Here is a 72,089-nt window from a genome sequence, read left to right as displayed (position 1 = left end):
CCTACTAGTTTATGCATGTAAGGAATTAGGCGGATGTTTATGCATCTACTGATAATCTTGATACCGCTACTTAGAATTGTAATCGGGCGGTAGTCAGTAACCACTTTAGGTTTCGGTTTTTTTGGAACGAAAACTACAATTCCTGTTCTACTTGAGGACCCTAATTTCCCACTCTGTAATACATCATTGACCCATTGCGTAAAAACATCCCCAATTAGATTCCAAAAGGTTTGGTAAAAGTCTGAGGGCAGGCCATCTTCCGCCGTTGATTTGTTTCTGGCCGCTTTGAAAACTGCATTTCTTACTTCAGTGTTCGTAAAGGGTTTACTAATTTCCGTTCGCTCTTCTTCAGTTAATCTTTCTGTTACTTATTTCGTAAAGTCCCAATTGGAGTCTTCGGGATTATGATCTTGGCCAATTAAATTTAAATAATATTGTAAGAATGTATTCTGAATTACTCTGGGATTAGTTGTAATCTCTCCTGTGTCGTCTGTTATCTCTGTTATTAGGTGACTTTTAACTTGTCTATGCTCTTGTAAAATATGATATAAATTTGCCTCTTCATAATTATCCAAGGGTAGCTTTTTGCTTTTAATTTTTACAATGTTTCTCTTTTTTCGGTGTAGAGAGTAATTTTGATTTCATCTCGTTAATGTAAGGCTTACTTACATTACCTTGTAATGCTTGACTTTGTAAATCATGTAACACGGCATAATAGAAATTATACATGTTGTTAAAATCTGTACTTTTTTCTATACTATACATTTTACTAATATACCGAAATTTTGGTTTTACAATGAATTCCCACCAGTCTGTTAGGGTCTTACAGGGTGAACTACGCTTAACTAGCTCTAGCCAAGTGTCTTTTATTAGCAGTTCATAATTTTTATCCGTCAATACTGAACAATTTAGCATCCAGTATCTTTTTCCCATACATGATTTGTTTTGTTCCAATTTTATTTTTAATATTAAGGCACTATGATCACTGAAACAAACAGGGAAAACACTTACACTTTGTACATTTTCTTTATAACCCTTCGCTATATAAAATCGGTCGATGCGTGAAGAACTTTGAGTTGTAAAATGTGTAAATCCTGGTTGGTCTCTATGTTTACAACTCCATGCATCTTGTAACTTTAAGCCCTTTGTTAATTCATATAGTGCCCGGGAGAAATTATAGCCTGGTTGTTGATCTTGCCTGTCTAGGACGGAATTGAAATCGCCAGCCACTAACGCATTTAATGTATGCGATGTTAATTCTGGACTTAAGATTGTTGAAAAGAAATGTTCTCGTTCATGCTTATTATGACTTCCTGAAGGCGCGTATACATTACATAAAAACAAAGGGCCTAATTCCGCACTTATTAATCTTCCTGATGGGTGAAAGGTGACATTATGTAAATCAATTCTTTGATGCACCGCTATTGCTGTGCCTTGATATGTGGCAGTAAAATTATTATGAACGTTGTACCTTGCCAAGGATGAAAAATTGTCAATGCCTACTTCTTGTAGGAAGGCTATATCAATATCCGACTGTGACAGAAAATCATTTAACGCCATTAGTTTATTCTGACTTTGTAATTTGTTATGGTTAATCGTTGTTAATGTAAATATGTACATTAGGGATGTCAGGATCTTATTTGAGCAATGCATTAATAATTTTTAGTACTTTATGCTTTGCAATTGTTCCACTTTTGACGCTGGGCAGACTCACTCATATCTCTTCGACACTACCTGAGACAAGAACTGTAGGCATTTCTGTATCACTTGGTTTGTGTCCCTGCCCATATTAGTTCTAAACTTTTTTCCTCTTTTCCTAAAAAAGGGTTCGGTTGAATAGGGTTTTCTCTCTTGGGCTTAAGCTTTACTTCTACTGCTGTACTTACCACGTCATCCTTTTTTTGTTTCTTCGGACGTAAGGTCATATGGTCTGTAGCATTTTTCCTCGCATCCCTGGCGGATCGTGAGCGGGGTTTTTTGGGGGTTGGTTCTGGAAATTCTGCTTCTGCGAACATCGAACTTGTTGGGATTTGGGGGTCTTGATTCGGGAATTCGAATAGGGTAATTGGAACTGTAGATTCGTTCCCACTTTCACTTGCACTTTCGTGCTCACTTTCCTTGTTCCCATCACTTGCATTATCATCTTGCGGATTTAACTGTGGGGGGTTGGGGGTCTTAGTACTGCCTTGGTCTCGTTGTCTTCAGTGATTACCATCTGCTCGTGTTGTTCCTTGTGGTCCTCTGGTGTAGCCTGTCGGTATGCCGGTACTGGTAAAATGGTTCGGGTATTCTGGCCTTGAGCGGTTGATTCCCTAGGAGGGTGTGAAGAACTGGGGAGTGTATTAACCACCGCTGCAGCGTATCCAGCAGTGCGTGTCGACCTTGCCACCCTATGTTGGCACTCATGACGTAAGTGGTCCTGTGCATTACATCTAAAACAGAGTTTGGGTTGCTCTTCATACGTGGTCCAATAACGCTCTTCATTTAACATAATGTAAGATGGCACCGGCTTTTGTAAGATGATGCGTACTATCTTCTTGCCCGTTATGACTGGGTAGGGGAGAGAGGTGGAATAAACTTCATCTCGAACTGTTTGTACTATTCAGTGTTTGGACATTTCAGTTGTTATGGCACTGTCTGGTAATTCCATGGGCACTAGATGAATACGAACGATTGTGACAGGTTTGTCTGCTCTATGTACTGGTATATCATATTCTCCCGTGTCGTCTGTGCATACGAAAGTTCCTTTACTACGTGCTATTATTTCCGTGCAAAATTGTTCGGTGCTTACTTTAACAAACACTTGCTGTTTTACGAAGTCTACTTCGATACTCAAAACGTCCGCTACGCGCAATTTCACTACATCTCTCATCCATTCATGAATGGCGAGCGTGGTCGGTCTTTGCTGCACACGGGCGAAGGAAAATTGCAAAGTGTTTAACCTTTTGACTGGCATGTCTGAGAAATTACATACGTTCACTTAACGTCATTGATACTGAGCTGCTCGCTCTGCTGTTAATATAATATTCACCTGTCTATAGAAACTAATTCCGCGTGTTGATTCTACTCTACTTGACGAATCTTCGGGAGCGCTCGCTAGACACGTCTGCTCTCTAACTCGCCTCGTCGCGGAGTGACCACTAGGCCATCGGGGAAGCCATATTTGTGTTGCTTCACAAGACTTATTTTTAAATTGCGCACTGTATTATTAGTAAAACACATTTTATTTGTGTGTTGGATATGGTATGAGATTTAATTAGGAAAAGCGATGGATAATGTAATATTTATACAAAGTAAATTAATGTATTATGTTCTTACAACAAATGTAACTATTACAGAATAGGAAGCCAGTGCCGAAATTAGCCGTAATTCCTCGCAGTAGTAAATATTGTTACAAATAAAATCTAAAAATTTAGATCCTCAACTCAGGTGGATAAGAGACCAAATTATAATTCTCAGCTTGCATTTACCTCCGATTATTAGAAGTATCATTCGACCGAAAAGCAATTTCTGACTGTTGACTGATAAATGCGACGTGTCTAAAATACAAGAAAACGTAACAGCATAATCGTTCCATTATTTTTTTTTTTTTTGTATTTGTATTCCTTTTGTTTTACTTCAAGTATAATTTACCCCTAGGCTAATCGCAAAGAATGAATGGTGAGTAGATGAAATGGATGAAGGGATGATCACAAATCCATGTGGAACACAAACAGTACAGAGTAATACACAGATTGTTGGTTGTTGATTGTTGGATTGTTGTTGATCCCTTCAGCCCTGGACCCGAACTAGCACTACACTGAGGCTCCGGAAATTCCGCGGTCGTTAATGTCTTCAGCTTTGGACCCCAACTGGAACTAGTAGTAGACTTCGTTACTTTACGGTATTTAATCCTTTTCATCTTCGAATCACTAGATCTTATAAAGCCACCAATGGACACTGACTGATCACTAATCGACATATGAACTGTCACACTTACCTTTGAATTTTTATTAACCGATTCTGTTGTACAGATCAACCTGGAAATTGAAGCCGCGTATTTTAACCTCATTATATTCTAGAACGTTCCGCAGATAAAACGATTCGTTAATGTTCCCAGTAGTTCGACTTCTTCTCCTATTCAAGAACGTTCCCTATCGCGCTTTCCAGAGATTAAAAAAAATACAATGAATCGCCCTATGTGTGGCGCTACGTTTGCAGCTTCCAAATGCTGACAAGTCTTTACATAGCGCTGCGACAACACCGAAAGCTCAAAAAAAGTTTCAATGCAATATTATCAACAACATAATTATAGAACATTCTCCGTGTTGCCTTGGTAAGTATTTCTCTCCTTATATTATCGGCAAACTATTCAAGAAAACAAAAATCTAATTTTATGTAGTGTAAACTGAGAAAAATTAAGGGGGGACTCCAGCCCCTGATCCCACCTTGGATACCCGCTATTAACAATAACAGGGTTATAAAACATTCTGTGTCTTAACTCGATAATTATTTCTCTCAAATTATCATCACATTATTCAAGCGTAATTATGTAGCGTAATTTCCTGAAGGGGGTGCTGGAGCCCCCTGATTCCCACCTTGGATACGTGATTGACTCGATAATTATTTATCTCCTTAAATTATCGTCACATTATTTTATTTCCCACCACAAGAAACAAAAAATCTCATTTTATCTATTGTAAACCGAAAACTTTTTGGGGAGTCTGGAGCCCCCTAAGCTCCCCCTTGGATACGTGCCTGTTGCGAGTGTCCCTTCATCAATTTAAACTAAACATCACTCATCCTGTTCGTCGCGATTAGCCGAAAGACGCTAAATAACAAAAACAAATTTATCCTCATCGTGGCGATCAACTGGAGAATCTTAAAAGTAGTGTAAAATTATTAAAGGAAAATTCCAGGAAATTCAGTAAAAGTTCATATCAGAATATGCCCGGACAAGAACTTTCCCTAGAATTATACATTTAAAATAAATGCAATGAAAGAGAAGCCGGCAGTGGATTACAGCCTACAGGGACAAGATATCACCAATAATAATGTCTGGAAAATTGTTTCGGAATAAGTGTATTCTTCTATCGCGTATTTGATCTCTTGTTGTCAAATTAAATTAACAACTTTGGTGTATAATATCAAAAGATGCATGAAAACACAGCGTTTCATGTGCCATGTGCTACATTCTACGCATACTTTCTTCCGTTGGTGTCCTCTTGGTGACGTCACAAGCTCTAGCCAATAACATGCAAGTCGCGGAGTGGCTCCCTCTGGGTTTGGCCAATTTTTCAATGTAAACAAGTGGATACAGAGCGTTACAGAGCTTATTTTGTTACAAAAGATCAGATACAAACTGGATCACTTGAAATTTTTAAGAAATACGGTGAAACAAAGGTACCTCGAAGAAATTGACAAGTTCCCGGAGCTTTTGGATGAACAATTATGAATCAATAGTAATGTTTTCCGAGACAATGTTGATCTTCTACCAGCGGTTTCGTCAGGAACTTTACTTTTCGTCAATTGGATCTATAATTCTTTTGTTATTCAATAAATATTAAATTCTTTATTAATTTTCTTAATTTTGGCGATCTACACTACATGTTTTGTAAGCTATAATGAATATCTGGAGTTATATCTATATTATTGTACCGTCTTTTTAACTATAAATGTAAATAATTCTTATAAATAAAACGTATAATAATGTAATAAACGATACCCGGTGGAAGCTCATAGTAGTTCGGATCCCACTTTAAACTGTAGGTCCAGTCCCGATTAGCCTTACTGTGCATAAAGTGGACTTTACACAGACTTTAAACACAAATTCAATCAATCAATCAGTGTAATAATAAAGAAAAGTATTATCAGACACTTGGTTTGGACCCCCCGAAATATATTTCTAGGTACGTGCCATATACATATATCTGTGTATGCACAGATGAATGTGTGTGTTTGTATATATACATTATATGTGTGTGTGTGAGGGCTCGCGTATTTAACTAATAGCATTGAAATACCTCGATTGTAAGTTGGCCGCGGTGGCTCAGTCCAGTCCGTGCTTGGCCACGGAAAAGGCAGGTCGAAGCTAAGCAGTCGTGCGGGCTTAGATAACGCGTGACGCGTAAAACCGCGTGCGAGTGTTGGGCCAAGTGGAAAATAGGACTCTGATACGTAGGTAATAGTATTTGACAATAGTTAATAAGAACAAGAAGGATAGCAATGGAACGTGAAAATACCATTTTGATAAATTTCGCATATGGAGCAGCAAAACCTAGTGCAATGGATGTGCATGAGTTCATTTACAGTAAGTTTAAACTTAGTATTGATGAAATTTTAGCAATACAAATACCGACAACTGCGCGAGGTGTTTATTTGAAATTAGTGCGACAACGTACTATGTTAAAATTGCTAGAACAGTACCCAGGTGAATTAGACTTTAAGTATGATAATGGGAACGTAGTGAAAGTAAAAATTAGCGACGCAAGTCGAACAGTGAAATACGTACGTGTATTTAATTTACCTATGGAAGTTGAATTAAGACAAGTGCACGGGAAATTCAGTGAATATGGAACAGTGGATGACGTGACAGAAGAAATGTGGAGTGAAAAGTTTCGTTACTCTGTGCCTAGTGGCATACATATGGTAAAAATGTCATTAAAGAAGCCAATACCATCATTCGTAACTATTGGCAAATGTAAGGCCCATGTGATATATACGGGACAAACTCCAACGTGTAAGTTTTGTGGTTCGGATGAACATTTAAGATACAGTTGTAACCAGCAGCAAATGACTACCCTACGGGTCCCACCGAAAGTAAAGGTAACCTATAGTAAGGCAGTATTGCCCAATGAGACCGACATAGTAAGCTCAGAGGGATCAGCAAGTGCATCACATAACCAGAAAAATGAGGTTACCTCACAAATGAAGCCAACCTGTAATAATGAGATTGAAAAAGAATCAAGCAAATTATTGAAGAGTGAGGAAAAAAGGAAGAATTCATGGACACATCCCTCCCCCACTACCTTATCACCAGAGGAAACTGCATCCGCCACTAAATCACTGAGTGACAAACAAGAATCAGAAGAAGATAGTGATCTCATTTCCACTTGTGGGAGTGAGAATAGTAATCAAATGAAAGTAAGTGAAACTAAGCTTAAACGAAAAACAAAAACAAAAAAACTCTATAGCAAAACGGCGTTCTACCAGACGATTAGGAAATAACTTTTCAAATAGTGCTCCAATTGTTGGATTAAATTCTCCAGTAGTGAAGATGGGGAATGGTAATAGAAGTAAAGAAACCGAAAAGGCAGTTCAACAAAATAATATTTAGAGTAATTTATTTATATGGGAAATATGTATTATACAAAAGTGTGGATTATTTTAATACTATTAATAGTATTATGTAGAAATATGGAAACATTAGTAATACGAGTTGCAAATATAAATATAAATAATATACAAAATGAAACAAAGTTAAAATCACTACGTAGTTTCTTGCATCAAAAAAGTATAGATGTTGCGATGTTGCAAGAAGTAGGCCGAAATTCTCTAGAATGTAATCAAAATTACATAGAATATAATAATTATAATTCAAGTAGCACAGGAACTGCAATTTTAGTTCGTAAAGGACTATCATTTATTCAAGTACAAAAAGAATCCAGTGGAAGATTAATCATGGGGAAATTGGGAACCTTGACATTAATTAACGTTTATGCCCCGTCGGGATCAAGATACCGGAACGAAAGAAGTAATTTTTATACATATACAGTACCACAATACATTGCAGGTAGTGCAGGTTCAATGTATTTAGCAGGAGATTTTAATTGCGTATTATGTAATGTAGATCAAACACAGGGTTACAATTTTTCAAATGCTTTGCAAAAATTGGTGCACAATTTGCAGTTAAAGGATGTGTGGCAAGAAAAAAGAGGCAATGAACTCTGATACACATACGTTACTGCAACTAGTGCCTCGAGAATAGATAGGGGATATGTTTCAAGTGAACTAAAATCAAATATTACCTCTGTTCATATGGAACTGGTGGTTTTTAGTGATCACCATGCTGTAATTACAACAATGAAATCACCGGTAAGGTTAACTAGAATAGGGAGGGGAACTTGGAAAATGAATACATCACATTTAATTGAAGAAAATTTTAGATTTGGCTTTGAAAAACAGTGGGAAAAATGGACTAAGAGATGATTATACGAACAAAATATTAATAGATGGTGGACAGAAATTTTTAAACCAAATTTTCAAAGATATTGTAAACAATACTCCTGGGATAAACAACACGAATGGTATAATAAATTTAGTTTCCATTATGCAGTATTACATGACCTATGTAAGAAAAAGAAAAACGACAGTGACACGCAAACGAAAATTAAAAAAGTAAAAGCACAACTACTGCGCCTACAGGCAACAAAAGTAGAAGGAATACGTATACACAGTGCGCTCCCCAATATAGATATTGAGGAAGAAATAAATTTAGTTCACGTAACAAATATATATCAGCGACAGAAACAGAGTCTGATAACAGAACTGCAGGATAATCATGGAGTAGGCCATAATGAGGGGAACAAAATACAACAAATAGTGTATAAATACTTGGAAAATAAATATTTAAACACATATCAAAATAATAAGAAGGCTAGTCAATATTTTGACAAATACATACCAATCCTCCAATCAGAAGAAATAGTTGGATTAAACCAACCATACACAAATGTATAAAGCAATAGTACAGGGAGTGCGGGGAACAGCACCTGGGGAAGATGGAATAGCGACTAATGCATATAAAGTTTTATCGCCAACAATGGGTAATACTTTAACAAAATGGGTTAATACAGTATTAAACAAAAATAATTTAATAAATTATGAGACAACAGGAATAATAATTTTAATACCAAAAATTAGTCAACCCAAGGAGATGAAAGATTACAGACCAATAACATTATTTAACACAGACTATAAAATATTGACTAGATGTGTAGCAAATCGATTAAAGTTGATTTTGACAAAACTGGCTACACCATATCAATATGGAGTAGTTGGAGAAAAAAAATATATACCATTTATTGACACTATTACGAGATGAAATAATAAAATCTCAAGACTCCCAACCAAATAAATACCTCGTAGCGATTGATTATTCACAGGCATTTGATAGAGTGGGACATAGTTTTTTGTTAAAAACAATACAAAAGATGGGTATTCATGGACAAATGTATGAAAATATTAAAACATTAGTGACAAATATAGGCTTAAAGGCAAAAATCAATGGGTTTTTAACTAATAAATGCATAGTTAACAGAGGACTTCCGCAAGGAAGCCCATTAAGCTTACCCCTTTTTGTAATGGCCTTGGCACCTTTCCTTCAACACTGTCGCACTACAGTAAATGCAGTGGTCAGAAGTAGCGAGCTACTTGTAGCGTCGCTACTGTAGCTAGCTACAAGATTTGTAGCTGTAGCGACGCTACATTTTGAAAATTGTAGTTGTAGCGGTAGCGAAGCTACAAAATTCCTGTAGTTGTAGCGAAAATTCCGCTACAGCTACATTTTTTCTCAGCATTTTGAGGTGAATTTTGAATGTGGCAACAGCGTCAGAAAAAATCGACAATAACCCTTAATTTTGCAGGAGGTTCATAAAGACAGTTTATTACATGGAGGTACAGATTATCTAGATTGTAGATTATAGATATCTGTGTAATTTAATTAATTAGTAGCTGAATAATTCAGATATCCAGATAACTAACTGACATATATGAATATATTCCTGCTAACAGCTACGTCTTTTTAGCTGCATCGCTATTTTGGGGAGAAACATGCCTTGTTTGCTGCACCACTGGAAAAAAGTGCCTCGTTTGTGTCACCCCCGGAACAAATCCTGTCGATATCCATGGTGTAAGAGACACCAAAATGTCATTAATTGCTGTGTAAGACACAACTTGCAGTGCAAAAATGAGTGATGGATTTTCCACTGCACTGACAAGGAAATAGTGCTAGCAATAAATGGCTCAGTACGGTAACAGCATTGATCATCGTCAGTATATAGGATCTCACCAGCAGGAAATTATTGTTACAAGAATCATAGAATTTCTGGAATTACAATTATTTTCGCGATAGTATTTGTTCTCAAATTTTAAAATTACAATACGTTTAGAACAGTCAGGTTTACACGACAGTTTCCTCAATAATTTTATCATATTGCAAAAAGTATGTACGAGTTATTGACTTTCCTACAGAAACGACAATTTTCTTTAGTTAGTATGTATACATAGTTTTCAAATTTATGTATTTCTCCTACTTTTGCGTCACTTTTCTGTAACTTTTGCTAATCATGACATCATCATTATCCCTTGCCATTTCCTGCCTCTGGCTGGGTCAACATATATGTCAAGCCTCTCCATTTTTTCAGGTCTTCCACCTTCAGGTCTTCCACAATGTCGAGGACATTCCAGGGTATACATATATGAGATATTCCATTAGAAGCACCAGTGAATGAGATCAAAATTCCCACTTCCCACAAAGTATATCAAGAAGCTATAATGGCATATTTATATGGACTTATAAAGAAACTAGACTATAATCAGCTAACAGTGAAAGATTTATATAATCAATACCTTACTCAAAATAAAGATACGCCGCACATAGTGAAGAAACACCCTCAATATAATTGGAAAAGAATTTTTACCAATATTTCGGCAAAACATTTATCCAATAGACAATGCAGTAAATGGTACCAAGTTGTTCACGAACTAATTGATAATAAAGCAAAACGACATCGGTTGGGGTTTAGTTCAGACCCTAATTGTGAGCAGTGTTTATTAGAAGATACAATAGCACACAGGATGACGCACTGTGGAAAGGCAAAACAAGACTGGCCGGTATTCCAAAAAATGATAGCACATATAAGTCGATCATCAGTTCAGTGTATTACTCCGAAATTAATAATTTTTCCTGAATTTTAATTTTTTCCCTGCTACAAAGCATCGAGCGATACAGTGGATTATAGGTACGTACATGATATATATTTTTTTCAATGGACAAACAGGAAACAATATGAGGGACTATTACCGAAGTGAATATGGAAAAATTTTACCTAGTAAAAAAAAAAGGTTATATGCAAACTATATTCAACACACACTGTATGACTCAACAATAATGTAACATTTGTGAATGTAACCACAAATGAAGTATGGTTAAACCTTGTTAAAAAGTAGTAGGATGTAATAGTTATATGTAAATAAAAAAAATAAAAAAAGTCGGTAACGCGTCTGACTACCATGCTAAAGGTCCCGGGTTCGATCCCCGGCCGGTTCAAATCCGGGAACTTTTCTAACGATGGAAGCGGCCCTGGCGCCCACCCAGCGTCGAAAAACGTGGGTACCTGGGGCGGGGGGTAAAGGCGGTCAGGGGCGTGATGCTGATCACATCACCCCCACTCACGACCGGATCAAGAAAGTGTGGGGCGTTACCCCCACACCCCCTATACGCCTTCATGGCGTGGTGCTATGCACAGGGGAGCACTTTACCTTTTTTACCTGTAAGTAAATGTTTAACTTTCGAAATTGTATATTCAAACATAGCCACCATACTTTTAATGTCTTGGAGAGGGCTTCTCCACCACCACGGTTCTACCAGGTAGAGTTCTACCATGGCTAATATCTTGTCTGACATAATAACAGTAGTACCTTTTAAATTTGTTACATCAACATATTCGCGTTAATTTTAAAACACACAAAATATTTAATTGGGTTTATTTACCGGGGTTGCAGTGCCGACTTCCTTGTGTTGGTTACTTCTTTTTTTTTTATTTACTGCCTGAATCCACTGATTTTTCCGTATTGGGTCTGTCGGAAAACTATGTATAGATAGATACTGGAGAAGAAATATTCGTCCCCGACCTCATGCTGCAACCATCAGCCATGCAATTATTGTCGCCTTTTCTGTAATACCTTACCCTTACACCTCTGAAATCCATGTTATTTTTTCAAAACCGGAAGTGAAGTTCCCGCCCGCGCCAAGGAAGCCAGGAATGTAAACATCCGGTGAATAGCCTCCATAACACATTAACGAACGAAATATTTCCCCCCCTTTTTTTCATTCTTTTATTGTTATGCCATCTATTGTTGTAGTTAACGCCAAAAATTACACATCCGCTACAATTCTTTGAGCTGTTCTTTCGAATGGTATCTGTATAAATTTCGAAATATATATAATGAAAATTTTGTGGTCGTTTATAATCACGCAATGTTTTTGTGGACACGCTGTATAGTTTTGCCCGACAGTGTGATATAAAATTTTAATATTTCTACAAAGTTACCAGTGTGATATATATGTAGTGAAGTGCAATGTTGTCATATTTCTACAATTACAATAGTAACTCCGATATTATTGCACGTGTATGCTTGTGTCATCAATACCTTTAGACCTTTGACCAAAACTGACACATTCCCGTTGGTGAGGGTCAAGAAGGAGAAGAAGAAAAATTTGGCAGTGACTACTCAAATTAGAACTCGATTAGTCAAATGAGAATTGATTTTGATGCTTTCAGTATATCGGACGAATTTTTAATCGCTTTGAACATGTTTTCAAACACTTTAAAATAAATAAAAATATTTTATGGACATAAATGTTTGGGAGGGATTAACTTAAATGTTCTGTTGGAGAGATTAGCATAAATGTTGGTAAGTAATTTGAATAAAGATTACAGAACAAAGAACGGGATCTGGCTTCTCGATCTTTCTATGTCGAGTTTTCAAAATGGAATTGGAAGACCCACATCGGCGAAAAAGCTGCGACCAAGTATGTCTATCGCACGTCGTTTTGTGTGATTTGAAGGATCGTTATCCAACTCACCCTGAAGCCATCATAGAAGACAAGTTGGTTAATCCAGCGACTGTTGCTGAGGAATTGATTGAACGGCTACATTTGGGTATGCCCAATCTAGTTGCAGTAGACAAACTACAAACTGCAGTTGGTGCTGTATTTGTAGCAGCGGTTGCTTTTGGCACCATGGCAGAATTTGGAGAATCCATCGGCTGGTGGTACTTGAAGGACCCCAGTTGCAATATGTTGCTACCTGTTCGAAATAATACGGTGGAAGATGAATCTTGCATTTTGGAGGAGATCCTTTTTTGGCTAGAGGAAGAAGCTGCTGCAGATGGAATGTATGAGTATGAGCTTGTAGATGAAATTCAGACTGAGTGTACCTTCCCTGCCTCCATTAGGAATCCAAGAGCAGATTTACAATACCCGCTTCGGAATCTACTACTCAGTTGTGATTCTTTCAGAACTCTTCAGACCACTGGAATGCAAACTTCAGTGAAGCCAAATTCTTTCAGACTTTTGAAAAATGCCAAGCCTATACGGCTCTTGTATTTGTTAAATCAAGATGAGGAAAACAATGGAGGTAAGTTTAATTATAAAGGTAGGCGTTTGAGCAGCTGGAACGTTTACGAATTATATAATCGGTAGTATCATTGTAGTATTGTTTCTCCAAGGTACCATGCTACTACTATGGGTCATGACACTTATGTCAAAGATTTGAACACTGATTTTCATAAAATTAATTTCACATCATATAGGAAAAACCATATGTTGGTGATATATATTGCTTATTTTCCTTTTGGCCCAAGTTCCAAATGTTTGTGTACAAAAATGTGATATAGGCAATCAATGCCACCACAGAGTTGGAAATAGCATTACTGTGCATTTTTAAGTCATATTTATTGCTGTTTTAAAGTAACTGCAAAAATAATTACAATACAAAAAAATGGGTAAACATGCGATATCGCCCGAACAGATTTCTTCAAATTTACAAGAGAAACTACTTACTGAAATCAGTTTCTGTAGCATTGTCGGAGTTCTTCGAGGTATTTTCTTTCGCGGAAACTGAAAACTTCACCATACAATGCTGCAGAACGAAAAATAATCACTTTTTATGTACCGAACTTGCATTTTGTGTAAAGCGAGAATATTATGCCGTTGTTTCCATTATGTACCTGCAGATGGTCCGAGTGTCGAAAGTCACGCAGTCTCGCCAGTGTTTCCAAGCATGCCTTTTTTTATGAGAATTTTTTTTAACTATGCTTACCCAACCTAACCTAACCTAACCTTGCTGGAAATGGTTCGTGGGGCTATCGTGAATAATTTTTGGGGCTATCCGTCAATGGTTTGTGATGACATAATGAACACGAAAGTAGGTATTTTTCGGTGAAGAATGTTAAAACACTGCATACCCACTCTAAATCAACAAAACACAAGCATGGCGCACGATGATCCATGACGAGTGCACGCCATATTGTCTGTTACCCAAGCGGAACAAGGAAGACAAATAATGACTTGTAATATGAAAAGTTGAGACTATTTTATGGAAAAAGGCATAACTTCACCTTAAAGAATCTTCCGCAATGCAGAATAGGTAAGTATCAATGCTAAAATTAACTAAATAAACGAGTGAGAGGTGTTTGGGCGATATCGCATAATTACCAAAAAATGTAGTTAGCAAATGGCGTAAAGAGTATTATGGTAACAGTTTCGGAACGAGTTTACAATACCGGACCACTCTCAAATTTCTATGAAATTTCGCCTACTCACTAATTGTGAACTCCTAATCACGAATCTGCATGTAATAATTGGCGGTCAAGTATGGAAATCGAGAAAAAAACTAAATAAACTATGTTTTCTTAATGTAACGTAACCCTACCATAAGAACAATAACTCCACGGAAGATGCAATTTTCCCAACATGAAGAAATCAACAGGCAAGACAAGGTATAGTTCTCTTAGCAAAAATATTAATTTTTCTTTGAATTTACGCTAATGGAACCTAACCTAACAGTATTTTTTTCAAAATTTCATTTTACAATTTTCAAAACTTTTACTCATATTGGTACACATCTGCTGAAGGTTGTCAAAATTTCAAGGTAGTATCTTTTAGGTTTTAACTGTATCTCAATCATGATACCAAAGTGAGAGCCATCCCTTTCCTGCAGTGACTTGTTTATTCCTGCTCTCCTATGCTGCTTTGTCCAACTGATCAGTCATGGTGTAGCTGTCAGTGTGTATATCTCAGTTAACTTCTGTGCTGTGAATTGTTTGAAACTTGCTTTACTAAAGTTAAAGCCATGAAAACTGTCCTGTCAAGGTCGAAGCTTTCCCTTGCCTCCTCCACACCCCTGGCCCTCCAGGGTTGCCATACTTCTAAGCTGCTCAGTTTTATTTGTATGCGGTTGATTGTGTCTTCGCTGGTGTATTGTGTATGGATTATGTGGTTGTGCATTCATTATGAATGGCATTGAGGAGCATCATCCTACGTGTGGAACAATAGCACGTGGAAGTGATGGTGGTGTACGTGCCTGGCGAACAGACTTTAAAAACAAAGTAAGGTAACCATTGGAAATGTTTACAAATTTTCAGAAATCTTGCATATAACGAAGAAGCAAGGAAGATCATCATCATCTTCGCACAAGTACAAAAACTGATGGCAGAAACTTGTGGGATTTCTGAAAAGTCTTTACAACGTATCAGCAGTACTTTAACTTCGGCAGAAGCTCGAAGGAGTCTGCTGGTGGTCTGGGTCTTTGGGTGTGCACCTTGGCCTTGCATCCAGAAGAAGTGTTATTCCTGCCCATTTCTGCTAATTGCATTTGATGTTTTGAAGAAATGGCTTTCAATAAATAAATATAATAAAAATCAATTACATTGCACATTTATTTGGGTGTGCACGGATAGGCAGTAGCTGCTACTGGCTCAAGGTGTGAATGTGGTTTTCAAGTCACCAAGAAAGAGTTATAAACGGGAACACAAAAACACTAAACTGGACGATTTTAACATTTGTATTGATGTAGTAGTGGCGGTCTCTACATGATCAGGGGCTGCTCTCTCATCTTTCACCACCATTGTTGTTAAGAATTTTCTCCTGTTTATTCAGAAATATGTTTCGCTGTTTTTTCCAACCCTCTTGTGTCACTGCTTCCATAATTTTTTACAGTTTGAAGTTAAAGAAATAATTTCCTCGTGAATTTCATGGAAACTTGTTTGTCGTTTTTGGTTAACATTTTATAACCACTTTCTTGAAGGATATGGCATTGTGGCTTTCCTTGAACAAGCCTTGTTTGTTTCAAATTACAAAACATGTGTATGTTGTCTATTTTAAAATCTTGCCTCGGTGGCACAGTTCAATAAGCGGCCCAATTTTGCTCTTGCCACTGAAGTTCACTGGTTAGAGTTCCAGCCTTGTGTTCTTTGTTGAGTGTCCAATCATCAGTGTTATTCAATCATTCATCCTTATCCGCGCGATCAAAGATAACTGAAAATTGGTGCTAAGAAACAGATACACAAAAATTAAACCAATTGTTATGATAGAATTCACTTTCAATGGCATATGTTTATGGAAACTTATTAGAAGTTGATTGGTATGAACACCCGTACATGTTTGTTTCATGTTGTCTTTATTTTGAACATCGCACCCCCTTAATTTGATTCCGCATTCCCCCCAGCACCCCTAGATAATTAATCCTGGTACTGCAAGTATCTGTTGATTTATTTTACCGATACCATCAGATACCAAAGATTTTCAGTGGCTAAACTCGTTTTCAAGTTCAGAAGACACAACGGCGCTTATGGAGAAACCGCACAGTGTTGCCAATACAGCGCTAGCTCATGTCGCCAGAAAATGATGAGCTTTCTTCACAATGAAGGTGTTACATATTTTGTATATATAATGATAATTATATGTAATTATTAATATTATACTGTGAACATTACAGTTCATTAGCATGTCATTTTCCCATTAGATTTAATTTAATACACAGGCACATTTAATATTCATTCGCCTTTCTCTGTAATTATTTCATAGAATAACATTGAGATATGGTAATGTGTTACATATATATATATATATATATATATATATATATATATATATAAATAAATTCATAATTGTCTATGAATTTTGTGTACGTTGGAAACTGAAAGGCGATCTTCATTTCTGTATTAATGTCGACAGTAATGTAAACAAAAACAATGTGTATTTGCGACAGCACTGATGTTGCTCACAACAGCAGCATTGGAAATAATTGTCAATTATTAAATTAAAGTAATTGCAATTCTATTATAACAAACTGCATGAAGTTAATATTTTTACTGAATGGAAATAAAATAACTCGAAAACTGGGTGGTGATTAGCTGGAATGCTGCGGTGAGTCTGCTCAAGATGGCCAGACGACGTCTCCTTACTTCGCGCGCGGTTCGGTTTAAAAAGAAACTCCAAATGCATGGAAGTAATATTTCTGGGAACCTTTGTGTGGTTATAAAAAATAATTTCAATTTTCTTCACAACTTTGTTGCTGGAAGTTTATACTTGGAATTACAGAACAAAGAATGGCCAGCGACGACATTTTCTACTGCACGAATATAACAAATCTCCACATACTTTATTTGAATATTTTATAATGCGAATATGCTTTAAAGTATTGATAAATTCTGAGCACCACCATCACCTATGACAATTAGAAAACAGTGTCAATTTTTTTCATAATGAATGCTTCAATTTTACGGCATGTTTCAATGTTAGGAATGAAAATAATGTAAAAATTTTGTTTTCACAGAAAATTTGCGTTTTTAATTTATCTAAAAATATGTAAGCAAGTTACCAGTTTTTTGTGCTCACCATCGTATTCTCTACAAAATTTCCTGCAAAACTGCAGGTGCCAATTTTACGTAAGCTAAATTTGTAAATCGAGAAATTTCACAACAGCACAAGGGCGCCGACTTTCCAAAATTTCTGTGGGTGCATATCAATGGCGGTTAGATCTGTAGTTATTAAGTATTGTATTCTTTAAACAACTTACATGCACAATGATTACAAGAGGCAATGATATTATCAACACGTTACTAAAAGAAAATACCACGTTCATACAAATTAAAATGAAAAAATCTTCATAAATGCAAATAATTTTAATTATATTGCAGAAAGAACTATGCAAGGATTTTGTTGTGAACAGAAACTACAAAATAACTTTATGTACCAAATAATAATAATAATCATGACGTTAACTTTCAATATAAAACACATTCCTTCTTACGTCATTCGCACTTATGAATTTGTTTGCAATTTTGGTAATGTCAATATTTTTAGTCATTTCTTTATGAACATGCAAAATTGCCAAATCATTCAATCTTTTTTGGGTCATTGTTGACCGCAAAAACGTTTTCAATCGTCTAAGTTCTGAAAATGACCGCTCAGAGGTACAAGAAGTAACAGGTATAGTTAACATCACCCGTACAAACTTCACAAATTCTGTGAGCATTTCACGCATGGGACCACTGTTTTCTCTACTTAAAATATTTGTAATGTCTGACAAGTTGGCCACTTTTTCTTTCTTCGTTCTGCACACATCTAGAAACATGTCCCTGTGCAATGTTAGCTTGTCTTTATCAAAGTCTGTCCCATAGAACTTCAGAATTCCATCAGCACCAATTTGACCGATAGCAAAAGCTTCAAGTTGTGAAATAAGTTCCAAAACCTTTGTTTGAAATCTACGATTTAGCGAATCCACAGCCACATCAATTATTTCAAAAAATATTTGTCTGTTGCCTTTGCACATTTGAAGCAATTATGTTTTAGAGGTTAGAAATTTTAACTTCCATCTCAATGTTTTAATTGCTTATTATTTTTTGATAATGGCAAGTGAGAAATATTTATTTTATTTTGTTTTTATCAAACTAAAAATCTTGTGGGTGCACTGCACCCACAAGATTATTTATGTGGGTGCTCGAGCCCCGGAGCACCCATGTAGTCGGTGCGCATGCAACAGCATGCTCGTATTTGCCCATAAGAAAAGCATTGTCCATAAGAGCCCATTGTGTCTTCTGAACGTGAAAACGACTTTAGAAAAGTGGGCAAAGGCAACAGCTTGTCTCAACATTTGTCCTTTTTAAAACTTCGTTCCCCCTTCCTCGTGACAGATTGGAAGACCAATACAAGAAGTTCCATAGACTTTCCTAGAAACACTGTATAAAAACCCCACTCTCCTGGGAAGCAGATGGCAAGGTCAAAGGCATGGGCAAGTGAAAGTTGAACCCAAACGTGACCTCCATGAAGGCATGTAACTGCTTAGTTAACGCTGTAGGAAATAAACATTCATTGCCAATTCTCGCTTGAAGATCGTGGTCCTAAGATAGGTAGATGTTTTAACCCCCACTGCACTAATGCGGGGTCAGTTAGTTGCGAAGTTCTTGGGAAGAGGGATGAAGGTCACTGAAATTAGCTTTGTTCTGTCTACGTTCAAGTGGGAAGGGGAATCAGCAATTTATACATATCCTCTTCTGTCTTTCGTGTGACTTTGGCCAGTGAGAGTTATTTATTTCCGCCGAAAGCCGACCCCCGTGGTGGAGTGGTTAGCACATCACGCTATGATGCCAGGGGTCCCAGGTTCGAATCCCGGCCTGGGCATGGATGTTTGTGAATGTCCATTCATCAATTTCATCACTCATCTGCATCTTCACAAATTAGCCAAAAGTGGCATGTGTGGCAGGAACTTCATTTCAGGATTTATGCCTGCCACATCACCAGGGGTGCACATATCGAATACCTGTAAGAGAGAATTCACACCAAAGAAACACGCGACATGCAACACGAAACACGTGTCGCTTGGAAGCCAACACTCAGTAATCAATGCAACCTTTCGAACCAAAGAGACACGGCAAGATGCACATGTTGCGTGTCGCTTACGTGCCTCTCGGACTGTGCCGTTTTCTCAATACCGTGCATCGTGTTGCTTCAGATTGTTGTTCGCGCATGCGCAGCGAATGCTTCATTCTAATGAGCTGTATTTAGATTCTAGAAGAGAGCCCAACCTGCATTATGTTTGATCCTCTAATTTGTTGATATAATAAAATATCGATATGTACAATGTTTTAACAATGTTTTAAGATTTAAACACAACGTTCATTTCGCTTTATCAAGTTTTTTGATGCAGTTATCTGTCGGCTGTAATTTGCCTTCAACATCGTGAAAAGAGGCCGTGATTTGGCCATTTACCTGACTGCTTTTATTTGAAAAAGTCAGCTTATGGAGGCACTTTAGTCCAAACTATATTAGTCAACATGGTAAAGTACTCTAGTGCATTGTTTTTCAACCACCGGGCCGCGACCCAATACCGTGCCCTCGTATCAACTATACTGAGCTGTGAAATGTTCTGCTGAAACTGGTTGACAACTATCATAATCCCAATATCATATTTGAGTTGTGAGTTTTCATTTTTTAAGTCCATTTTATGCACAAATAGACTAATCAGAACTGGATCTGCCCGGTGCCTCCCCGGTTATCAAACCCGGGATCACTTAATTACAAGGAGACGACATTACCACTTTGTCTTCCATATTTTTATATTTGTCAACAATACTACACACGTAATCAAACTATTATTACTCTTATGATTATGCTAGAATTTATTTATCAATATTTAATTTCATAGGTACATGTTAATTCATGCATAAAATCTTCAATACTGTAAAGATTTACGAGGAAAATTCTTCGGCTAAGGGCATTGACTTAAAAAGAATACCATGACATGGTTTCAAGAAGGTTGAGAACTATTTCTCTAGTGTTTAGGTATTCACTTTATTCAGGCTGAAAAGTCTAGCGTATACTGTTTGATTTCAGTGCATGTTATTTCTCAGTTTTCTCATGCACAACATGCCTCTCCCAAGTTTCAAGAACTTGCACAAATTTTACAACGCAGTTTACATGTAACAATGTATCTTGTTACGTTATTTTCGGGTAACTAATAAACTGATTAATGCAATTATATCGGTACCATCATGCAAACTGAGCAAAGAAACCAAGTGACGCTTGCCACGTCCATCTTGACTCTTCGGTGTGAAACACTCGTGTCGCATGTTGCGTGTTGCTTCGGTGTGAATTCTCCCTTAAGTACATATCGAAATTGGAGATATTCTGTAAGTACTGATACGTGCCCTTTTGGGGTTGATAGTTGATAATTTTATTCCAACTGAGATAAAAGAAAATTTCTTTGATCTTAAAAACTGCATGTTACATTTCTTGTGCTACAAATGTTCAAAGCCCGGGAGGGAATTATGATTCACCAGTGGCAGAGCGTGACCTTTCCAACAGTGTAAGCCTAGCATGATGAAGGCTATTTCCCGTTTTGCTTATTTTTGGGCTGGGTCAGTGATTTATCAACATGCATCGACCTCCCTACCATTTTTTCAGAACACTTTCCTGAAAATTTTCACAAAACCCTAATTTTGGCACTAAATTTAACCTTGCACCTCTTAAAAACGAAGTTACACTACATCAGATTAAATATTCTGGATAAATCCCTGAGCCTGGTGTTTTCTTTGCTAGTCTGTGTGTATCCTACATTTCAACTGATAATTATGTCAGTTTTATTCCCATCACATTGAGTAATGTAATGATAAAAAAATATGCAAAGTTAAATAAAATGAAGAATAATGATGATAAAGAAACGAAAACAGAATGAAACAGAAATGTGTGGAATACTTTTTACAACCGAATAACCAAGTATCAGCTCGTACCATGAATCACAAAATTGGCACACTTTATTTTTCGTTTTTGTTACCGTGCCTGCTGGAAAACTGTGTCTTCAACAAGTTCTCCACCCCACCGCACAATCACATTAGTTTTCTTCCATAATGCACTTGTTGTTCACTATCACACCACAGCAGAGGGATGACAGCCTGCTTTTCAATGGACGGAAGTAAAAAAAAAAAAAAAAAAAAAAAAAAAAAACGCGAGATTTTAACCATGCACACAACACAAGAATAAAGGAGAAACAAAAACAAACCACATCCAGTACCTGCTCAAAGCAGTGATGTTTCGGACTCCGAAGGGAATATCCCTTTCGGACATAAATAAATTTCCTCTTGTGTAAAATTCCCTTGTATTTCGTAAAAGAAGTACGACAAAATAAAATATAAAACAAATTCTCTCTAATTCTAAGGATTTATCCAGAAATTTCTGTGAAAGGAGACGTAAGTGCTTTAGTGTAAAAGAAAATCTAGCATCTGAAAGACCATAAACAGGCTTTTCGTACGTTATTCAAAGAGTGTTTAAACCACAGACTTATGTAATTAAATGTAATTAATAATGTTTTGTTTACATTTGACATTTGAGATTTGTAAAACTGGTTCAATATTCAGTTTTCATTAAACATTTTAATTTTTGAAAAGTTTTGCATTTTCTTGCTCAGTTGCTATCAGCTGAGTTCAAATATAAACGAGGAACAGAGATCTTAATATTTCCAATGTTTATGCTCTCCTACAAGCGAAAAGCAAACAAGCATTTAGCACATTAATGTATATCTAATTTTCCCATTTCTCGCTCATTTTTAGATGTTTCTCCTTTTTCCTCCTTCCTGTTAGTTTTTTGTTTCAGAATTCCCTGTTCCTGGAAAAGACCCTCCTTGAAACAATACTGGCTCAAGTTCCCTTTGCTTCCAACCATTCATTCATACCCTCCTCTTGCAGGACCTGTGTCTCGCTTACACGTATTCACAGTTAGCCAGTGAAGCCAACCCAAGCATAATGGTTCTAAATCTCGCACAAGTTTCAAAAGTTGTTTGGAAGTTGGGGATATAAATAAAACAAGAGGGCCGCTGTTCGTACTAGTTGAATTTCCTCAAACTTTTCACGTATGATGTTAAACTCATCCCATTGGTTGAACTATTCTAATTCATATTTTTGTTACAAATTAATATTAATAATATGTAGATCACAGAACAATTTAATATAATTTCATAATTAGCATAATTTCGGAGTTTAAATGACACCATGGATGTCCAGAAGCGGCAAGGGGAGGAAGCCCTTTCTAGAAAATGAATGTCAACCATAAAATAATATTTCACACATAAAATTTCATTTGTCACATCAAATTATGTTAATTATTGTAAGGGCGTTGCAGAAAAGTGTTAACTTCATATTGAATTTGTATCTTTTGAGGAAGCAAATTGATTATGTGTGAAATATACCTAGTTTACCCCCCACCCCTGGAAAAATTACTATTCTTAATCTCCCTGGTGGAAATAAATACTTTTGCAACTCTGCTGTCAGCCTCTGGTTGTAGATTTACAAACGTAGGGTTTTGGCAACCCCTCCATTAGGCTAGCCTGGCATAGGGCCAATATCCCACCCAGAGTGAAACAACAACTATTCAGAGAAATCAAAGGGAAGACTGTGGACGTATTCATTGGAGGCAACAAGGCAAAGAAAGGACAACTGCATTTGGAACATGGAATATTACGAGATGCATCCAGAAAGTAAGTTCTGAAAGTGCCCCAAGATGGCACGAGTGATCAGAGTGGGACGTGCTTGCGCAGGAGAGGAGGAGAAACACATAGCCATAACCTGGCACAAGTGTAGTTGTGTGGAGTCAGTGGTGAGAAGAACTAGTACATGGCTGCATGCATACAGTCTCCCGCCGAGTGTGAGGTACATGCGGTAATCAGGTTTCTCCATGCTAAGAAGCTGTCTGTGTCAGAGATCCCCCGTGGCAGTTGTGTGAAGTGTATGGACAGAATGACGTTAATGAAGGAATTGTCCGAAGATTGTGTAGAAAATGCACAGCAGGCTGCACCGATGTCCACAACGAACCCATCATGCACACATGAAAATCTGCAGTCGCTGGGTGATGATCTCATGCAGCAGGGAATGGGGGAGATCTGCGAAAACTGACATGAGAATTCGGAAATTGTGAACAGTCGGTTCTGCAGCATTGCTTGTTCCACACTTTCCACCAATTCAGGTGTCACCATGATGCCTGACGCAGACAGCTTCTTAGCATGGAGAAACCTGATTACCGCACGTACCTCATACTCGGCGGGATACTGTATGCACGCAGTCATGTTTCCCGTACTACAGTTCTCTCACCACTGACTCCACACAACTGCGCTCGCACCAGGTTATGGCTATGCGTTCCTCATCCACTCCTGTGCAAGCACCTTCCGCTCTGACCACTTGTGCCATCTTGGGGCACTTTCGGAACTTACTGGATGCTCCTCGTACTTCCTTAACAGGTAAAGAAACTGAAATAGTTGGAGAATTGGGGATATATAAAATTAAGATACTAGGAGATAGTGAAACTAGCAAAAAAGGAAATCGAGAGAAGATTTGGATAAGAATTATTCATTTTTCTACACAGGAATATGTAAGAAAAACAGGGCTAAGGAATGAGTAGAAATTATTTTAGAAGCAAATTACAGAGCAAAAGTAATAGATTGGGAACCAGTGAACTCCAGAATAAGAATATATTTAGATCTAGAAGAAAAAGTAGCACTTATACAAGTATATGCCCCAACCCAAGATGCAGAATAATTTAAAAAGACCAGTTTTACACAAATCTTCAAGAAGACAGTGGATAAATCCAGAGATAAAGGCATATTGTGATAATGGGAGATTGGAATGTAGGATAGGAAACTAAGAAAAAGAAAGGACATGGGAGTATGGGAAGACATGCAGCTGAAAGAACTATAAATACAAATGGAGAGTAAACGATAAACTTTTGTATAGATAACAACTTGCTCATAGGAAATACAACATTCTTCCATCACAATCAGATTCATAAAATAACTTTTGAAGCCGGAAATAGCAGAATGCAAAATCAATCATCACCTGAGGTTCAAATTGTGTAAAATTAAAAACTTTCAGTGTCTGGTAATTTTGAATATTTACAGTCTTGAAAAGCTCCGAATTTCATCGGGAAATAACATTTTTTTTCCATCTTGAAAGTCAGGATTTTCTAAATTTCCCATCCCAACCAAAAATTTTGCATTCAGCACCTAGTAACCACTTCATTAAAACTAATGTGAAGCGAAATCATTCAAATGTAAAGTTTCTTTGTTTTAGTGATATTAGCAAAAATTTACTTTTAATTTCAAAAGATGCTCAGTTATAGTCAGTTAGGCTATACATCACGTTCTTGAAGAACACATGAATTGTATTAAATTTTGTGTAACCTGAAATTGTTTTGTGCAACCAGAAAACTAAAACTAAGTTGGGTATTATTATTATTAATTTTTGTCTTTTGCATATGTAATCTCTGCAACATTGTTAGAGAAGGGTTCCTAGATTTGAACACTGGTCAGCAATAGTGTATTGTTGTGTTTGTTCCATCATTTATTTTTCGGTAAAAATTTGACTACAAATAACAATGAGCCTTTCGTATTTCTGCGTTCAAACTGGAATGAACCAGCAAGTGTGCCTTTCCACATCCCCCTGACTGAAGAATGAAGAAAAAAAACTTTTTCCACTTTTTTTATTTGTCCATACATCGTGCACTTTTTCACTTAAAACATAAAGATTTATATGCTTTAATCGCTTGCGCTGTGTAGGAAAATTACTTTCTATTAAATATGTAGGATACAAGTATCATGCAATGTAATGACTCTGCAAACTGTTCTCATCCTTTAATAATCCCGTATTACTTTCTAGAATCCAATGGACGTAGAAAACCCTCTACTTTGTCTAGATATATCTTCTTCTCCTTTTCGTTAAGTGCTTTTACATAATCCATTTCATCTAATACACAAAAACATAAAGGCCAGAAGCATGTGCCGCAAGTACATGCTTGAATTACCCAGTGGCAGGGAACCAGATGTTGCTGTGCTACAGTCCCACAATTGATTGTGCCATTCGATATGCTTTTGTTAGTCGTGGATAGCTCCTATATACGTACATTACTAACAAAAGGGTGCATGATAAATTAGCACAATGAACAAAATTATTTTGATGTGTTAGCATACATTTCTTAACATGGGAACTAAATGTTTACAATTCTATACTTTCATAGGCAACAACACTGAATCATCATCATCATCATCACCACCACCACCAGAAGAAGATGATGATGGTAGTCAGGACGGTGAAGAAGAGGAGAAACCTGTTCAGAAACCTCCAAAGAGGGTATGTTTTGTATTATTGCTTATGCCAATTGTTTAAAGAAAATACTAAAATTGTTGGCTCAGTCAGTAACGCGCCTGACTACCATGCTAAAGGTCCCGGGTTCAATCCCTGGCCGGTTCAAATCCGGGAACTTTTCTAATGTTGGAAGCAGCCCCGGTGCCCACCCAGTGTCGAATAACATGGGTACCTGGGGGGAAACCCTGGGGGGTAAAGGCAGTCAGGGGCGTGATGCTGATCACATCACCTCCACTCATGACCGGATCAAGAAGTGTGGGGCGTTACCCCCACACCCCCTATACGCCTTCATGGCATGGTGTTATGCACAAAGGAACACTTTACCTTTTTTACCTTTTTAAATACTAAAATTGGTATTCAGCATCCCTATGTGGCTACCACAATAGTCCAAAGTGAATTGAACATGTATGTAGCTGTGAATTTACACAAAATTTCCAAAAACCAATCAAAGTATCATTGAGAATAGGCTAATACTTCTTGGGGGTATATATACTACGAGGGTTGGGGCAAAAGTCATTGCAACTATTTTTTTTCTTGCAGATACCAGCCCGGTTGGAAAATGCGACATATACAGATGAAAGGACAAGGGGGGGAACTACATGTGGGGACAGTTAAAAAACACGAACATTGTGCCTCACATATTTTTTACGATAGTGTACAGGACAATACTGGTTTGATCGTGTAAGAAAATTACATACCTGTTCTACAGTTGAGAGAACAAAACTGGGGCTAAAGGCTCTCAAAGTAGTCACCTGCCATGTGCACCACACGCTGCCAACGATGTGGGAGACTCGGAATGCCATCTGTGTCACCAATGGTCGCACCATGTGTGAATCGGGTCATCTGTTGTTGCACAGCATTGGCAATGTCGTCTTGTGTCGCTACTCTGCAGACTCACGTTTGAGTTCCAGTTCGTAAGCCCTGGCCCAAAATTCATCGATGGCAATTATTCGTGACAGGAAGTGGTCACCATCCTGTTGGAAGCGTGCTAGGTGGTCGGAGCATGTTGCATATCGCATCCACCATTGAATTTCCGTCAGTGCATGTGGTACCCACCGCGATGCGATTTTGCGCAGTTGCAGCTCTGTCCGCAATATCCTGTGGATGGTGCGTTTCTCGTAGCCACTTACCCTCTCTAACTCCTGTAGCGTCCATCGTCTGTCTTCCTCCAGGAGCTGCTCGATGACTGCACGTGCCTCGTCGGTCCGCACACTGACAGGTCGTCCAGAGCGTTGCTGATCACCGGTTGACACACGTCCTTGATGAAACTTTCGTACCCACCATGCTACTGTCCGGTATGGGAGAGCATTATCCCCAACGGCGTCCACCAATTCACTGTGACAATCTCTCGCATTCAACCCTTGGCGAACGGCTAGTTTGATGTACGAGCGCTGCTCAACACGGGTTACGTCCATCTCGCACGACGCTCGCCACACAACTGATTTCAGAGTGCTCTCTGTGCTACTTCCTGCAATCACAGAGCCATCTGTTGTTGTGCATACACACTATGACTGCATGGCTTCCATGCGACAAATAGCACTTTGTGCTGCGCTCGCATATCTGCAAGAAAAAAAACAGTTGCAATGACTTTTGCCCCAACCCTCGTAATATATACAGAGGCTGTTCAGTGTATATTTGACCAAACGCAATTCCTTCACTCTGCACTCAGAATGAACTCACCCAACCTTGGTTGGACATGTTTGTCAGTGTAGTGTGTGAGCTGCAAAAGAGTGGTTGTGTTTTCTCACTGGGCCAAAAGATCCTGCCCAAACTGAGCCACTTTTGGGAGGAGTTCGTTGTATAACTTTCCAAGTGTTTGCATTTTCTTGCTTGGCTGAAAATGCTGCCAAAAGTCGCTTTTGGGAAGGTTATGTTGTAGCCCTTTATGACGCAAAGTTCAGTGTGTCAATGATCGGGAAGTACTGTAAGAGCAAGAATTGTAACGTTAGTTTGACTTGATTCAAGAATGTGATCGGCAAGTATAAGGATTGCATGGCCCCAGTGTTCGGTTCTCCAACAAAGGGGATGAGAACATGGCCATGAACACAAGCCACCACCAGTATGCAGGTGCAAGGTGCGGTTAACAGATTCCAAAGACATATTGAGATGATTTTCCATCTGTCTTTGGGTCGGTGGATTCTCTTGCATGGCCATTCTGCGAAGTTTCGTGTGCATACTGGTGGTGGCTTGTGTGCACGGCCATCTTCTCGTCCCCTTTGTTGGAGAACCGAATGCTGGGGCCATGCAATCCTTATACTTGCCGATCACATTCTTGAATCAAGTCAAACTAACGTCACAATTCTTGCTCTTACAGTACTTCCCGATCATTGACACACTGAACTTTGCGTCATAAAGGGCTACAACATAAGCTTCCCAAAAGCGACTGTTTTGGCAGAATTTTTGGCCAAGCAAGAAAACGGAAACACTTGGAAAGTTATACAATGCACTCCTCCCAAAAGCGGCTCAGTTTGGGCAGGATTTTTTGGCCCAGTGAGAAAACACAACCACTCTTTTGCAGCTCACATACTACACTGACAAACATGTCCAACCAAGGTTGTGAGAGTTCATTCTGAGTGCAGAGTGAAGGAATTGCGTTTGGTCAAATATACGCTGAACAGCCTCTGTATACAATATACTACATAGAAAGAAGAGTGGTAATGTTGCCATCTTACGGAAAAACAGTGATGAATTTCGCTTCTAGTGTCTGTCCTGTGGATGCTGAATGGATCAAATTTGCAGGGAAACATGACAAAAGACCACTCGTGTAAGAAAAAGAAACAAAAACAAGAAATGAATTTACACAACATTTCCGAAAGTCATAATTTTTGGAATTTTTTGAAAACTTAGATTTGTCCCTGGACCCCTAATTGTTTCTCACTGGTAAGTGTTTTCTTTTGTTCTATTATTAACAAGAGACGACTGAAATATTGTGTGTAGTTGTCAAGAAATGGCACATTAATTGCTGCCACATGATGCTGGAACATATATACACCCCCTCAGTTTGGAACAGCTTTACTGGCCATGGTATACCAGGGTGTCTACCAGTCAAGCATGTCAAGAAATCAACATGTAGGTCATGAAAGTCGAGAAAAGGTCAAGAATTTTTTGCTATTTTTTACAGTGTGGTGAATTTAGATTGCTATGTACCTTGACTGGGAAATTAAGAAGGGTGTAAATCTGATATAATAGTAAATGAAACTTAGGATGATTGCAGTGAATCTCACGCTATTTTCAGTATTTCCCCACTACATTCTTCGGTTAAAGAAATTCTGACTTCATTTAATACCTCACCCCCCATTCCTAGTCGATCTTCCCTGGATGATACGGACATCCCGTATAATGAGAAGTTCGAAAGTACTGTTGTACATATTTTTGGCTCTACTGGGAATATTTCTGCATTTTTTGACAATTTTTAATTTTTCATGACACATTTTCTTATTTGTATGACAATTACATACATATTTTACAGTTTTATGGGACATAAGTCCCGGCCTCTAGTCATTTCACTTTTAGGTTTTTTTTTTATTATTACTAAAAACATCCAACCTAGTACTTTGTACTTGCTGCTGTTGATATGTACAGTCATGGACACTTCTGGGTTGTAGTAACCACATTGACTATCAATGGAATCCTACAACCCAGAAGTGCCTGTGACTGTACATGTTATACACAATGACATAGTGAAATCGTGCATGGTTTTAATGTTGGCTGTTCGAATTATTCCATGCATAATACGCACCACAATTTTTGGGGGCAAACATTTTGGAAAAGAACTGTGCATTATACATGAGTAAATGTGGTATATATTATTACATAACTATCAAACTATTACCTTACCTATCAAAGTGGCAGTTTTTAATCATTTCCAATAACACACTATTTTTATTCTATTTTGTTTACTTTTCATTGAATTGTGATTTGTTAAAGTTGCATTATTTTATACAAAATCATATTTTTACTTTCTGATTTCATTCTATAATTATACGAATGGTGCATGTTAACTATATTTGATTGAATTATTTGAACATGATTTTTATAAATAGTAGGGCTAAGCCGATACCATGCCAATGTACTATTGGTATCTGTATTGAAAAGTATCGGTTGGAATTTATTTATCGATACCAGCCGATACTTTCTATCACGGGGTCCGCAAAAATGCTGCACTACACTTCACGGAGTCTAATTATGCTGGAAATTATGCAAAATTCGAAGTTTCTTTTTATTTTACACCAAATTTTGAGATAAGAAATTGAATTTTGTGCTTATATAACATGTATTTTTATTATTGAATATTTTATATCAAATTTCTTGTAGAATACTTACACACTAATATTGATCAATATTTTGAACATATTTAAAATATTACAATTTTCAAGTATCAGCATCGGTATCAGTGGGAATAGGTGAGAGTGTCAGCATCGGTTCAATGTGGTATTGGCTCAGCACTAATAAATATTATTTTGTCTAGAATAGCAAGGTGTCTACCAGTCTGGAAATCCTGAAAAAGTCTGATTTAATTTTTCTTGAAAAGTCATGCAAGTGTCAGGGAAATTTACTCTGTTTCTGGAAGAATCAGTGTTTTTGTAGTGCTTTAAAAGTTGGCTTTTGAAGAAAGCAAAAACTGACAAGCAAGAACCCCAGTCTTCCTATTCAACAGTAATTTTCGGTTTAGTTTCGCTTCTTATTACTTTTAAATGTGAAATGAATATTGTAAAAAACTTGTTTCAGTGGAATTCTTGGTTATATACATGAATTGCTCTCATGACTTGGCCTGGAAAGGGCAGGGAATTTTGTTTTTATGAAATTGTAGACACCCTGAATGGTACCTCACACCATGGGTCTCAACGGATAACACACGAGTGGCAGAAATAAAAATTAGAGCACTTAAATTAAATAATAGTTGAGTTTTGGAATATGTCTACCTTGGTGAATATTTCCCAAGATTCTCTTTCCAAACACCTAATAATTTATGCTGGTCAACATAAACTTGCATATTTTGAAATGTTTATTATCTGTGCGGTTTTGCTACATAGTTTTGAACCTAAGTGGTTTGAAACTTTGGGCCTTTCCTACAAGTATGAGTCTTGACGTTATGATGCTGATGACACATGGTGTGAAGTTTAATTATTTATTATGACAAGGTTAAGTATTTTATTCATTGCATCATAGTTACTATTTACCTAAGGTGGCTGATTTTACTTCTACAATGTATTTTACAGACCTCATCAGAGAGTGATGTAGGAAGCCAAGAGGGTGGCTCGGGTAGCTCATCTGCCAAGAAGCCAATGTTGTCAGCACATACATTGAGCAAGGACCAGAGACAGAACATAGTAAGCATTATTTACACAAACTAGGGTTCTGTGTGTATTTGTGTCTCACAATATAACGTAAGCTGAACCTTCCTACAAGATTTTGGAACTATGCTTATGAAGCACCATATTTTCCTGGTCCTTTTCCTTTTCTTGACTTTTTTTTGTATTAATAGGTTCTGTCTTTTAAGCATGTGGAAAACTGTTGTTGGTCACAAAGTTACGTGAACTGCAACCATTGCATGAAGTTTCTTTTTCAAACAAAAAAGATTCTACTGAATAACTGAATGACAGCTGTGCAGCAAGTGGTAGCCTAGGGTACCATTGATTTTTTTTTTTTTTAAAAAAAAGAAAGTCAGAATGTCCGATGGAAAAATTTATACTTGGTAGAGGTATATTCGTGCCACAGGCAGGAAACTGTGAATGATGATGATGAGAGGTATATTCTGGTAACATACTGCTGGAATTTTCTGTTTCCCAAAATACTATTAACAGTATATGTTACATGTTCTTCAGACTCTAAGAAATAACTGAAATATTCTGAAATATCAAATCAGAAATGCAAGCTGTGAATCTTCAAATATAACCCATACCTATATTATTTTTTAATCTGTCTTTTTCTTTATTTTACCTAAAATTTCAGATACAGTATTGAATGACCATTTTACACTGAAACAGTAACAGCAGGAAAATAACAACAACAAAATAGAGTTCAAGATGGCACTGAAAACAATTTTCTAAAACTTTGTTCTGGCAAGAATATGTCCACATTTGGAGGCAGGTTATTATGAGTGAGGAAACCTGTAGAAAAGAGACCGCTTGTGGTGGGATTGTGAAAGAGCTTGACATTGCGGGTTGGCCATGCGGGGACGCGTAGATGAAATTTGTTGAGCAGAAATTCGCATTTAATTTTACCATTCATGATTTTGTGCAAGAATTTCATGTCTGCTAATTCGGGACGAGTGTGTGGTGGTTGGATATTGAAGACAGACATAATATGTTTTGTGAAGGTGCCTCAGAGAAGGTATTCTGTCGCGAGGAAAAAGTCGAGAACAGAATCAATCCGGGAAAGATTTGTTTTTGAAGCCATGGTCCAGATAGGAGAGCAGTATTCAAGAATGGGGGAGATAAGAGATTTGTAAAATATGCTGGTTGATGATTGGTTTTGGATTTCAGTGAACCTGTACAGAAGATCGAGAACACTCTTTTAGTAGTGTTCGTAATGTGCTCATTAAAGTTTAGTTTTTTGTCAATGATAACTCCGAGATCTTTTTGAGAGGAAACTTTTTTGATGGGACTGTTTTCAAGGTAGTAAGCAGAATCGAGTTTGTTCCTTCTTAGAGAAATGGTGAGGCAGGAGCATTTCTTAGGATTCATTTGAAGTTTCCACAGGCGACACCACACAAGTAGTTCTGTAAGAGCTTGCTGTAAGATTAAAGCATCGTGTTCTTATGAGATTTCTGGGAAGAGTTTAGTCCTCCCTGTGGTTGCGGCACTGTTTAAGAGTCTCATCAATTTCATGTCATCACTCATTGTTGCGATTAGCTAGAAGTTGCTGAAAAGCAATGCTAAGTAACAAGAATCAAATATCCACTCCCTCTCTCTACCACATGAATCACTAATACCAAAAGTTAGACTTGGGAAACAAAATTTTAAGCAGTTCCAAGTTCATAGCAACACATCCAAGAAAAACATCCGAACACATTTGGCACCTTTAATACAAGACTACTCAAAATGTCACAACTGTTCTAGATACTGAAAATTGCGAAATCATTTCCCGAAGTTTGAATCTGGAAGGGAATCCCCCCCCCCTCACCCAATCCTGATATGACATTATATGGAATCCCATACACCCTAATAAATCACAAAATCAGTAAGTGTTCTTGTTATGTGGCTAGAGTTACACATGATACAATTGTAAAGATTAGTGAGAATTCCAGGTAGGAATGTGTTCTGTATTTTTCACAGGGGGTGGGGACAAAGCAGGCTCCCAGGGGGGGGCAGTTGCCCCCCTACCCCCCTCTAGCTACGGGCCTGCCTAAGATTCTCTCTTGGGGAACTCCAGACAAAACAGGATGAAAGCTGGAAGGGGTGCTGCTCTCGTGCACTCAGATAGTCTTGTAGTAAGGATAGAAATTCCCCGTGGATGTTAAATCTGAATTGTAATTTATGAAGGAGATTATGATTTAGAATGATTTGAGATAGTGTGAGTAGCATGTGAAAGTAATACCGATAGATTGGTCAAGCATGCTGAGCAGTATTTATAAGGGGAGATGTAAACTTTAGCAACCTGTCTTTAGTTATTTTCTCACAGACAATGGAGAGAGGTGACAAAAGAGAGGTCGGTCTATACGAATTTGTGGAATTCTTGTCTCCAGATTTGTAGATAGGTACAATATTGGCACGTTCGAACAAGCCGGGAAACACACCTGTGGAAAAACACTTATTAAGTAACAGGCACAGAGGATGAGCCAAGGAGTCGGCAGTTTTACGAAGAAAAATTGTCAAATTTCAAAATTTGTACGATGTAAATATCACAAGCCATGGCATAAGAAGAAAATATCGAAAGATGACCATAAAATGTCTGTGCTTGATAGTGCAGGGAGGTGGATTTAAATAGACTTTTTAAGAATTTTTATTTTTTAAAAAGTAGTAATTTCAAAACGTTAAATAACAACGTGATCTTACCTTTTGCAAAATAACCTACTACATCCTGCAACTTACTGAGACTAGATTCGCTCATTTCCTATGTACAGAGTATTATTTTTTTTCATCCTGTTAGATGTTTATTATAGTGGCATTTGTGTGTTCAGAGTTATTGCCCTTGATTACAGAGCCAGATTAAAATTTTGAAAAAAAAAAAAGAAAGAAAGAAAATTGTCAGAGTAATTGTTAAATCCTAAATGTCACCTCAATCTAAAAGTAGAGGTGGCTGAATGTGAAAGTAGAGAAATTAAGTTTTTAATACGCACATGTTCAAACTTTACTCACTACAGGGCAAATGTTAGTAGCAAACTTGTCATCATTGGTATCAAATTAAAGATAATTTTATACTCTACAACTTTTGTTTGGATAATTTTCCAAGCAAGTATAATTATTTTTTTTCATTTTGTATTAAAATAACTGAAACATTGGAAATATTTAAAACATGAAGAGGACCAAATTTATAGACTAATGTTTGCACTGAAATTTAAAAAAGAATGACCCGATATGTCTACTAGTTTCAGAGATATGGATGTTTTCCTAAAACTTTGCATATTAAATGTTCAGGTGTATTGTTAGACAATCATAAGAGGTGTTGTATTTTCCCAGAAGTCCTCCCCCCCATAGCTTTCCCCCTACGCCCCCTGGAACATGGCCGAGGAATGACTAAAGCTTAATGCTAGCTGAGAAGCCAGAAACGTTCCACCACGAACATCCGAGTGGAAAATTCCATGTCCCTTTCCGAAGGTTGTTCTGCCTATGTACCATGCCTCCACACTCCAAACAACGCCACAAAGCGGAATATTTTCCATGCTTGGTTACAGCAGGGCCAAGCATGATGCTTGTCAGAGAGAGCTAAACGAAGAGACGCGGAATTACTTGAGAGGGCATTTGGAGACATGGCTCAAGGACAAAAAATTTATTTCCACCCTAGAAACCTGCAGACTTCTGACATGAAAATTTTGTGCTTTGGTCCCGCACTTTACCTGTATAGTGGGTATTACACCATTTGATTTCAATAGAAGCAGACAACAGAAGTTCTGTTGCCACGTTTCTCCGTGGCTCAGTGGGCGATATGCTTGACGTGACCTATTTCGGGAAAGTGAAGGTTGTGGTATTGTGCGCCACTCTGTGAGCAAACAGGCAATACTTTCCGAACAACGATATTTCTAGATTTCATCCACTCGGGTAAGTCCTAATGTTCCTATGATTCAGTGGAAATTATAGTAATATTTCTATTACAGCAGCTAGTAACAACAACAATAATAATAACGTAATTTTGTGATTGCAATTTCAATTTTTGTTGATGGGAAACTGTGAAAAACAGAATTTTCACCCTTTCTAAAGTAGTTTCTTTTAAAAATAGGATTCCAACTATGTAATAGTTATATGTATAAATGATATTGTTATGATTAATATAATTAGGTAATGTACATCAAACCAATATTTACATCTAATTTGTTGAACATTTTATTGGTTACAAATTGAAAGTGTTTATTAATAATAAATAAATAAACTAAAATTAAATTATACTGTAAGTTGAACTCCACTCATTATTTCTCCATATACACGGGAAGTGAAGTTGACATTTTAATGTCATCAGAAAGGTTGATTGAATTGATTGAAAAAAACACCTGCCACATTAACTTAAGAAAAATCAACACTTGCTTCTGAAAACTAAAATTTTGATATCAAGAAAGTTGCTGGTGGAATTAACGTTAATATTTTGTTGCAAATTGTGGATCTATATATGAATAGCAGTAGTCGAGATTATGCACTTGTTGGAAAAGCACACTATAATCAATCTCTTAGAATCTTGACAACTTTTCATTTTTTGCCAAATTGAATGTGCAAAGTATGCAATTTCTCTGGACTATAAATCGTGTGTATAAATTATTAGTTTGATCACTTTCTTGCTAAAAATGAACTTTGTTTTCAACATGGTAATTGTCATCCAGACAGGTTTTTCAAGCAGTAAAAGAGAAAGTATTAAATTTTACATTTGGAATGAATGTTGTTACATGTGCTAGAAATTTAAATAATGAAACTAGTGGTGTGCACTAAATGTTAGATTTGCTACCAAAACTAAGATTTTTTAAACCTGGAAGTAGTGTTTTTAAGTAGTGATATCTATACTTTCATTAGTAACAAGTGTTTTCCTTTCACATTGGCCAGGTTGGTGCGAACATTGGGAATGCCTGCTGGGAGTTGCTTTCATTTCAACATTGTATTCAACCCGATGACCAGATGCCCTCTGACAAGACTATTGAAGGAGGATATGACAGCTTTAACACTTTCTTCAGTGATACTGGTGCAGGAAAACACATCCCACGATCAGTATTTGTAGATCTGGAACCCACAGGTGTTCGTGAGTAAAGTTTTTTAATCTTGTATTTAGTGAAGAAAGCTAGGATTTTTCATGTTACCTTGTTGAGCAATTTTGTTTCAAAAAAATATTTTGAGCTTTTACTAAAATTTCCATTTTTGTTTATAATCACTGAGTACACTGAATTTTTTAATGTACATGTATCACGTGTATCATTAAATCGGAATAATAAACATGGGATTATAAATATTTGCACTGTTAGCCAAGTTTCAAAATCTGCAGCAATATATTAGAATGTATTGCATAGTTATTCATGCTGTTACTGGTACTACCTTCTTTAGGAAGACCACTCTGGTGCAAGAATTTCTTTTAATTCAATCTTGTAATAATTAACATATGAAATGTTTTAAGATTATATTTCATAGCTTGTGTTATTTCGAGTCGTGGCTTAATCCTATATGTAAAAAAAAAAAGTTCATGAGAGAGATGGGCTGGTGTGATTTTTTTTTGTTATTATTATTTTCTTTTACCCTAAATTGAACCATGCTTGTTCTTCAGAAGTATCTATAGTACTTTCAAATTTAGTATTTTTGGAATCTGAATTATGTAGTAACTGAATATTTGAAGTGTTCATGACAGTAAAATCAGAATGCTAATTTTTCTTTAGAAAACTGGTAATATTTTTCTTTAAAACTGAAAATTAGCATTGGCATGAGATTTTTTTTTTTCATTTCACTGCTCGCGTGAAATTTTTGTATGCACTTGATTTTAAATTTGTTAATGTACTGTGACTGTTTTCAAATTGTAAAATGTATAATCACTTCTTGTGTAAAAGATAAAGAAAGAAATGTTATAGCATACTGTTTTGTTGCGTAGCAACCAGTTGTAAGAAACAAGTGAAGGAGGTAACAAGAACGTTTTTGCATATAGTTCGAATCATCGGAATTGGTGCATAATTTAATGTATTTATTTAGTGCAAATAATAAGTATACTCTACAGAGAACAGTCCTGTGATTTTGAACTATATACATTATTGTTATTTCATAATTTACTGTGCAGTAGAACAGTGATTTACTGAGTATAATGTAAAATGCTCAGACCTCTAAGACACTAGCAAAACTGTGTGACAGGACTCTGAAGTTAAGTAGTTCTTCGGATAGACGATGTGAAATATAATCTCAGTAGGTCTGGGATTAAAGTGGATTCTAACTGCATTTGATTGATATTCAAGTATGTAAGTGTGTGTAAGTTTTTTTTCCTTCGTTAACGAAAAATGTCTTCCAGAGATTCATCTAAATCTCGTAGCAGAAAGAAGACTGCTATGCAATAAGAGGGCACATATCTAGCACAAAAGACGATGTGTTTGTTGACCTAGGCTCAGGGGTAGGACAGGTAGTTCTGCAAATGGCAGCTGCAACGTCGTGCAAGATATGTGTGGGTGTGGAGAAAGTAGATGTTCCTTCTAAGTATGCTGAGGTAGGTGCTGAAGAACAGTTACTCTGTCCCGGGAATCTCTGCAGCAAGCAAACAAACGAAAACAAGTCTCTGCACAGGGAATCGAGACTGACCAATAAACTCGTGAGTGAATGCATCTACCAGCCGTTTGCAGCAGCATACACTGCTTTTCTCAGCCCACTCGCTTTCTCCTCTTCTCTACTGTTATTCGTGGCTTTGCTCCACAGATTCCTGGGACAGTGTATAATGTTTATAAATACGGGAGTTGCTTGTAATTTTGTAGCAACATTACCTGGTCTTATAAACCAAGATACGAGTAATTTCAGCAGTGCCTGAAGTGGAAAATTTTAGTTAGGGGAAGGTGGATATTTGGTCTAGCCTTCAGGTTAATGGGGGGATGCTTTGTTAAAAATTTGGTAGGGGGAATCCTCTTTCATCTCCCCCCTAAGTTTGGATGGTTCACATCTACCTGAATATCATGAAAAAATTGCCTGCTACAATTTGAAACTGAAGTCATATTTTGATTTTATTCTCAAGTGTTTTTCATACAAGAAAGGTTTTTATTTAAATTGATTTTCATTAATATTGAACAAACATGATTTGCTTGTTGAAGTATGTTAATCATTATACAGTGGTGTGGAATGTAATTTGAAAGGACCAGGAAAACCTGGAAAAGTCCTAGAATTTTGGTTTTACAAAGTGAGTTAAAAGCTGCCCTGTTAAATATATATATGACAGACTTCTTGGTCCAAGAGCCAGTACCAAATTCTTCATTGTATGATGTTTGGAAGATGACAACAGTTACAGATCTTGATGTACTGGTCAAAGATAGTTGCTTGCCCTCAAAGGACTGTTGCACCAGGGAGTTGAGTAGTTAATGGGGTCTGGACTATTTAGATGTAAGAAAAGTCCAAAATAGGTTCACATTTATTGCATAAGTTTTCATGTTAAATCTTAGAAAGAAGTATTGTATCAAGTTTTTGAGGTAAGGTTAATGTAGGAGACAAGAGTTGATCAAATTCTCTACTGCCCTGTTTATGCATGAAGCATTAATTAATGAAATCTACAGACTAAACTGGATAGAGCGAAATGGAAGGAATATGTGCAAAATTTCAGTTTTTGTATATTGGGGTGGTTTAGTTACAGTCTTGCTTGCCATATGTATGATGCGATACATCATATTTGAATATTCTAAACACCTAAAAGTCCAGGCTTTAGTTATTTAAATGTTTTTGAGACTATCAGCGAGTTATATTAATGAAAATGAGCATGTGATGCAAACATAGCAGAGTTGTTTCTCAAGATGTGAGCATATACTCCATTTCCGTGTGAATAAATCCCTTTCTGAGTTTCTGAGTTTCCAACGTAGAAAGTTCTCATAGCTGTGTGAAGTTTTTTTTTTAAGACCTGTGTGCGTGTATATACATATTCCATTTGGTTGAATTGAAGTTTCCTTACTTAGAGCCCTCTGGAGCCTGTTCAAAGCAATGGATTGCTATGAAATGTGGTATAGAGTCTACGAAAAGAACTTGGTGTAAATTTTCGCCTCTATGTGGAAATGTGGCACTGAAATAATGACAACCAGAATTCGGAAATTGCAAAACTTTATGTTCATTTGATGACATGAGAGATAATTGTCAATCTGCCACTGAGTGAATGAAGTTAATGCCCAATGTTATGAAATAAAATAATAATAATAATAATAATAATAATAATAAATAGGTAAATATTTTAATATAGCAATTACTTGAATCCTTCAATTCCAGACGTTTCTCTGCCATCCCTGCTAAATTTTCACTTTTATTTTACTGATTTATACAAGGGACATCCGCAAGGTAAGTTCCAATTAGTAGAGACTTTGATTTTTTGCAAACACGATAACACTGAAAAATGTTAATTGCTGTTTGTTAATCTGCAGTAATATCTGAACACAATTGTTGCATTTTCCACGTATTAAAAAAAATGGTGATAAACAACTAAAAATACTACGAATTCAACATTCTTGTGTTTATCAGGGTTAAAAAAATATGCCACATTTGTGCATGTAGAACGCGCACACACTTTCCAACATTTTAAATAAGAGAAAACTATAATACATGTTATGCATGAAATTATTCTGACAGCTACATGAAACCCTGTGTTTCCCACGATTTTTTAACTTCTATCGGAATGCTTTGCATCACAGGACAAAGTGGCGATGTTTTGACAGGAGATCGAATGCTCATCTACCGCCACACGGGAGCCGTAACATCCGTATTTGTCCACCAGGAAATAATGGAAAGTAACTTCCTCAAATATCAGTTCAAACATATCAAACTCTCATGAACAGGTAGACCATGGGACGTACAATTTAAAACACTAGTTTCAAAACACCGTGAAGGTATAAATAAATCTTAGGTATATTTGCCAGAAAATGCACTAAAATGAAATTCAGAATTTTGAGAATAATAACACTGAATAGTAAAAAAATAACTTGGAAACTTCCTGCTCTGTACGTGGAGTACAGACGCCATCAGAACTTATTTTCTCGGTGCCCCTTGTAAACTTTCAGAAGCTGTTATCAACAGCGTGTTCTTGTTTTAAGATTTGGTTAGCTATATCAGGCACCTGTACAATGCAGTAGATTCCCATCTATAAATTTCTTGCCTTAAATGTTTAATATCTCCAGCAATAATGGTATAACTATGTGTTGTCAGTTACACAGTACTTGAATATCCTGTCAATCTGACTGAATGATAAGTTCCATTGATAATGTAAGGAAATATGACACTTTGTTTTGTACAATTCCATTGTTTCACTTTCGGAACATTTGCGAGAATCAGGTTTATGGGATTTTAGGGGTATTAGACACTATGTGTTTCGATGTGTGCATCGAATAATCTGAGAATTGCTTGTGATTTGTAGTAATTTTCCAAATTTGCTATTTTGCCGTTTGAATTCAAATCATAGAGAAATTAAGTCAATTTCCCTGAATATAATATTAAATTTGATCTGTATGACTTTATTATTTCTATGTACGAAAACATGGATTTAGTTCATAATTGTCAGGGAAAAATATAAAATTTGTCCTGAAAAGTCTGGGAATTTCATTTCTGCTTGTCTGTAGCCACCCTGAATAAAGAATTTAAATAACTCAACAATCGTTAACGATAGAAATGTGAAATAACGTTTATTTGGAAGAGGGAAGAAAGGATTTTTTTTACCACCAGAAGGGAAAAAATCGTAACATAATTAAGCACATTCGCGGCTTTGTTCGTGAGTAGTCTGTACAATGGCGCCGTTTATTGTTCGTCAGAAAGTTGAGTGCTGCTTTTGGTTTGCAGAATTTAAGTCTCCTGTAACAGTACAAAGAAGATTCTGGCAATAATATTGACAGGAAGCACCAGGACGTCATTACATTGTTAAATGGCATAAACAATTGCTGGAAACAGGGTCTTTGTTGAGGAAGAAAGGTAGTGGTCGGAAACATGTGAGTGAGGATAAAGTGGTTGCAGTTCAGGAAGCTTTCCAGAGAAGCCCGCGTAAATCTGTGAGACGTGCTAGTTCTCAACTTCAAATTCCACGTTCTACTGTGCATGATATCGTACATAAAAGGTTAAGGCTTAGAGCCTACAAGTTACAGCTTGTTCAGAAACTAAAGTGCAGTGATAAACTCGGTAGGTTTGATTATGCTAGTGTAGTGCTATCACACATTGATGGTGACAATGAATTCCTGACATGCGTAACATTTTCAGATGAGGCTACCTTCCACATTTCCGGAAAAGTGCATAGGCATAACTGTAGAATATGGGATGAGCAGAATCCCCATGCAGTTGTTGAACATGAATGCGACAGCCCCAAGTTGAATGTGTGGTGTGGTTTGACACGAGATTCGTTAATTGGGCCCTTTTTCTTTGAGGAAGCTACAGTTACAGGTGCAAGTTACCTGCAAATGTTGCAACAGTATGCTGTACCCCGTATACCTCATTGGTACATGTTTCAGCAGGATGCCCCCCCCCCCACATTATGCCAGTTGTGTTACAAACTTCCTTAATAACAATTTCGCTTGTAATTGGATTGGGAGGGGTGGACCCATTAAATGGCCACCACGGTCACCAGACTTGACTCCTTTGGACTTTTTCCTTTGGGGTTCTGTGAAGACTATGGTTTACCAAACACCTGTGCAAGACCTCAATGATCTCCGTGAAAGAATTATCGATCCATGTGGCTCCGTCACTCATCAAATGTTGAAGAACACGTGGATGGAGGTTGAGTACCACCTCGATGTTTATCGCGCCACCAAAGGAGCACACATTGAGATCTACTAAGGTGAAATTTTTTTCTTGTTCTTTGGTTAAAAAAATCTAAGATTTTCTCTTCCAAATAAACGTTATTTGACATTTCTGTCGTTAATGATTGAGTTATTTAAATTCTTTATTGGTATTATTTTCTCGGGCACACTGTACAGTAAAGTTAACTTCTAGTTCATTATGCTGACTTAAAAATCTTAACTAGAGGTTCTTTATCAAGCTTGAGTGAGTTCGGATATGTCATTCAGTGGAACCTCATTTACATGTTACTGCATTACCAGTGTAAAGACTGAAGATTTCCACTGCTCCATTTTTTGTTATAAAATTCATAGTTTTTCTGGCAGTTTTTATGGGAAAATTACAGGTTTAGTTACCAGTTAGCTGCAAAATGTAGTTGCAGAAGCTTTTTATTCCCCATTACAAATATTATATTCCAAATTTCTTAAGCATAGTCGTATGGAATCTTATGGGATATATTTTTTTTGTCTACTTGCAGGTATCTACTGCTGTTGTAGAGCCATACAACTCGATCCTTGCAACCTACACAACTTTTGAACACTCAGATTGTGCATTTATGGTCGACAATGAAGCTATTTATGTTATTTGCAGAAGGAATTTGGATATTGAGCAACCCACCTACACAAACCTAAACAGGTTGATCGGCCAGATTGTTTCCTGTATCACTACCTCTTTTTTACGCTTCGATGGTGCCTTAAACGTTGATCTTACAGAATTCCAGGCCAACTTGGTACCGTACCCTCGCATCCACTTTCCCCTCGTTACCTACGAACCTGTGATATCTGCCGAGAAGGCATACCATGAGCAGCTGTCCGTTGCGGAAATCAGCAATGCCTGCTTCGAGCCAGAAAATCTGATGGTAAAATACGATCCACGACACGGTAAGTACATGGTTTGCTGCACGGTGTACAGAAAAAACGACGTACTAAAGGACGTGACCACAGCCATCGCAACAATCAAGACAAAGCTTACCATCCAGTTCATGGATTGGTGTCCAACTGGCTTCAAGGTTGGAATAAACTACCAGCCACCGACTGTTGTAACAGGTGAAGATCTTGCCAAGGTTGAGCAGTGGCATCGTGTTGTGATGTGCACCAGAATTGTTAATGGTAGTACACAGATCTTCTTCCTGGACGTTGGTTGGTTTGTAATTGAGTCATTCTTGAGGTTCCCACCGCTTGCAATATACTGCAAAGTGACACAGAAGTTGAACACACAGTTGAAACATGCTTTGGAGATACTCACAATGTGTTCAACTCTGGATCTTTGCATCGTGAAATTCATTGATGAAGCAGGAAATGCTTACGAACAAAAAATCATTCAGCTGTTCATGCCCAACTTGACAGTATTGTGCGAGCAGGCTAATGAAAAAAATGGCGACATTCCTCACAGCAAGAAACAGGTCAGAATAGATGAGGAATGCAGCAAATTGTCAATGCGGTATGAAGTAACATTGATTGCACAGTCAGATAACTTAGATGGTGGTTCTTACAATACTGCATCCTCCGGTAGCCAACCTTCTCCAAAAATTCCTCACTCCAAAAAGATTTTGCCTGGCTGTATAAGAGGAGTGTTAGACAACAAAGACTGTGATGATGCAAACCACAGCTCTGCTATAGAACAAAACAAATCAGGGGATATAGACAAACAAAGTACTTCGTCAAATACTCCACCAGTTGTGGTTAAGTCAGCTGAAGATAAGATTGTTCCTGGTGCTATTGCTAGAAGTGAAGCTGGTGGTGAATATTCTGATAATATGTAAGTACAAAAGAGACAAGCCTATATATTTTTATTGTTCATGTTTTGAGTTTTAAATTCTTCATAGTTCGAAGAGTAATTGTTTATTTTTACTGTTATGAAGAAGAAATGAAAGAAACTGGTTAACAAAGTTTTAATACTTAAGTGAAGCAATTAAGTTTCGAAGTTTCAAAAATTTACCCAAGAGAAATGCTGCTTTATTTTTTTATTGAAGTTAAGCCGATTCTTGTTCATGTAGGCAGCATATTAACCTCTGACTAGAAATCAGCATCATTCAAGTGTAATAAGTCAAAAGTTAGTGTTGTCTGACATAAGATATAGAATTCATTTTGTTCTCCATATATTAAAAAAGAGAGTTGGTGGCTTTGTTTTGCGTAAATTTGGAGAGTGATCTTGAACATAGGCATAAATTGAAATGTTCTTTGTATAAATCATTGTTTTGCAGAGCTACAGTATCTTTTGTCTTTAAGAGTTGTGCACTAAGTGTTTTGTATTATCTATCAAATTACTTGCTGGTAAAAAGCTTGGTTACTTCAGCATGTTTGTCCTTTGTTCATTTCCATCAGTTAATGCATATTGTTTTTTTAAAGGGCAAATAAAACAAATTCTAAAAATCTTAATTTTGTATTTATTTACAACATATTTTTAAAATATTTTTTTTCTAATGGTATCTGCATGGATATAATCAGTTTTTTAAAAGAAATTCAGAAAGTTAGAAAATGTATAGGTAATTGTGTTTAGTATGAAATTTTAAAACTTATATTAATACTTTCATAATTATTAATATTTTACCTTGAATTTTTGGAAAATTTACCATGAAAGCCTGGAATTGTGCCTGAATTGTATCTGGGACAGAATGCATGCTGTTAGTTGAAACTCTTATCATTCTCAATATTGAATTGTTGATTTGCAGTAATTGGTAATCCATTTAATATCAGTTTGGCTAGTTTTATGTCCAGTTCAATTGATCGTAGTAAGGATGGTATCTACTAGGATTTAAATTTGAACTAATATTGGTTAACTGAGATGAATGTAAAATGTGTGAATTTTTATAAAATTATAGAATATTGCATATTTTGGAGTAACAGTCTGGTAGAAAAGAATTTGAAACCTGATTATTATGAGTAGGACACACTTATGAAAATTTGCTTTAAATTTATTTTATTTTGTTTATGATTCATGCAGTGCAACCTTGATTTTACGTTCCAGAATTTTACATTTTGCTGAATTTTCTGTACTTTTTTTTTATCCTAGTCCCTGGAAAAACGTAAAATTGAGGTTTGACTGTCTCTACATCCTTTCGGCCTCTCCGATAGCACAGTGGTACTGCTGTTGAGAGTCCCAGGTTTGATCCCAGGTGGACTTGAAGATTTACAGTAAAACTCCATGTTTGAGAAGCATAGTCATAACTTGCCCCCCCCCCCACTCAAGAAAATGCATGTTTATTAAAATTTTAGAGTTAGGGAACCTGAGGAGCAGAATAACAGAGAGTAATATTTGTGATTTCACAAACGTCAGTTATTTAGCAAATGGTCCTCTATTTTTATGTGATGCATAACTTTTCGAATCCCTTGTCCCAAAGTTAAGTCGCGGGCTTGATTCTGCCCCCTCAAAATTAGCCCCAAGTTACGCCCATGTGGAGAAGTTTGCATTAATTTGTTCACTAATCCACAGCACTGTTTAGAATAGTCAAGAAATTAATACAAATTTAAAATATTTGTATGTATTGGTGTCATTTGAATGTGCTATCAGCTTGGCCACAATTTATTCAATTCATGTAATTTGTGTCAACAAAAAAGGATTTAAAGTAATGTAATTTTCTTTTAATTGTGCACAGTCATTCCTCTTCCACGAGATTCTTAAATTCTAGTTCATGAGAAACCAGTTTTCACTGAAACCTATGGAAGGGAAAACAGTATCTCGTTTATTGCAAGCGAAACTCGAAGAATCTTGACACCAGTCACACTGGCACCAGCAAATGTCCGGAGATAATCAGCAGTGATGACACCAGCCTTAAATAAGTGGGGGAGGGTGGAGCTACAGATTTCAAAGTCAAATTCTCTGGTGCTAACTAATACAGACTAAAAGGTATTTAGTTAATACTTTATTATGGTTTAATTTTACCAGTAACATATTTTACAGTCAGATGTAATGATAAATCACTGAGATATTGTATTTTGTTCCATCATACACAAAAGTACTTTTAGGCATGAATATTTTATGTCAAATATAATGCAATGATTGCATTGTTTTCTTTTCCTAAGCCATTATTGAGTTGAATAATATCACAGACTTAAGATTGTTATGAACTATAAAATACACCATAAAAACTACACCCATTAGATGTAGGGCCTCCCCGATGGCGCAGTGGTAGTGTCGTTACCTTGTAATCAAGGGGTTCGATACCTGATGGAGGCACATAGTGGTTACGATTCCACTTTGAACTGTAGGTCCTGTCCCGATTAGCCTTACTGTGCACAAAGTGGACTTAAAACACTAACTAAAATCAAATCCATTAGGTGTAGTACTCACTGGATATACATATCAATACTATATGTAACGCTATTTCTATGTAAAGAGTATGAGCACTTTTTGCTAAAATGAAAAAATGAGCCATAGCATGAAACTCCGATAAAATAAATTTGTTTTAAGGGGGTTCTAAAGCCATGTTAAAGAATAGGCGCAAATTCCCAGACAAAACTGTAGCATTAAGATAGATTCGGTAAGAAAGAAATTTTCCGATATGAAAGATTGTTTTATTCACTAGTACCTGAAATACCTACAATTTTTTTACGATTAAAGGTATTTAAGTAAATAACAGAAAATATAAGGTCTCTGTCATGTTCAAACTGCTGCGTACAGATGGCATTGAAGTGGTAGTTCTTGTCAAGACCGGTGCATTTTTGTCTTTTTTGACCAGTAAGCAAGATTTTGTTGTGAAACAACGAATCCAGTGTTTAGCCACTAGTACCTGAAATATCATGTGAAAAGGTGAAAACATTTTGTATCTTCAGAAAGTAGTGGTTGTTATGTTTATGGTTTTTGAAGTGCCATATCGTCGTGGTGCTAATTTTAGCATACACTGTTGCCAAAATTTCACTCGGTGTTTTCTAACGATATGATCGATCATTACAAGTGTTTGCCTGAAACTCAAACCAAGCTACCAGAGAATAACTAATGTAACTACTACATATAGGAGAACAAGGGGACAAATATTTCATCGGGATGTGAGAAAAATGTAATAACTTGAAAGGTAAGTCTTATACCGTGCGTTCATTTCGATCTGCAGCCAAGAGATCGGGAGAAGCATGGCGGGCGGCGCTGACGGAGATGCCGACATTTGCGGCCTGTAATGCCCGCTTATTTTTATAGACATATGCAGACATTTATATAAATATTGCAAAACGATCACTAACCTGTGTTATAACATGCAAAAGTTCTTCTGTAATTCATCCAAGTTCTGCTCTTATATACACAAAAAAATATGCTTTAGAAACGATGTTAAGAGCCACAGATAATAAAACATTTTAATCATAGTTTTGACCAGTAACGTCCTGCTTAAGTTTATATCCTTGAAAGAGTTTTGTGCCGATGGGGATCGTTTGGAGGTTTTGAATGTGCAACACTGTATCAAGATTACGCTGTAGAAGAAACCGTTAAAAGTCAATAGTGTTCGTGAGCTTCCTTGCAATCCGAAATCTCCGAGCTCGAGTTTTTTGTTCCTTCGCGACTAGATGAAGACAGAGTTGTAAATATAGTGGCGAGCAATGTAAACCAAGAGCGTGTTAATTTCGTACTGTGCGCAAGAGTGTTATTCTTGGTTACTTGCAGTTACTTGTTTGTGTTATTGTAGTGTGTATGTGTGATGTGTCAGTGAGACGATTGGAATGCCAGCCGCAAGATTCACGTTAGAACAAAGATTTTTTTTATGTATGACACGTACCTACGTGAAAACAAACTCGTGTCGAGACGTGTGTAGGTAATTTGTACAGAAATTCCCATGCGTTTCAACTCCACACAGAGATACGGTTAGACATCTTGTCCTTAAATTACGAGAAACTATCGTTAAATTTTAAAACACCTAAGTAAAAACGACGGATTCTAACCGAAGCAAAACTCGATGATATTGGTGCAGCGTTAGAACGTTCTCCAAACAAACCTCTACGCCGTGTTTCACAAGAGGTGGGCGTGTCAAAATCATCGGCACATACAGTCACTAAGCTACTAAAATTAAAACCATACTCTTATAACACAGGTTAGTGCTAGTTTTGCAATATTTATATAAATGTCTGCATATGTCCATAAAAATAAGCGGGCATTTCAGGCCGCAAATGTCGGCATCTCCATCAGTGCCGCCCGCCACGCTTCTCCCGATCTCTCGGCTACAGATCGAAATGGACGCACGGTACTTAATTGTTTGTTGCTTGATATTCTCCATTAAAAGCAAAACGTTTGTAATATGAAACAGATGCAGAATGTATATTTATTTAATGTTGAGAAAATATAATGTAACTTAATTTCTGCATGAATATAGCTTGAACGTATCTGCACGAAGTTGTAAAATTTTAGGTTATGCATGATCCAGATATTTATAGTGTTAGGATTCTTACTAGAGCAAGAAATATGCTTCTAATATGGATTACACTGATTACATATGTCATTATATTAAATCACTATTGCACGAAACCAACATGGCATCCAGAAAGAGAAATCAATAGTCACACCCATAGCACAGTTTAAAAACCTACATAGCTGAAACCTTAGAGAAACCTAAAACTGCAAACACAATATATCTAGATTCTTCCAAGGCATAGGATAGAGTAAAAACATGGCTTGCTTATGGACAAACTCAACAACATAGGAATAAAATAGACAAGCAATCCTTTTTTCAGTAGAAAATTCCAATTACTCAAGTAAGCTACATCATACGTAGTACATAAGAAGAGCAAATTAACATCAGCAGTAAACCATCATGCAACTTCTACCTGCTGAAACAACTAAGTGAGTATAATTTATCAGAAAAATGCCTACATTTCAGCCTAATTTACCTCTACATTAATAATACTACCAGAATACTAAGGCTTCAAAAGTGAACACTAAGAATAATGTTCAGACTAAAGTATAGGGCATCTTGCAAAGGATTATTACTCCCTACATCTACAAGTCAATAACAATTATTCTAAATACTACGAACTTGGACAAAATATAGTCAAATACACTACACAAGAAGGAAAATAATTACAAGTAAAACAGCAGACACTCAATATCTCAAAACAATCCGGTAAAAATATTCTACAACAAACTGCCTCATAACATAAAACTGCTAAGTCCCCAAAACACATACAAATACAATCAATAAAAACTCCTTGAAATGGGAAAACTGTCTACAGTCTCACAGAGTTGATGTGAAATAACAGCAAAACTTAGAAGCATGCACAGTCAATAGTGCTCAATTTGCATACAGTTCACATGCAAACTCTCATGAAAAGATTCAAAACAGTCTCCCAGCTCAGTTCTCATCTATACTTGGACAACAAAATCCTGCAACAAATTCTCAGAAATCCTACCTTTCCTACCCTTGCTTAAATAGCTAAAGCGCAATCTTCATACTAAAATATTGAAAAAAGGCATATCTATTTACATAAAAGTGTGTACACATGTGTTTGTCTGCGTGTACTCTTAGATAAATTGATAAAAAAAGCAATATAGTTATAAATCAAAAACTATACCTAATAATATTAATTTCAAAATAAGCTGATAGAAAAAGATATAATAACTACAGTATAAGCTTTTAATTTTTGTTAATTACAAAAAATAAAAGTTAAATACAGTAAATAAACCTGGTCCCTTACATTGAAAAAGGAACATAAATTGAGAGTATTTGAAAATAAGATCCTTAGGAAAATATTTGGGCCTAAAACAGATGAGGAGACAGATGAGTGGAGAAGGTTACATAATTTGTATTCATGTCCAGATATTATTAGAATGATTAAATCAAGAAGACTTAGGTGTGTAGATCATGTGGTACGAATGGGAGAGGAAAGAAGAGTATACAGGATTCGTGTTGGGAAACCTGATGGTAAAAGACCAATAGGAAGACCAAAACAAAGATGGAGGGATAATGTAGAGATGGACCTAAAGGAAATTGGTAGGAAAAGAACGGAGTATATAGATCTTGCTCAGGACAGGGACAGATGAAAGGCATGTGTTGCTGCAGCCATGAACATTCTGGTTTAAGAAGGCTAGAGAGTTAGTTATACATTAAATAAGCATAATATTTGGATTGTAAGTAGAGAATATAACAAATATACAATGCATTATGCGAAACCTGTCAACTTTGCATTATAAGCAGAAAATTAAACCAGTTTGCCCTAGAAATACATTTTAAGAATAGCACAAAATAGCATGCGTAACAGAAAATTAAGAAAACTTTCTGATGCATAAAAGTACTGACTAGTGCTGAATGAATCAATTACTGTAAAATATTATTCTCTGATTCAAGTAATTTAACTGTAAACATTATCTTTTGTGTGTAAAATATAATTGTTAGTTGAACTGATAAGTACAAATATTAACTTTATACGCCTTCATACACTCTAAATAACATAACTTTGATATATAAATTAGTAACAATTTGTTAAAATTAAGTTAAACTGTAGAATTGTTTTCTTAAATAAATATAAAGTAGCAAAAATACTAAACAAATAATTCCTTCTTTTCCTATGTAAAGGATGCCAAACAGTGTAAACCAGTTGTTAGTGGCTAAATAACATAAAATTTGAAGGCAGTAACAATATTTTTAAAAAATACTGTTTTTTACCTACCTTTGTGAATTAAATACTAGTACATTTTGTCAAATTCTAAAAAAATATACCTATTTCTTTGGTATTTGTACTAAAGTGAAGAAAATGTTACTAAAACTTGGCTAGTACAGTAAATCTGAGAGTTTTAGCTTTATTTGTCTGTAACTGGATATAATTGTAACTTGTTAATCTCGCCAAACACAATCTTTACCTCAATTTTGGAAGCTAGCTGAACTTTAGCGTTTCGAATTACATATAGTGAAGGCCTCTATAGTGTAAAAATACACCCAGTCTGTAAAAATTTGGAAATGTTGTCTCCTCCTCTGTCGAACCAGACCAAGAGTGTTCTCAAATGTTTCAATATATTTCTTAACATAACTAACTTTTCAAGAAAAGAATACCTTGAATACCAGATAGCTTAGTTGGTATAGCGTTAGGCTTTTAACCTATCTGTCCAGGGTTCGAGTCCCTGTCTGGGCGATTAAAAGTTTTAAATTTTGTCATCGGATCTTTTGCAGAATGGATATAAAATATGTTTACAGTCTAACAGTTTATTATTTATCTAAAATTTTGCAAATAATCTTTTAAGTTTCTCAAATATCAGCATCTTTAGCTAACAGTACAGCATAACCAGTATTATTATGATAGAAAAGTTCTGGTGGTAGAACCTACACCTACTGTAATATCTCTGTGGTATTAACTTACATGCAGCCCTTAACTTTTGGGACTGTTTCTCCTCCGTTACATTTCCTCGCCATTTACCCTTAGCGTCGCGATTAGCCTCAGAAGCAAAAAAAGCTAAATCTTATATTTGTTCTTTTTATATCTCTGAAACCACCTATACTATAGAACTACATTTAATGAATTTTGCAGTCTTCCTGTTTGATCTCTTAAATAATGCAGTCAATAAAAATATACTTGCATAGAAAAATCTGTTTTTGCGTACTTCCTCAGAAATATACACATAGTTCTTTATAAATTTAGCACCTGATATAGAATAAGTCGAAGTCTAGTTAGAGTTGGCCTGTAAGTGCTTCTGGTACAAGTAGTTACTTGAAAAAGCAAATATTGGGTGTATAAAAGATAGCATTCTTGTGAAACAGTAAAAATCAACCTCATTTCCTCGTAATATTAGCTGTAAGTGTTTCTTGCAGATTAACAAAGCTCTGGCATGTGGTCCTACGTCACCTATAATCCTTTGTAAGGTTCGTGTTGTCCTATAAATTGTCGATATACATACTAAGTCCCTAGTTACAGCCTAAGCTTTTAGTTTCAATCAGAGGATTTCAGTGTTCAGATAGTGATTGTGGCCTCGTATAATAAACCAAATGGAAATAACCCAAGTGTTGATGCACCCAAAAAACCAGTTATATTTCAAAATACCTTGAAAAAGGCTATAAGGCTAAGTTATTCTTCTAGCACTGAAGATAAGTATAAAATATTCTTTAAAATAATAGTTGGGTTATCTGAGATCAAAATTTTAAAGCCCCCTCTCCTGCATAAATAGGCTCTAGAATTCACTAAGCCTCAAAATAATATTGGGTACATAAGATAAAAAGCAGATGGAGAGTGGTGCTGATCGCATCATCTCCTAAATAGCAAAAACAAAAGTATATGGAGCCCTATCTAAAATATTTAGAAAACTTTTACCTAGTACAACAGTAACAAAATACTCAGCAAACTCTAAAATAAACAAACTTTCCTACGTAGCAGGCGTAACCTGCCCTAAATTAATATAGAAATACAAAACAAAAAAATGGCATAGTGGAAATCACTAAACCATAATAATAATAATATATTCTGTGGCTTACATTTTAGCTAAAAGTACTTTTTCATTAGTGTTTTTGAAAATATTTAATTAAATACTAAACTCTAAGTTAAAAATTAGTGAATGTCGGATACAAAACAAAATAAATAAAAATTAATACAAACCCTGCAAAAAATCAGTAAAAAAGTTGAAAACATCTCTTTGTAAATCCAAATTGCAATAAAGATCCTTCCTGAATGGATTAAGTTGTGTTATTTGAGTAATAATAAGTTAAAAGTTGAAAAAAATGTCTTTGTGAGTAAAATATAATAAACAAATGTTGCCTGAATAGATGAAATTATGTTATTTGAGTAAAAACATGGAAATAAACTTGTAAAGTAAAATGGTAGAACTTGATAAAACATACTTTTGCATCCAAAATATAATTGAAAACTCTTTCTTGAATAGACTAAGACGTCTTACTGTGGTAAAATAAGCATAAAATTTAAAAATAAAAGGGTAAAACTTGACGAAACACACGTCGTGTGTACAAAATTCAATTCACAAAACATTTAAATTGTGTTCTTTGAGTAAACTTGGAGAATAATCCTGTAAACTTGGAAAAAATCTCTCTCTTTTTCTGTGAATATGTGTGTGTGTGTGTGTGTATGTATGTCCAAACACGTTCAAATCGTGTTATTTGAGTAAATATTAGGCTAAACTTGTGAAATAAACAGATAAAAATTGAAAACTCAAACTTTGTGTGTCGAGATGTAACTAAAATTCTTTCCTGAATAGTATAAATAGTGTTATTTTGGTAAAAATAGGTATAAAGTTGTAAAATAATAAGTTAAAAGTTGTAAAAATATCTTTGTGAGTCCAAAATTTAATAAAAAATGTTGCCTGAATAGTATAAATAGTGTTATTTTGGTAAAAATAATAATTTAAAGGTGGACAAAATATACTTTGTTTGTCCAAAACTTGAATAGTAAACAATTAAAAGTTGAAAACTCACAGTTTGTGTGTTGAAAATATAATAAAAACTCTTGCTAGAATCGTTTAAATTGTGTTATTTGAGAAAAATAAGGATAAGCTGAGAAAATGTTTGACATAAAGTCAAAGTTTGGTAAAAAATAAACTCAATATTATGTTAAATAGCACACAGTAACATAAATTTACTACCTAAATCAATAACACTGTCCAACAATGGTTTTGTTAAAAGTAAAATTTCAACAATTCTTTGTGTTTTGCCACCTGCTGATTCCGAAAATGAAGTCAGAAATTGTCAATCACCCACCATTTTATTGTAACAATAAAAATATAATTCTGCATTATTATTGCAGCATGCAGTCCATAATAAGCTGATTGGTAGGCAATATTTAAAATATTTTTATGTCTTTGCTCCAACAATACACTAGTAACTTTAGGCCATTGATGTCTGCATGAATGTAGTGAATTGCATAATGATCCTGATTTTGTGGGGAGTGTTTCAACAACTGAACCTCACTTAATAACTGAAGAGGATCTTAACGATTTAGTTTGAGATGTAGAGTTAAGTAAGGGTAAAGCAGAACTGCTTGCATCGCGATTAAAAGGATGGCATTTATTGGAGAGTGACACTAGAGTTACTTTTTCCGGCAACGCCAAAAATACTTTGTAGATATGTATGCTGAAGATAAGAACCTTGTTTTCTGTTGTAACATCGATGGTCTATTAGAGTCACTAGTTATTGACCATAAAAGTGAAGAATGGCGTTTGTTTTTAGACTCTTCAAAAACAAGTTTGAAAGGAGTTGTACTGTACAATGGAAATAAATATCCAAGCATTCCCGTAGCATATTCCTGGGGCATGCAGGAAAGTTATGAAAACATGAAACTGTTAACAAATATCCAGTACTGTAAATACTCTTGGCAGATATGTGGAGATTTAAAAGTTATTGCTATACTCTTAGGATTGCAACTAGGTTACACCAAATTTTGCTGTTTCCTGTGTAAATAGGTCAGCAGAGATAGAAAAAATCATTATGTTAAAAGGAACTGGCCGAAGAGAGAGTCACTCATCGCAGGACAGGAGAATGTTGTTCATCCACCACTTGTAAGTCCAGACAAAATCTTACTGCCTCCTCTCCACATAAAGCTTGGTCTGATGAAGAATTTTGTAAAAGGAATGGACCGTGAGGGTAGTGGATTTATGTTCCTCAAAGAGAAGTTTCCGCGAATTACTGAGGCGAAACTAAAAGAGAGAACATTTGTTGGCCCTCAAATCAGGAAACTAATGAAAGATAATGGTTTTGAAAAGAGCCTAAATGAGCTGGAATTGGCTGCTTGGCAATCTTTGAAGGAAGTAAGCATAAATTTCCTCCGAAACTACAAGTCAGAAAATTATAGAGAACTTGTCAGTAATTTGATTCAGAACTATCATGCTCTGGAGTGTAATATGTCTCTGAAGATACACTTTTCAAGACTCCCACCTCGATTTTTTCCCGCAAAACCTTGGGACAATGAGCGAGGAACATGGAGAACATTTCCACCAGGAAATTGGTGAAATGGAAAGGCGCTACCAGGGAAAATGGACTCCAAATATATTGGCAGATTATTGCTGGACACTAAAAGTGATGTTCCTCAGGCAAAGTACAGCCGAAAATCAAGTTCGAAGACATTCTAGATATGCCATTGTAAATAATATTGCATCGTGTCACTATAAAGCTATATAAGATTTGTATGTACCTGATATTTTGCATGTACCCTGTTACTCAAATTTCATGGGTGATGGAAAAATTCTGTAATTAGATTTGAAATCAGCACATCAAATTCAATTAGAATCACCCACAACTTATCTTTTAACAGACAAAAACTTCAATTTTGTTGGACAGTGTAATCAAAGGGTCCTAGGTTCGATACCCCGTGATAAAAGCAAATAGTGAAAACTGTAGTCCCAGTCCCTGATAGCTTTCACTTCTTCCTAGTACAGATATAAAACCCTTATGCTTCGTTCTCCTTGTTCAGGGTAAAATTCTCGCTCCAATCTAATTGGGTATCCAAAAATCCTTTTTTCTTGTGTTCTGGGTAACCTTGGGCTACTTTGACAGAAACCTGTTCTAACATGCAAGCGTTCTACCCTAAAACCCGCGCTAAAGCGTCCTGTGCCTTGGGGCAACCCTGAGCGGAATATTAATTGACGGCGGAAACCGGTTCTACAAGCGACGCATAGCTTCAGAGATTTGACCTAGATCGTGCAGTCCCTGACATCCTTTGTTGTCTGGATCAATCCCTTCCCATGCCCTACGGCCTTGCATACCTTTCACCTGTTCTTGCGTTCTAATTAACCTTGGGAAACCGGTTCTGATTGGTCAATCAGGTTCTTTCTTTGTTCTGGCGTTCTGACGTCATTTGACCTTGACCGCACATCCTCCAAATTCCTTTCTCCTCTACCTGCGCGGAATTCACAGTCTTCTGTCTGGCATCAGACTCAGCTCACACGTTATACATAGTTCGTCTCCGCTCAATGTCTTACATGCCATTTATTATTATTCCTTAGTGAACTATAATTATTACCGTTACATATCGTTGGTTCGAGTACCGGGACCATCCTAAATCATAATTGGAACTTTACTATTACGCAATAGTGTTGAATAAACCCTAAATTCTAATTTTCAATACTATAAACATTAATATTATCGTTTCAAACATTACATACTTTACAGTAATTAACATAAAACCGTATGCATAGCGTTTAGTTCCACTAATTACCGTCTATATACGTATTTTTCATAAAATAAATAATTATATATTGATAAAAGTTATAAATAAGCAAATACATAAATGTAGAGTATTCTAATAATACGCAAATTTATTCAAATTATGCAAATTAATTATTGATAATATGCAAATGTATTCAAATTATGCAAATTAGTTCTTAATGATATGCAGATACATAAATATAAATTATTCTAATGATATGCAAATTTATTCATATTATGCAAATTAGTTCTTAATTATATGCAAATTAATTAACACCCGTGCACTAATTGTCCTTGGCGTATTCCTCAACTACTAGTGCCTGTGGTGCAATTTGTTTGTTTTGTGTACTAATGAATGGCAAATAATCATTGAGATATTTGTTAGTTGCAATTTTAAGGGATATTTTTAACCAAAACCTTGGACATTCAGTTCGTCCTGAACTGGATGAGTCTCGCACAGTAAGAAGCATACCTCTCGGAGAACCAGATAATGATTTACAGGTTACGAGGAGAAAAAGTACAAAGATACATTGAAACAAAATATTAACGTAAATTTTGATGATATCCTAAGTATCTGATTTTAGTAGTCTCGGAAAGCAAAATTTGTTGTACATACTTATGACTTTTTAAACTAATGACTATTGTATTGTATTTGAGGAAACTAGTTAAATATGTTTCACAACAACAATAACACTTTTCACCGATGACCACCTTAAGTCTCATAAAATTATAATTTAGTTAATATATGTTTATACATAAAAATATATGGGTAATAAAATTTAAACTAATTCTCTCCTATTTAAAAATGAAGACCAGGCTTTTATTTTTGTTTGGAAAAATATATTTTTGGAGGAATGTTGATCAACCAAGAAGTTGTTTATTTCTAAGATAATTGTCAGAGATTACATGTGTATGTACTCATGTCGTAGGCATACTAATATAAATAAGGTAGGGACACGTGCAGTTGTTGGTTTTTCGTTATGGAAATATAACACTAAATTGTAGATATAGTTACCAATTATCCTTTCTGTGCATAAAGTGTACTTAAAACAAAAAAATTAAAAAACATTATTATTATTATTATTACAATTTTAATAATCCTTCTTTCAGTCCGGCATTTGCTTGACAATATTGGGAATTTGCGGCTGAAGAAAATTCTTTTCCATGAAAAACGTAAAGAAAAACTAACACTTAATTTAGTTACTAGTTATTTGGAGGATTAACAGAGTTACAGTTACTAATTTCAAAAAGTAACTAGTGTTAATGGAAAATCTTGTCACTTGTTAATGTAATTAATATGTGACTTCCAAGGACTGGATATCAGTCAAGGCTGCTTAAAGGATTTTTCTCAGGGAGGCAGTAGTGCTCAGAGTGGGAAGAACGTGGAGTGATGACATCCTACAATTAAGAAAATACTCATAAATCTTCCCCTTCTAGGATAATTTTTGCGGCATCCCACCACCCACTGCACGTTCTCCATGTTGTCCGTACAAGCTTCAGCTCACCTTTCCCCAAACTGGGTGAAGCATCCTCCCCAGATAGGAATTTCCACTTCGAGCTCTTGGGGTGCGGCAGAGTAAGATTCTTATCTTGCCCTTCAGTTATAAAAGCTCACATTTAATGTTTTATTGTTATTACTAATGTTTTACAAATCAAAGAATTGGAATTCAATTTAATATACCATGGTGTTGAACTTCAGTACTGAGTCCGCCTATCGAACTGCAAACTGAACTCGAATTGCTTCCTTTCCATGAACATCAATCACTTTGCTAATGAACAGTTCTTTGTTCTTTGCACTTTCTTTTAGAGATATTATTTTATAAGATTCCTCTTAATTTTCAGTCTTTCGTGGCACCCCTCGATCATATTTTTATGCTACAATTTCGCAATTCGAATTACATGAAGTTTTTCCAGATATCTCAAGGGAACAAGTGTTCCCTGGCCTCCTTTTCTACGGGCGCCCTTGAAAATAAACATTACGAGTGAATTTTAAGCACTTATGCAATAATGTTTTTGTTTCTTTAAAAAGCCAGCCCCCGTGGCAGATTGTTTAGCATATCGCGCTACGATGCCAGGGGTCCCAGGTTCGAACCCTGGCCTGGGCATGGATGTTTGTGAGTGTCCATTCATCAATTTTATCAGGCATAATGAATGTTGGATTTTATACGGGTCTACTAGAGCATTGTCCGTTATAGGATTAACTGGTAAAATAAGGTATCTCGGGAGAGCAAGACAACCTTTCTAGGTACCAGACAAAAAAAGGCTGTAAATTTAATTTTGATATGGCTGTGTAAAATGCATCGTTCAAAAAGTCAAATTGTCTGCTTCAGTCAACTTCATATCTATTCCAGGGAGCAGTTCGAACACTTCCTTGACTTTCATTGGAATCTGCCCTGAAAAAAGAAACACACAACCTGTTTGCACTGAATGTGTATCCTAGGACACATTAAACAGCATCGCACTCGATAATCATTCGGGTTTGGAATTGGATTTCACTTTCTCGTATTTAGTCCCGATTAGCCCATCAGCATGGAATGAACTCAAAACAAGCTTTATGAAACATGCGCATTTTCAGACATCAAAATGGGAATTCCCTAGCCAGGAATGCTTGGTAGGGGGGCAAAGTCAATCCTTGAAGGGGCAAATTTTTAATATATTGTGTTGCATAGACACACACACAAAGCAACAAGTAACCGAAAAGGGATGATATCCAACAAACAACAACAAAAAATCGAGTAACATCAAATGACAATAAAATTTAACATAAATAGGCTAATCGGGACTGTATCTACTTGAAATTTGCCACTACTGAAAATAAAATATGAGGCATCTACATTGCAGGTGGATAATGTTAATAGGCGAGTAATACGTACCAACAGTATTGAGCCTCCCCGCAGAACTGTTTAAGGGACTGCCTTATAAATCCTGCTTCATATTGTTTCCCTCCAGTTTCCAGTATGCAACATATTTACTCATGACGGAATCGAATGAGAATTCAATAACACCGATGTGTTGTGTTATGCAAGAATAATCGATTTAATTAAATAATAATGATTACATATTATCTACACTTTGATGAATATTAAAAATGTGTAATTACCTTTTTTTTATAAATACATTAAAACTTGGGCCTCTCTGTCTACCACGGATCCTATTTGCTTCAAAGGGGAGACTCTTACACTCACTACAGACAATGTTGGCCTACTGGTTCCGTTAACCATTTTGCATTTGTGGTAGAGTCCAGCACAGATATTTCTGCTGTGCGATGCGCGACAGAACTAAAGAAGCAGTGTTGCTAATGGAGCAGATAGAAAAATCGCTGCAGTGCGCTGATGCACAGCTGTTACGTACAACAAGGAAATTAGGGAATTCAGGTCTATCTAACGTTGAGTTTTAAACGTCATGCATTATACCAGGACTAGGATTAATATGTACTAACAAGTGGCTTTGTATGTAGCTACATACATATGGACTAAAAATTCGCAAAATATGAACTAACACATACGTAAAATTACCAAAAATGCTGCAAAGAAGACTTCTTCATACGATTCCTTATTTGAGTGATTTCAAACAAAATAAAAAATATTATTTTTCATTGCATTAATGCACTGGTGGCGTTCTAACTGTTCACTCCCAAAACCCGTATACACTGGTAAGGAACTGCAAAGGCAGATATCAACATGCCAAAGTGTTAAACCGCGACAATTGGACCACAACACTCCTCCTCAAGCAGTATTATTATTTCCTCTCTGTGATCGGCGAAAGTCGGTTGCCTTTGTTCTACATTTGCAAACGATGCCGGCTTCCACAACAATAACAAGTACATATACTGCCACTAGACGATAAGCTGCGGGGCTTTTTCTTTGCTATGAACCAGGGCTGGCGCTAGTCGTTTTGTTTCCCTGGGCGGTGGCGGTAGATGCCGCTCCATTTCGAACCCCCCCCCCATCCCCTCCGCCATTACGCAGCAACGGAAAATTGAAAATATATTCCTAAGTAAAACATCAAAATATAAAATAAATAATGAGACTTCTTATGCTATTTCAATACTATTAAGCGAAAAAGAATATCTCGCTCGACCATAGTCAAAATGGTCAATAGGCTTATTTTTTCTTCTCTTCAAATTTTGCCGCTCTGGCCGGTGGCACGGTTCGCTCTCCCCTTCCGCCGGCCCTGCTATGAACTTTGTCACCCATCAAAGCATGGCAATTTTAACACAGAAAACAATATGCATCGCATTAAGCAGCAAAAATGACAGCCTCCTCTTCCTCCACCTAAATCCCATCTTTCGCAGCAAACGTCGCAAACTCTCTTGACTTCCCGCAAAATGTATGTCCGCCTGTAATTTGACATGCAATTTTTTCAATGTCGGCACTTCATTTTCACGCAGAGCGTAGTCGTATATGCGCCTACGGATAACGTTTTCATCGAAAGTGTCCACTGACGATTTGGTCGCTGGTCTTTGTCGTTCTTTCCCAAGAGTGTGGAATGATGTGGAGGGGCCTTCTGACACCTCAAGAGATTGTCTTTCGTTCATGATAGCCCTGATTCTTCGTTCAGGAACTCCAGTCGCAGCCGCTGCTCTCTTGCCAAAATGCTGTATTGGGATGTTAACACCTTCACTGGCTTCCTGCTTCATGAACTCGTGCACGTTGCTTAGAATTTCCCGAGCTTGGCTATGCAAGGTTTTTCATTTCAACTTTGACAGAACTGGAGGCATTATGGAATTTAACGTTCATTAACAAACACACACTTTCACATACACACGCGCAATACACGCACACAACGTCAAACCGGTAAAATACTTAGTATAAAATAAAAATATGGTGCTTCCAATCCAACAAAACTCAGTCATTTTACCTGCCTTTCCCCTTCCGTGACAGAAATAGTGCTTCATTATTACAGTTGGCAACACTAGTTACTAGCTAGCCAATGAACATGCACTGCATAAAAGAAGCAACCACTACGCCGTGCTATACTCTCATCCTTCGCCGAGATGCCGAGGGCGCAGCACCTCGTATTCTTCACTTAGCAGCGGTAGAAGGGAACATCGTTCGATTCCAGACACTCCGGCCATGGTAAAGGGGAAAAGGAAGAAAAGATTCCGAGAAGAACGACCAGAAACTGATGCAGGGGGATGCAGCTACTGCAAATGATTCAGACTCCGACAGCAATCTAGTGTCGCAGACTAGTCGCCAGACACGTGGTGATAAGCCCGTTACCCACACACCAGAGAAGACACGCAGGTTACCCTGCATATCAATCTTCAATACGACTGGTATGGAAATAGCCAACCAAATATCTGATGTTGTTAGAAACCGGGCATAATTCATCTTTACCAGAGGATGTTGCAAATTTACTACGATCGACCACCGGGATTTCCTTAACAGCAGAAAGATAGGATACGCATACGGCTCAGCCGCTGCGAAACTAAAGGTTATCCTTCGACACCTCCCGGCGGATTTGGGGCCCGAGGGAGTGGCGGAATTTTTGACCAAGGAACACTGATTCACCATCCACAGTTCCAGTCGCCTCAAGGTTCCAATCCGACGCTCTTAGCAAGCTACTAACGTGGATCAGGTTACCCCTGGTCCCACTCCGTCCAAGGGATCATTACCTCTGATAATGGTCGTCTTGCCAAATGTACCGAAGTCGCACAAGATCTACAAGCTCGACCACTTAGGAGTCTACTCGATGAGGGTGGAAAAATATCGCTCTACACAGGTACTCCAATGCCACGCGTGCCAGAGGGTCGGGCACGGTCAGCGGCATTGCTTCGCTCCGCCCCGCTGCGTCAAGTGCGCGGGGGCTCACCGATTTGCTGACTGCCCGGAAAAGGACCAGGCCACACCACCTAGATGCGTTAATTGCACCCAGCAGCATTATGCAAGCTACAGAGGCTGCCCGCTCTTCAAAAAAATAAAAGCAGAGAGGAAAACCCCATCTGACAACAGACACCAAGCTCCAACCCGGCCAATTCGACAGGAAGTACCAGTGACGTCACCCGCCACGGCTCCAAGACCATCACCACTGCAGAGACCGGCCAATCAGCGGCCACCACCTAGCAGGAGAGGCCCCAGCACTCCGGCGCCTCGACCGGCTACCCGCCCAGCAGTTCCAAAACATCCGACCAGTCCTGAAGCGACCCTCCTGGGCCTACTTCAACAACTAGCACAACCGGACATCCTGATAGGGCTCATAACCCTACTTCAAGGATTGCAGCAGATTCGGCAGGCGCCGGACCGTTCTTCTCGACATCGGGTTATCACCAATCTAGTCGACACTCTAGTGCCGTAAGGTACCCCGTAATGTCCTGTGTTGTCCTTTGCGTTTTCATGTTTGGGACTTTTTGGGAACAATGTCTGATTGCCCCTCTTGCGACAGTTGCAGAGGGAAATGTAACTGTTGATTGTTAAACTATAACTTTTGTAAATAAAATTGATTTTCGATGCCTGTTAATGATAAAGTACAATCAAGATGCAAGCCAAAATAACTGCGGACGTCCTGACCGACTAAGGTCAATAATAAAAATAAAAAAAGCCGTGCTATATTGCCACATTACCGAACGGAGTGAATCGCGAGCTGGAGCGCTATTCAATTGTTTTCAATGATGTTTGCGCGAGTGTGTCCAGGAATGGAATGACAATATGGCAACAATAGCGAAGGTTTTCGAGCAGGGTAGAACACGTGATACTAAGAGAGAGGGAGACGAAACGAAAATTGGTATCTACGCAACGGCAAATTTATGTGTGTTGTACTCTACCCACACATTCTAGATCTCGGCCAGATGTGATCAGCACCACACTCTGGCTGCCTTTAACCCCCCCCCCCCATTGATTTGAGGTTGGTTGAGCCTCGGAGACGCTTTATGCGGGACAAGGCAGAATTTCGACCTAAGATCACCCACCTCAGAAATCGAATCCGGGTCTTCCTCATGGAAGTTAAACGCCGTACTGACTAGACCACCACGACGCTTAAAAATTAGGTTGTGGCTGAGCTATATTAACTGCCAACGTCTGTTAGAGGCACAGTGTAATACGAGGCACATGTAAAAAAACAAAAAAAAAAAAGGCCGATAACTTTTTATTTGGGACTGGAAACCCCGACGAAGCTGCGCGTGCACGGAAGCATGCTTTAGTATTCTGTGCCTGCAACAGAGTTATATTTCTCAGTGTGGAGGTCCGTACGTGCAAGTAGCAGGAAGTTGAAATGGCTGCTGTAATAGAAAATCCCGCCAAATCATGGCAACCGTGTTTTGGGACCAAAAAGGTGTAATCCTCGTGGAATTCCTGAACCGGGACCATCACAGTCATGTATTGCCAAATACTAATCTGCAACGTGCCATCCAAAACCGGCGAAGAGGATTGTTACGGTCTGGAATTCTACTTAATCATGACATCGCCCGCCCACACACAGCTGACTGTACTGTTGTAACAATTCAAAAATTCCGATGGGAACGTTTTATCACCCACCATACAGTCCCGATCTTGCCCCAAGTGATTACTTTCTGTTCCTTCGCCTCAAAAAGTGGCTTGCTTCGCAGCGTTTCGATGATAGTGAAGTTCTCAAGACATCAGTTCTCGTCTTACTGAGATCCCAGGTGGCAGATTTCTACGCAGAGAGTCTACGTAAACTTGTTCCACGGTACCAAAAATGCTTGGAGCTTCTTGGTGACTATGTAGAAAAATAGTCAGTGTATGCATTTGTATAGCATCAAAATAGAAATTTTCTCGCTTGATCTTATTCTCTGTAATAACCAATCGGCCATTTTTTTTGTTGTTCCAAAGCACGTTGCCATGATTTGGCGGGATTTTCTATTACAGCAGCCATTTCAACTTCCTGCTACTCGCACGTACGCACCTCCACACTGAGAAATATACCTCTGTTGCAGGCACAGAATACTAAAGCATTCTTCCGTGCACGTGTAGCTTCGTCAGTGTTGCCAGTCCCAAGTAAAAAAATATCGGCCCTTTTTTTTGGCATGTGCCTCGTATAAACATAAGAAAATTTTTTTAGAATATAATTTCAATCATATTTACGCGTATTTTACTGCAACTTTTTCTACTTGTCATTTTCTTGAACCTATAGTATGTACACAGGGTGCCGCCCTATAACACTGACAATTTTCACAGTGTGTAGAGAGCATCAAGGCGAACAACTTTTCTAAGTAACTATTTGCTGGTCCAATTCTTGTTTCGATGCTACAAGCCATCAAAAAATGGCATCTTCTATCCTTAGTGTGTGCAATGACAATTAGCTTCATGGTTGCAAATTACATTTATTTTTAAGTACTAAAAATGTAAAATGCCGCTTAAAATTCTAAAAGAAATAGCATGATATTGAAAATATATCATGCCAACAGTTAGTCAACACTCACCCTTTCCTTTATAAAATGCATTTATCATAACACACACCTATGTTACTTATCATATTTAATGCTTTTGCATAATAGAAATAATTCATAAGATTTGGAATTGATACAAAGTGTACTAGAAAAGTTTTCTAATATCGCGCAACCGAATGTCACATGTTGTGACAAGTTGAAGCGTGGTGAGGAAAATGGAACACCTCGCTACGTCAACAGCATCTTAACAAATTATGAAACCTGGGTTTACTATTATGGCATGCCCACGAAAGCCCAGAAAAAAGCGTGGATGTCCGAAGATGAAAACACGCCTGTGTCTGTGCCAAAATCCCGATCGGCTTCTTACTGTGAGGCGAGTTGTGGAACGCGTGGTGCTGGAAACACAGAAGACGGTAACCGCGAAGTGGTACACTGTTGAGTGCCTGCCCAGAGTAGTTCTAGCTCTCAAAAACGTTCTTCCATGCTTAATGGTAGACACTTAGTTTTTCCATCATGACAACGCTTCTGGCCATCGCTACAAAGTTTGCACCAAGCATTTGGCACATGCTGGGCTGAAAGTGCTGGAGCATCCTTCCTACAGTCCAGACCTCGGTCTATGCGACTTTGCACTGTTCCCTCATGTCAAGAACAGGCTAAAATGAATAGTTTTCTGACGATGACGAGTGTGCCCAGCTCCCTGAGGAAATATGGAAGAGTAGGTTCGATGACCGGTTTCGAATAATGGAATGTATTTTGTGGTGGAAAGTATTTTGAAAGACAGTGAAAATGAAAGTTGTATTGCAAAACTTTCCTAGTACCTTTTCTATTTACATTCCAAAAGATGCCTAGTGTAACCCGTATCACACCACATTTTTTTTATTGCTTTCTAACAGTAATAACTGACGTATGCACGACCCTTGCTCAGCATAATATACATGCGCTCCAAGTTTGGCAGGAACATTGCGTCAATTCGGGGGGCATGCAAAGAGCGTCTTGGCTTTCTCATTTGTTTCTCATTGCTCTATCGCTACCATGAACTGTCAATCGTAAAGTGTAGAACTGGACTGTATCGACCTGGAGTCGACACGGCGGCTGAACAAGGTGAGTGAGTGGTAATTGCCTTACCGCATACCATCCCTTCGAATATCCTGCCTAGAATCAAATGTGTGGAACGAGACAACGGTATTTTATGAAGGATCTACCAATCTTTCGGTGCACCCCGAGATAATAGGTGTGAGCGATACTGGAGGCTAGAAGCGAACACGTTCTCTACGCCTTTAGCCAGCGACTATATCTCGGAGAGACGAGAGACTAAATGGTGGAGAAGCAGGGGATCGATCCCCGTACCTCTCGGAAGCCAAGCGAGCGCTCTACCATCTGCGCTACATTCCTCATCCATTTTCTTATTTTATGTCGCTCCATGTTGCATATGTGTAAAACATATCTTGTACATGAAAGTTATACACGTTATGTACAAAAAGAATTATCTTCGAAATGCATTTATCATTCATTTTCGCCATTCAAAAATACAGTTTGTGTGTTTGTTTTCCATTATTTACTAATGTGAAATTGAACGTGTTGAAATAATATTTCAAATAGTTAATTCCAAAGAAATGCTTTAGCACCGACTTCTACTCACTTTTTGCGTAATTTATGAGGGTAATCACATCCTTGATACTACTACTACCACTAGTAGTACTACTACTACTAATAATAATAATAATGTCATTATGTATTATTATCACTATTATTATTGGTACGTTTATCCTGGTATTTGCCCGCCCCCAGACAAAAATTCGTGGTTGCGCCTCTGAAGGGAGCGTGCACATTTGAGAGACAATTTATGTAATTTTTGCTGTTGGTTTATTGTGAGATGGATGAATTGGTTGTGTAATGTATTTAAATAATACATGTTGTATATGGCGAAAAATGTAGCATGTAAAATGGACGGACAAGGTAAGAAACGAAGCAGTACTGAAAAGAGTTGGTGAAAAAAGATCTATACTGGAGACCATCAAGAAGAGGAAAAGAAACTGGTTAGGACACTGTCTAAGAAGGAACTGCCTGCTAAGGGATGACTTGGAGGGAATGGTTGAAGGAGGAAAAGTCCGTGGAAGAAAGAGATATCAGTTTATGGATGATATTAAATTAACTGGGTCGTATGCTATTACGAAGCGTAAGGCAGAGAATAGGGAAAGCTAGAGATTGCAGTGAAAAACCTGCTAATTAGGCAGAAAACAATGAATGAATGAATGTATGTAATATGTATTAAAGATACTTTGAATACGTTCACAATTTAGTGTCCACGTCGCTCCATGGTACATACTTATATGTATGTGAAACATATATCGATGAAAGTCATACATGTTAATGTAAAAAAAAATATATTTGGAATGCATTTATCAAGCATTTTCTCTCTTTCAAAAATAGTTTGTGTGCTTGTTTTCCATTATTAATGTGAAATTGAACGTGTTGAAAAAATAATTTAGCACCAACTTCTACCCCATTTTTGCATACTTTACAAGGGTAATAAAGTCTTTGATACTACTACTACTACTACTAATAATAATAATAATGTTGGTCCCGGGTTCGAATTTGGCTCGGGCATGGATATTTGTGTCCATTCATCAATTCCATCATATCATCACTCATCCCCATCTTCGTAAATTAGCCAAAAGTGGCACAAAAAGCGAAGTAAAATAATAATAACAATAATGATATAATAATATTATTATTAGCATTATTATTATTAAAATAATAATAATTATTATTATTAAAATAATAATAATTATTATTATTAAAATAATAATAAGAAAAATTATTATTATTGGTACGTTTATCCTGTTACTTGCCCCCACCAGAAAAAAATCGTGGTTGCGCCTCTGATGCAGACAACAGCATTAAAAAGAAAGGACCTGAATTCTGCATTTATCACATTGCCGTGCACACCAGTGTCGGAGAATGAGCTGGAGAAAAGCGGCAGGCACATATCCAATGGGGGGTTAGTGGACTCTAGCCCCCCCGAAAGTTTTCTGTTTACACTAGATAAAATGAGGTTTTTGGTTTCTTTTGGCGTGAAATAAAATAATGTGACGATAATTTAAGGAGAGAAATAATTATGGAGGCAAGACGGAGAATATTCTGTAACCCTGTTATTCATAATAGCACGTATCCAAAGTGGGGCACGGGGGGCTCGAGCCCGCCCTCCAAGAAACTTCTCAATTTACACTAGATTAAATTAGTTTTTTTTTGCTTCTTTGAATAATGTGACAATAATATAAGGAGAGAAATAATTATCGAGGCAAGATGGAGAATGTTCTATAACCCTGTTATTGTTAAAGCATACATCCAAGGTGAGAATCAGGGGCTCGACCCCCCTTCATGAAAATTTTCTGTTTACACTAGATAAAATTAGATTTTTGGCTTCTTGAATAATGTGACGATGATTTAAGGAGATAAACAATTATCGAAACAAGACGGAGAATGTTCTATAATCCTATTATTGTTAATAGCACGTATCCAAGGTGGGGATCAGGGGGCTCGAGCCCCCTTGTTTACACTAGATAAAATTAGGTTTTTGGCTTCTTGAATAATGCGATTATAGTTTGAGAGAAATAATTATCGGGACAAGACGGAGAATGTTCTATAACCCTGCTATTGATAATATTGCACGTAAACTTTTCTTGCGCTTTCGGTGTTATCGCAGCGAACTTGAGCACTATGTAGAGACTTGTCAGCATTTGGAAGCTGCACAACAAAAGAAGCACCACACGTAGGGCGATTCGTTGTAATTTTTTATCTCTGGAAAGCGCGAGAGGGAACGTTCTTGAATAAGAGAAGGAGTCGAACTACTGGCAATATTTATGAATCGTTTTATCTGCGGAACTTTCTAGAATATAATGAGGATATAAATGCGCGGCTTCAATTTCCCGATTGATCTGTACAACAGAATCGGTTAATGAGACTTTAGTTCATACAGTCGATTAGTGATCAGTAGGACTAGGATTTTTATGACCTAAAATCACCAAAATATGCAAAATAAAATATGCTCTTATGACCTAAAGTTTTACAAAATATGCACTATAATTTGAAAAATATGCCCTTATAACTAGACCAGAGGCGTGGTGTGCATGTAGCTGATGTTACCACAGGTAACAGCAAAATGTAAAGAATTAAAAAGTTGTTTCAATAAAATGGCATTGTTAAATACGTTAATGAACACCGTTGCCGTCGAGTAGATATTGCCTAGGACATTTTTTCTGCAGCCGACAGAAGCGAAGAGGGAGGCCGTTCCGCTACTCTGAAGAGGCAACAAGGGAGAAGAGGGCGCCAGTGCAAGGAAAGAGCAGGGAAGGACTTTGGTGTATAGTGTGCTACGGGGTTATTCATATGCCTGTTAAGGGGCCCTGTTGCTGTTCATACCTAGCGGATCAGCCAGTGTTGTCACATCGGACTGGCAGAAAAGAGCTAAATCCTGCCTAAAAAGGAATGCCATTTCTGTGAAGCAACTATAGATAAACTGCAGAGCCAAGGCTGGATTGAACTACAACTGAGACCAGTTAGGTAATAGACGAAAATATAGTTCCTTGGTGATATTCGTGATCTGGACAAACCTTGCTCCAAAGTATTAAGTTGGCAACAGTAGTACGTACAGCTGTGCTCCCCTTCCACAAAGGAGCGGAGGTCTGTCGTCTGCTCATTGCTCACCTCACAAACGTCAAACTGACCCGAGAAAAGTGTGTATTTTCTTCTTCCACTTCGCACCTCATTGCAAAGAAACAGAGACAGTTGAAGAATTGACAAGGGTCTACCACTATTCATTTGATTTTCGTGGTAGTTCTTTCTAGAAGTGTTTGTGGCTAAATCACTGTGCTGCTTGCAAAACAAGAATGAGATGAACAAATATCTAGCTCGAAGACAGGTTTTCTTTACCGGGGAAGGGGGATGATAACGTGTAGCAGGCATAATTGTCGTACTGATAGCCGGTAACACTTTTGAAAAAGTCACGCCACGCCACTGATCTAGACTGTTTCAAACATCAATATCTAACATATGCTGAAATATTTTCACATACGTACTATTTTTTAGTTCACTCTATGAGCACTGAGTATCACGTAGAAATGGCCCAATATGCCAAAATATGCCGTTAAAAAGCATCTTATTTCAATTAGTTTCTTCACAATATGAATTTCTAAATATTTAGGCAACTCATCACCCTTATCAAAATAAATATGCTAAGTCATGAAAATCCTAGCCCTTGTGATCAGTCAGTGTTCATGAGCCACCGAGTCACCCTTGACTTCGACTGATTTTTCGTTAAAATGTCTACATAGTACATGTCCTGTGTATGTCAAATCGTAAGATGTTGCCTGTATAGTGAACAAGCACAGATAATAAAGGAGAAAGATGTAAACTGAGGGGCATTCCCACCGGTTGAGGAGATTTTTTTTTTCCCTTCTGTGGTCAACAAGAGCTACCACTTCTAGGTGACGATGACAGGGAGATTTCACACCGTGTCGCCTGAGGATTTCACAAGTCGAAAGTAGGTTTGTGCGGCCTTTTGTGTCGCTACGGTGTGAAACGTTGCTGTTGATTGACACATTCCAAACGACATTTATCGTGTGTTCCTTCAGTCTGAAATCTTCCTAAGTCTTGAAGATTAGTAACAAGGATGGAAAATTAGGGCTTTGTTAAGGTTAGGTGCGAAGGCAAGCGACAGCACGCTAAAGGATCATATCCAAACATGCAGGAAGAACGCATCTTACTTAAGTCTCCAATACGAAATGATAAAAACTTCTGGTGAGTTTATTTTAAAAAATGTGTCCGAGATAAAGAGTGGCGTGCCTAGGATTTTCGGAAGGGAGAGGGGTTACGCATACTATTTTTGGTGGTCAGTCCTGATTTTGCCATCTTTTCCTGTCTTTGACGTTTTCTTTTTTTAAGGAATACTGGGTCAAATGGGTTTATGACCCAACCAACCCTCCTTGGACACATAACTGGATATAAATGAGTAAGCATCTGATCATATCGGAAGACAAAACATAGATGTGTTGGGAACGGAAGGGTTTTCACTGTGCGTTAGTTTCACGATCCAGCTGTATTCTAGAAGACTTCCTTTGTTTCTTGCCGATATATGAAGACTGCGGAAGCTAGGACAGACAATTTTGAACACTTGCGAGTGCTTAGACCTACCGGAATATGAACAATTTGGTGGGTTTCGGCTTTTATAAGAGCTGCAAACATGGGAGGACAAGACACATTAGTGGTGTCCAGGTTCGAATCAGAGAGAAATATTCGAGAACTGTGGCGTCCAGTTCAGGGCCGACGCTAGTCATTTTGCCGCCCTGGGTGGTGGCGGCAGATGCCGCTCTCTCTCGACTCCCTACCCCCGGTCATTATGCAGCAACAGGAAATTGAAAATCAATATATTCCTAAGTAAAACGTCAAACTATAAAATAAATATTGAGACTTCTTACGCTATTTCAATACTACATATTATAAGCACAAAAGGATAACTCGCTCGACCACAGTTAAACTTTAAAAAATGCGACACTAATTTTATATTATGTTAACGTTGACTTTTATAACAATAAATTTATTTTTGTTTTATTTATATTTTGAGGGATTTCGTTGATTGTTTGATGCAGAAATTAATGGAATAAATGATATTAAATTAATTCTCTCTCTCTCTCTCTCTCTCTCTCTTTCAAACGTATCTTAAATGTAACAAGTATTAGGAAAGTAATGAAGGCTTCACTTCATATGTTTACCGTTGTAGGTCTGTGATATATGATTGGATTTTTAAAAGAATTACATGTAATATTCCAGGATCTCAGGCGTGGGTGATCTGAGGTCTGAATTCTTTCCTGCGTTGTCCCCACATAAAGCGGCTCTGGGGTTCACCCAGCCTCAAATATATTAGCAGAGCAGTCATTATAATTTGAATTGAGATTATCTAAACGTTGGTCATAATCAAGAACGTGTTCTTTCAATGATTCTTGCACATTTTCAAATTCAGATAGTTTGACATCAACATTACGACATTTATTATCCAATACAGATTCAAGACGTGTAGTTGATTGTAAACACGATGTTCCAACCGCATCTATCTTGTCCTTATTTATTTTTTTTATTTACATTTTACTTGGGATTACCGCTAAGCAGTTTTTCCCATATCTATCTTGTCCTTAAATTCAAACATTAAGATATTGAGCCGATTGTTAACATGACTAATATAATGATTAACAGCTTCAAATTTAACATCAAGCTATGAAGATAACTGTGTATGTGCACTAGATAATTCAGCTTGTTTCGAAGATATAACGTTGAACTTAACCTGAATATTTTCATTAGACAGATTTAATTCTGATCTAATTCTGATTAGACTGTTTGAGTTCCTGATTAGACTGTTCAAACATATTGATTTTTGATTGATAGATTGATTGATTTAGTGTTTTAAGTCTACTTTGCACAATAAGGCTAATCGGGACTGGACCTACAGTTTAAAGTGGAATCCGATCCCCTATGTGCCTCCACCGGGTATCGAACCCGGGACCCCTTGCTTATAATGCGACGATGATAGAAATGCATATTGAAGATGACTTTGTTCTTCACTGCTGCTGATTGTTGAAATAGTGACTGTTGTCAT

General features: G+C 37.1%; 2 protein-coding genes across 3 annotated transcripts; one reads left to right on the top strand and one right to left on the bottom strand.

Moving 5' to 3' along the window:
- Positions 1–26,831: 26,831 nt before the first annotated feature.
- On the bottom strand, positions 26,832–27,365 carry LOC146001295 (protein GVQW3-like). Its single transcript, XM_083138637.1, has one exon. It carries the CDS (start codon positions 27,363–27,365, stop codon positions 26,832–26,834), a length of 534 nt encoding a protein of 177 aa, XP_082994763.1.
- Positions 27,366–36,236: 8,871 nt separating this feature from the next.
- LOC145994018 (uncharacterized) lies at positions 36,237–44,422 on the top strand. 2 transcript variants are annotated; one of them, XM_083130105.1, is made up of 2 exons: positions 36,237–36,330; positions 42,529–44,422. In XM_083130105.1, the coding sequence occupies exon 2, from the start codon at positions 42,607–42,609 to the stop codon at positions 43,810–43,812; it is 1,206 nt and encodes a 401-aa protein (XP_082986231.1). In that variant the 5' UTR covers positions 36,237–36,330; positions 42,529–42,606; the 3' UTR covers positions 43,813–44,422. The 2 variants fall into 2 exon arrangements, with proteins under 2 accessions (XP_082986231.1, XP_082986224.1); XM_083130098.1 differs by lacking the exon at positions 36,237–36,330 and adding an exon at positions 37,641–37,764.
- The last annotated feature ends 27,667 nt before the right edge of the window (positions 44,423–72,089 follow it).

Source organism: Lepisma saccharinum, chromosome 1 (genome assembly GCF_977018435.1).
Source record: "Lepisma saccharinum chromosome 1, izLepSacc3.1, whole genome shotgun sequence".
Taxonomy (NCBI): Eukaryota; Metazoa; Arthropoda; class Insecta; order Zygentoma; family Lepismatidae; genus Lepisma; species Lepisma saccharinum.
This window is presented reverse-complemented; position numbering and strand designations above follow the sequence as displayed.

Bases quoted from the DNA above. Each gene is read 5' to 3' on its own strand.
- LOC146001295 (XM_083138637.1), bottom strand. From the start codon at position 27,365: ATGGACGTAACCCGTGTTGAGCAGCGCTCGTACATCAAACTAGCCGTT.
- LOC145994018 (XM_083130098.1), top strand. From the start codon at position 37,693: ATGGCAGCTGCAACGTCGTGCAAGATATGTGTGGGTGTGGAGAAAGTA. The intron at 37,765-42,528 runs GTAGGTGCTGAA...GTCTACTTGCAG, and splicing joins TTCCTTCTAAGTATGCTGAG to GTATCTACTGCTGTTGTAGA.